Source organism: Hylobates moloch, unplaced genomic scaffold, assembly GCF_009828535.3.
Source record: "Hylobates moloch isolate HMO894 unplaced genomic scaffold, HMol_V3 SCAFFOLD_3, whole genome shotgun sequence".
NCBI classification, from domain to species: Eukaryota; Metazoa; Chordata; class Mammalia; order Primates; family Hylobatidae; genus Hylobates; species Hylobates moloch.
Window position 1 is genome coordinate 123,660,615 of NW_026652278.1, and position 72,089 is coordinate 123,732,703.

The 72,089-nt window shown below is 36.2% G+C and overlaps 1 pseudogene; it reads right to left on the reverse strand.

Moving 5' to 3' along the window:
• Window positions 1-31,488: 31,488 nt before the first annotated feature.
• LOC131383168 (uncharacterized) lies at window positions 31,489-39,384 on the reverse strand (annotated as a pseudogene).
• Between the last annotated feature and the right edge of the window lie 32,705 nt (window positions 39,385-72,089).

Here is a 72,089-nt window from a genome sequence, read left to right on the forward strand (position 1 = left end):
AATTAGAGAGGTAGCCAAAGGACAGGTCTTGCAGCAACTTCCAGGCCAAAAACAACAACAAAAAAATTAGAGTTTTAGTCAAAGTGGAAGAAAAAGACATTTAAAAAATGAAAGAAGATAAGTGACACTATAATTAAGGAAAAAAAGATTTTCTTTATTCTATGAATAAATGATTTGGAGGTCAGATGCGAAAATGGGCAAAAGTAGAAGCAAGGAATCATGGATAATTATTTTGGTAGCCCAGGTGGGGGATCTTAGTTTGGGTGGGGATTATTAACCACATCTAGAATGAGGTTATAGTTGTAAGATACATCTAAAATAATTTTTAAATGATGGAGCATGGGTTTGAGGAGGAGAGCGGATCAACAGGTGATGACTGGAAAATGAAAGTATACTATGCTCTTGAAAGTTTCCCTAAAATATTTTTAAGACAGTAATTCTCAAGACATAAGTGTGGGGGAAGAAGCGTGTTCTGGGTTTGAGTGAGTCACACATAATGAAGAATTATCTTTTGCCTTGGATAAATTACTAGAGCCAAAAATTTAACTCTATCTCTGGATCAAAATGTATTTTTAAGCAGTTTAAATGTTTACCGGAAATTCCAGGGTTATAACTAACATGCAAATTATTTTAAAAATATTTAATAATAATTGTTCACTATTTTGGAAAAATCATACCATCGAAAACAATACTACTTATGGCCAATTAGGGTCGCAGATACAATAGATGTGTATCAGTCTCTATTTGAATGTGTGCTTACAAAAATGTACTAGAAGTTTTGAAATTACAACAGATTCAAAACTAAATATTGTAATATTTGACACACAAAATGAAGATCTCCTTGAATTTTCCAAAAGAGGTTATATTTTATGTCATTTCACATAATTTAGAATTTCAGTAATGTCAAATATGTTCTAAAGTTATATATTGAAATTATTTAATTTTTTATTATCGTGATAAATAAATCTTTGCCTTCCCCAAAGTAAGATGCTTTCCAATATCTTCCTCTCAAAACATCACCATTTTTTCTAATACATTCAGAACTCTTTTCCTAGATTTGACTTTTACCATTTGCCACATATGTTTACTTTCTAAACTGGTTTCTTTATTATCTGTCCTTCCATTGTATATTTTCTATTATCTACCTTCAATTTCAATAATTTAATATTTATTCTCTAATCTTCCATTTACTGAATTTTGATTTTCAAATATGTATTTTTTTACATCTAGAAATTTTATTTGATACTTTCAACACATTCCTATACTTAATGATTTTCTTCCTACTTTTATCTGGTTTTGTAAGTGGTATCTTAATTTTTATAATATATTAATTGCATTTTAAAGTATTTGGTGCTGACTTACCTAATTTGATCACGTGCAGATCTATTTTCAGGCTTTTTTTTTTTTAGTCCTGTTAGTTTATCATTATATGACCCTGTTTGTTGGCATGTTGAGTGATTCTTTTGTTTTCCATTTGTTTGTTGTTTGTTTGTTTTTTGTCTTAGAGACAGAGTCTCAGTCTGTCACCCAGGCTGCAGTGCATTGGCACAATCATAGCATACTGTAGCCTCAACTTCTAGGGGCTCATGGGATCCTCCCAACCTGGTATCCTTAGTAGCTGGGACTACTGGCGCAATCCACCATATCCAGCTAATTTTTGTACTTCTTGTAGAGTCAGGGATGGAGGGTGCTGGGGGTGAGGGGCGTGGGTCTCGATATGTTACTCAGACTAGTCTTGAACTCCCTGACCTCAAGCAGTTCTCCCACTTCAGTCATCCAAAGTGCTAGGATTACAGGCATGAGCCACCACACCTAACCATGTTGAACAATTTTTGTTTTTATTTTGTGTCAGACTATTTTTGTTTTGTTTTGTTTTGTTTCTATAAATCTATAGATTTCAGGTGAAATGATCCTTCTCCAAAGATGGTTCTTTATTTTCTTTACTAAAGAGAAATATTCGTGAGCTCATTTCCTTAAGCTAATTTGTCACAGAAATGAGGGTAGTCTGGATTAATCTGTCTTCCAGCTGAAATCCTAGTGTATTAACATGGGCCAGTCTTCTGGAGATGTACTGAATTCTAATCCTTATCTCTTAAGTGCTGCAAGACTGCCAAAATTCTGCTCAGCTTAGCTTTTAGACATCTATGCTGCACAGAATTCAGAATTCAGAATGTTTTGAATATAAAGTACTTTAACTCTTCAGGACTTCAAAAATTTCTTTTTTCTGTGCTGCTACAGGAGTGAGTCACTGCCTTGATAAAGTCCAAAATCTTGGCCTCTTGTGAACACCCAAAATTGAAAAATCAAAGCAAGCAAGGACCATCAGGTTGCAGATAATTAGCTCACCACTCTAATGTTCTTCCTTATTCAGCATCTTAAACCTTTTCACTTTTTGCTTTTTACTTTTATGATTTTGCTGTTTCTAATGCCTGTAAGCAATGTATATTGGTATTGCATATTTTATCTGTTTTTTTTTTTTTTTTTTGGATGTTTTGATTGTTTAACCATTTTTTTTGTCAGAGGTAAAATGATATGGTTTGGCTCTGTGTCCCCACCAAAGTATCATTGTTGAATTATAATTCCCAGTGCTGGGGAAGAGACCTGGTGGGAGGTGACTGGATCAAGGGGGCTGATTTTCTTCCTTGCTGTTTTGCTGAAAGAGTTTGCATGAGATCTGATTGTTTAAAATTGTGTAGCACTTTCCCCTTCATTCTCTCTCTCCTGGTCTGCCTTGGTAAGATGTGCTTGCTTCCCCTTTGCGCTTCCTCCATGATTGTAAGTTTCCTGAGGCCTCCCCAACCATGCTTCTTCTATAGCCTGTGGAACTGTGAGTCAGTTAAACCTCTTTTCTTAATAAATTACTTAGTCATAAGTAGTTATTTATAGCAATGTGAGAATAGATTAACAGAGAAAATTGGTACCAGAGAAGAGGGGCATTACTATGAAGCTATCTTAAGATATGGAAGCAGCTTTGGAACTGGCTAACAGACAGCAGTTGGAATAGTTTGGAGGGCTCAGAAGAAGACAGAAAGATAATGAAAAGTTTGAAACTTCCTAGAGACTTCATTGTTTTAACCAAAATGCTGATAGTGATATGGACAGTGAAATTCAGGCTGAGGTGGTCTTAGATGGAGAAGAGGAACTTATTGGAAACTTGAGTAATGTTTTATCAAAGAGACTGGTGGCATCATGCCCCTGTCCTTGAGATCTGTGGAACTTTGAACTTGAAAGAGATGATTTATGGTGTCTGGTGAAAGAAATTTCTAAGCAGCAAAACATTCAAGAAGTGACCTGGCTTCTTCTAAGAGCACATACTTATATGCATGACAAAAACATTATCTGAAACTGGAACTTATATTTAAAAGGGAATCAGAGCACAAAAGTTTGGAAAATTTACAACCTGACCATGTGGTAAAAAATAAAAACCCATTTACTGGGGAGCAATTCAAGCCAGCTGCATACATTTGCATAAGTAAGGAGGAACTGAATGTTAATAGACAAGACAATGGGGTAAAGCCCTCCAATATATTTCAGAGACCTTTGTAGCAGTCGCTCCCATCACAGGCCCAGAGGCCTAGTGGGGAAAAATAGTTTCATGGGCCAGGCCCAGGGCCCCACTGGTGCAGCCTTGGGACATTTTGCCCTGCATCTCAGTGCTCCAGCTCTAGCCATGGCTAAAAGGAGCCAAGGTGCAGCTGGGGCTGTTGCTTCAAAGGGTGCAAGCCCTAAGCCTTGGCAAATTCCATGTGGTGTTGGGCCTGCAAGTTCACAGAAGACAAGTGTTGAGGTTTGGGAGCCTCTGCCTAGATTTTAGAAGATGGGTGGAAATACCTGAATGTCTAGGCAGAAGTCAACTGCAGGGGCAGAGCCCTCATAGAGGGCTAGCAAAGTACAAAGGGGAAATGTGGGGTTGCAGCCCCCACATAGAGTCCCCATTGGGGCACTGCCTAGTGGTTGGGCAAGAAGAGGTCCACCACCCTCCAGACCTGAGAATGGTAGATACACTGACAGCTATCTTGCAGGCACTCAATGCCAACCCATGAAAGCAGCCTCAGGGGCTGTCCTCTGCAGAGCCACAGAGGCTGATCTGTGCAAGGCCTTGGGAGCCCACCTCTGGTATCAGTGTGTCCTGGATGTGAAACACGGAGTCAAAGGAGATTACTTTGAATCTTTAGGATTTAATGACTTCCCTGCTGGGTTTCAGACTTGCATGGGGCTTGTAGCCCCTTTGTGTTGTATTATTTCTGCATTTGGAATGGGAGCATTTGCCCAATGCCCATTGCATCTTGTAAGTAACTAATTTGCTTTTTTATTTTACAGACTCAAGAAGATGCTTGAGTTTTCTCAGATGAGACTTTGGACTGTGAATTAATGCTGAAATGTGTTAATACTCTAGGGGATTTTGGGGAAGGCATGATTGATTTTGAAAATTGAGAAGGATATGAGATTTGGGAAAGGCCAGGGGTAAAACAGTGTGATTTGGCTCTGTGTTCCCACCCAAATCTCATGTTGAATTGTAATCCCCAGTGTAGAGGAGAAACCTGGTGGGAAGTAATTGGATCATGGGTGTAGATTTCTCCCTTGCTGCTCTTGTGATGGAGTTCTCCCATGATCTGGTTGTTTAAGTGTGTGTAGCATTTCCCCCTTCACTCTCTCTGTCCTGGTCCACCAGGGTAATGTGTGCTTGTTTCCTCTTTGCCCTTCTGCCATGATTATAAGTTTTCTGAGGGTTCCCCAACCATGCTTCCTGTACAGCCTGTGCAACTGTGAATGAATTAAACCTGTTTTCTTCATTAAGTATCCAGTCTCAGGTAGTTCTTTATAGTAGTGTGAAAATGAATTAATACAGGCACTTTCCTGGCAGGGAAGAATTAAACATGCCCAGGCATAGTTCTTCAAGTTACAACATAGATTTGCTACATTACAAGAATGTATTTCTCAGTAGACAAAATTTGTCATGAAAACATATAAATATTGCATTGTATTTTATGAAATGACTCTTCAATTTAAACATAAAAAGGGATACTTAGCCAAAATTTTGTGTAAAATTAACAGTCCAGGAAAGTGAATTTTTTTTGTTCTACCTATCTCAAACTCATCAAACCATTGACTAATAACTAGAATATACACTATTTTAAAGAGCCCAAAATGTTAATAGATATTGAACATAATTTAATATGTATAAACTGGGGTAAACATTTATATTTTAAATATACTAAGATGGTAAAATAATAAAGTAAAATTCTGACTAGAAAATTCCAAGCAGAAATCTCATCTGTGATCAAAACAGGTTTTGCCCATTTTTCCTAGGAAACAAATCTGTCCTTTTTTCTTTTTCTTTTAGTTATTTTGCTCAAAAAATAATTACATGTTTAATTACATATTATAATTTTTTCAGTGAAAGGGAATATTAATAGATCATGTATAGTTGGAGTAAATTATAAAATAAATAAATACATTAATTGTACTGTAATAAACATATATCAGAGAGACAGTTTAATTTAAGGTCTGCAACTTTAGTTGATACTAACCTTTAGCTTTTATATGTGTCAAATGTATCATTTTACAAACACTCGTAATAAATACTGTGTTTCAAAAAGACATTTCTCACTATCTTTTGGAATGCAAAATGAAAAGTAGAATTGATTTTTAAATGACATAACTATCATATAATGGAATTACTATTATCAGAATCATAAAAACACTCTCCCTCTCTCTTTCTAATGGCTCTCCAAAGATGTTTATCTCCTAATTCTTAGAACCTTAGAATAAATTAGGTTAAGATGGCAAAAAAAGATGTGGTTGCTGAAGGAATTAAAATTGCTATCAGTAGACCTTAAAATATGATTATTTTGGGTTACCTGTGTGGGCCCATTTTCATCACAAATGTCTTTATATATTCAAGAGGGAGGCAGAAGAAGTCAGAAGCAGATGTGTCTATGGAAGAAAGACACAGAAAAATGTATCATTCCTGCCTTTGAAGAGGGAAGAAGGCTATCATAAGCCAAAAAATTCTGGACAGCCTCTAGAAGCTGAAAACAAACAAACAAACAAAAAAAAACAAGGAAAGGAATTCTCCCCTGGAGCCTCCAGAATGGGTATAGCCCTTCTGACATCTTGATATTAGTCCAGTGAGGCTCATGTTGTGCTTCTAACCTACAAAACTGTAAGGTTAAAAAAATGTATGTTATTTGAAGGCACCAATTTTGTGGAAATTTATAGGAGGAGCAATAGAAAAGTAATACATTATAAAATACCAGCGTAATCATTGAAACATCTCTATTGTTCACCCTTGTAAAAAGATTTGTACAAAAAGTTGCTTTGTTTCTTAAACTAATTTATGTAAATGTTCTTTCTGTCAGAAAAAGTAATTTTGAATTTGTATATACATAGAGGAGTATAAATGATATAAAAATATGTAAATAATAGTATTACTAATATTAAGTCATTGATATATGTTACACTGTTTTTTTTTAAAGTTATTATTATCTAATGTAAACCTCACAACAACTCTCTGAAAAGGATACTCTTTTTATCTCTATTTTATAAGTAAGGAAATAGTCTGAGAGGAGCTAAACTGCCCGAGTGACTTGTCCAGTGTCACACAATTGCCAATTACAGAGTCACTACTGGAAGCTAATGTATACTAGCCTGTACATTCTTGGGTCTATGCTAGAAGTTACAAGTAAGTCATAACCACTTTTTAGAGTCAGAATTGAATATTTTTAGAATATGAAATGACTCTACAAATGTTAATGTGTGGAACTTATAAAATTTTCTCTTGTCCTTGCGATAGTTTACTGAGAATGATGTTTTCCAGTTTCATCCATGTCCCTACAAAGGACACGAACTCATCATTTTTTATGGCAAACCAAACACCGCATGTTCTCACTCATAGGTGGGAATTGAACAATGAGAACTCATGGACACAGGAAGGGGAACATCACATTCCGGGTACTGTTGTGGGGTGGGGGGTGGGGGGGGCGGGGACAGCATTAGGAGATATACCTAATGCTAAATGACGAGCTAATGGGTGCAGGAAATCAACATGGCACATGGATACATATGTAACAAACCTGCACATTGTGCACATGTACCCTAAAACCTAAAGTATAATAAAAAAAAAAAAAAATTTCTTTTGTGGAAGAATTCTGATAAATTACATTTGAGAGTCATTGTTGAATATCTACTCTTTCTAAAAACTCAGTCAGGCGCGGTGGCTCACGCCTGTAATTCCAGCAGTTTGGGAGGCCGAGGCCGGTGGATCACGAGGTCAGGAAATCGAGACCATCCTGGCTAACAGGGTGAAACCCTGTCTCTACTAAAAATACAAAAAATAAGCCGGGCTTGGTGGCAGGTGCCTGTAGTCCCAGCTACTCAGGAGGCTGAGGCAGGAGAATGGTGTGAACCCGGGAGACAGACTTTGCAGTGAGCCAAGATCATGTCACTGCACTCCAGCCTGGGCAACAGAGCAAGACTCCATAAAAAACAACAACAACAACAACAACAACAACAACAAAAAACCTCTTCTGCAATGTTGTAATAGCTCCTTCTAAGAAGCCCAGCTATTCAATTTTATTCGTTTTTCAGAGGAAGAAAAATCAGAATTGGAAACAAGTCTGAAGGACAGTGTATTATTCTGTTCTTGTATTGCTATAAATAAATACCTAAGACCGGGTAATTAATAAAAGAGTTCTGCAGGCTGTACAGGAGCATGATGCTAGCATGTCCGGAATTGGTGGGTTCTTGGTCTCACTGACTTCAAGAATTAAGCCATGGACCCTCGTGATGAGTGTTACAGTTCTCGAAGATGGCGTGTCCAGAGTTTGTTCCTTCTGATGTTCAGATGTGTTCGGAGTTTCTTCCTTCTGGTGGGTTCATGGTCTTGCTGGCTTCAGGAGTGAAGCTGCAGACCTTCACGGTGAGTGTTACAGCTCATAAAGGCAGTGCAGACCCAAAGAGTGAGCAACAGCAAGATTTATTGCAAAGAGCGAAAGAACAAAGCTTCCACAATGCAGAAGGGGACCAGATCGCGTCACCATTGCTGGCTCGGGCAGTCTGCTTTTATTCCCTTATCTGACCCCACCCACATCCTGCTGATTGGCCCATTTTACAGAGAGCTGATTGGTTCATTTTGACAGGTTTGGTGCGTTTACAATCCCTGAGCTAGACACAGAGTGCTGATTGGTGTATTTACAATCCTCTAGCTAGACATAAAAGTTCTCCAAGTCCCCACTAGATTAGACACAGAACATTGATTGGTGCATTTACAAACCTTGATCTAGACACAGAGTGCTGATTGGTGTATTTACAATCCTCTAGCTAGAGGTAAAAGTTCTCCAAGTCCCCACCGGTTTAGCAAGAAACAGAGTGCTGATTGGTGCATCCACAAACAGAAGCTAGACACAGAGTGCTGATTGGTGCATATACAATCCTCCAGCTAGACATAGAAGTTCTCCAAGTCCCCACCAGACTCAGGAGCCCAGTTGGTTTCGCCTAGTGGATCCCATGCCGTGGCCGCGACTGGCCCTGCCCCAGCGGAGCTGCCTGCCAGTCCTGCGCCACCCCACGCCTGCACTCCTCAGCCCTTGAGAGGTCAATGGGACCAGGCACCACGGAACAGGGGGCAGCGCTTGTCGGGGAGGCTCAGGCCAAGTGGGAGCCCACCGCAGGGGTGGGTGGGGCGGCTCTGGCATGGCAGGCTGCAGGTCCTGAGCCCTGCCCCGCATGGAGGCAGCTGAGGCCTGGCGAGAATTTGAGTGTGGCGTGGGCGGATCGGCAGTGCTGGGGGACCCAGCGCCCCCTCCGCAGCTGCTGGCCCCATGCTAAGCCCCTCACTGCCTGGGGCCGGCAGCATTGGCCGCCACTTCTAGTGCCCGCGCCCACCCGGAACTCACATTCCACACCCGGCTCCATGCCAGCGAGCCCAGAATGGGGCTCCCACAGTGCAGCGGCGGGCTGAAAGTCTCCTCAAGCAGGGCCAGAGAGGACGCCGAGGCTGAGGAGGCGCTGAGAGCAAGCGAGGCCTGCTAGCACGTTGTCACCTCTCACTAGCATCTGCTCAGGTTCGGAGGAGGCCTCCAGAAGGCAGAAGGCAATCATGGCAGAAGGCAAAGGAGGAGCTGGGCATCTCTCATGGTGGGAGAAGAAAGAAGAGAAAGGGGAAAGGTGTTACACACTTTTAAATGACCAGATCTCACAAGAACTCACTATCATGAGAACAGTACCATGTGGTTGATGAAAAGCCATTCATGAAAAACTACTCCCCTGATCGTCACCTCCTACCGGGTTCCACCTCCAACACCGGAGATTACAATTTGACATGAGATTTGGCGGAGACACAGATCTCAACCATAACAGACAGGTGTTTCTCTCATTATAGCTAAAAAGTGTCCTTTTTTTTTTTTTTTTTGGTAGGTTATTGGGGTTGGTGGCTCCATTTTTATATATACCAATATCAAGTTTATATCTTCTCAAATAGGCTGCCAGTTGAGTTTTTAATCAACAAAAACAAATGGCGTTTCTCATTATTTTTTTTATTTTTTTTTTTTTTTGAGACGGAGTCTCGCTCTATCACCCAGGCTGGAGTGCAGTGGCGCGATCTCGGCTCACTGCAAGCTCCGCCTCCCAGGTTCACGCCATTCTCCTGCCTCAGCCTCTCCGAGTAGCTGGGACTACAGGCGCCCGCCACCACGCCCGGCTAATTTTTTTGTATTTTTAGTAGAGACGGGGTTTCACCGTGGTCTCGATCTCCTGACCTCGTGATCCGCCCGCCTCGGCCTCCCAAAGTGCTGGGATTACAAGCGTGAGCCACCGCGCCCGGCCGTTTCTCATTATTTTACTTGTTCTTTCACCTGAACACGGCAAGAGCCTCTTAACCGGCCTCCCTCCTTACCTCTTCACTGATAATCCCCTCCACACACAAACCCCTCAGACACTCTCGCAGGTTGTCACAGAAGTTTTCTTAAAATGTAAATTAAATCAAGTAATGGACTTCCTTAAAAGCTTCTCCTCGTGACTTCCTTGTGTAATTTGAGCTCAAATGTAACATGCCTTTCTGAGGCTATATATACTGGTCCACAGCAGTCCTCCTGAGCTCTTCACAAACCATTATCTCCCTCCCTGGCTATGTTCCAGCCCAAATACACCCCATTAGCTTGATTTTCCTTGTTTCTTTTCTGGCCAGTGTGTGGCTCTTATCTCTTCCCGCAAAGTGCTTTCCTGAATCTCCCTTGCACTCCCTTTTATTCTATTTATGCTCATTACACAATGTATTGAGAAGTGACATTATTTTCCTTATTTTCCTTCTCCTCTAATTTGAGTATTAGAATGATTTTTATTAACCACAACAATAGGTTTGTCTAACATGTGTTTAAAAAATATTTGTCAAATTAATGATTATTCCCTCTTGATTCATTTCAGTGGCCTGGGGCAGCAATGCCTCAAGCTCTTTCTTAGAGATGCACATTAAACACAAGTTATCTACTCTAAAACTTGTACCTATATAAATAAAACAAAACAAAGAAACATATTCATAGCTAGGTCTAATCTATATTCTTGATATTTTCGTTCAGTCTTATTAATTTAGTGTTATGAACTATGCTCTTAGAAAATACAATAATAGTTGAATGACATGATTATACATTGCATATAAATATATTATGCTATCATGTAAAAAATACACATTATCATTTAAAAATCCATGAAAGGAATAGACAAATAAGTATTGCTCTAGCATTATTTTCATGTCTGCAGAAAAAATGTTACATTTTTGTCATTATAGTTTTAAAAATCTGATTTTCTAAAGCAATATCTTGTATTCTATCATTGTTATTATAAACTTGAGCATTAAAATGAAAATGGAATTTATCAGAAAAATATAGTACTACATATATAATATATTATTTCATTTGGAAAATCTGAATTTTGCACCGTCTCAATATCAGTATTTCTATACTGATAGTCTTCTGATTTTACTGGGTAAGCAGTGTAAAAATAATTCTCATTTAAAATCCATGAGGGCTTAAATTCAAACCCTGGCTATGAAACTGCTTCAATATTAAGACAAGCTCCAGGGATGGGTTTTAAATTTCAATCTTTTAAGAAATTTTATGTGTCTTTGATGAGCAATTTCTCATGTTCATTCCAATGAACAATAATGTCAGGGTGATCAAAAACAAGAATTTCAATTCCAAACATATCCCTAGAGGTGGCATCAATATAAAAGCAATTTTTATCTGGACATGTTTTGAATTTTCACTACTTCGAGGGATTTGTGGTTTTGCTTTATTGATGGTGAAGAGCACAGCAATAGTCATTTTGATAGTAAGGCAGATTAATGTAATATGCCACATTGTATTGATATGCCATTCTCATTCAGAAAACATGATTTTTAAATTTGTCTTATCTGTTCATCATCAGTTTATCACTACATAATCTAATACCTGTTCCAGCTGCTGTTTTACATAATTTGTCGCCTATAGTTCATGATGCTTTTTTATTGTGTATTTATACTGTTGTGATGACTTAATGTATATTCACTCACTTAATTCTCCCAGGAACTCAATAAAGAACCAAGATATGGAGAGAACACAGAGAAACTTCCCCTTGACCAAAAAGCCAGTCAGAGTTAGAACCAAGGTTTTAAGCTAATTGCCTCCATCTGGAGTTTGTGCTCCTAATGATTAATGGACACGTTCTAAAAAATGTTCCTCGGTAACTAATTTGGTGAACAAATATGAGTAACTTTATATTATATTTATAAAATAAAGCAAGACATTATGAGTTTTGTTATTTACAAATTTTAAAGAATATTATTGAATATTTATTTTAAGTACTTTTTATTGCATTTGTTTTCTGTGTCTATGATACACTTAATGTTAGTATATTGAGTTAAAGAGTACAAAAAAGTTAAGTTTTTCTTCTTGCTTGAATACGCACAAATTAATAGAAAAAATCAAAGATAGTTCCAAATTTGCTTCTAGGGGCTTAAAATAATTTATTTTGCTTATTTTTAAAATTCTATGCAGACTAATTCTGATAGAGTTTTAAATGAGAATAAAGTCTCAATTAGATGATAGATGTTAGATGGACAGCTTAATAGATTGGACAAGAAGTGGGAGAAGCGTAGGACTTTCAAAAGAGAAGACATGGATGCAAAGATCAAAATCAGAAACAAGCAAGCAAAAGAGAGCTAGTCACTTTTTGTTTGATTAGAGTCAACATTTGTAAATCATGAGATCTCGTGATTATCAACAAGAGTGTAGTCAGCTTTGTTTACCTTTGAGTTTGGTCATATTTAGCTAAAATTTTATTAGAGAAAATAAATTACATTACAGTCACATATTTTAGGAAACTGAAACTTAAGAAAGGGGAGCAGATACAAGGTAAGTGAAAGAGATAGAGCTGTGATTACCAATACGTGTAGGACATGTTATAAATGACAGCAAATGAGAGTGTTGAAATTGGAAAGTCCCCCAGTTTTGGCATAACTTGTTTCATTTAAAACTTGGATAGATTCTTATCTTCAAAATTTTACAGGTATCCAGATATCATCAGATTGTTAATAGAAATGGATGGAGACAGAGAGATTAGATGAAAAAGAAAGAGAGAGGGGAGAGAGGGAGGTGAGAAAGAAGGAGGAGAGGAGTAAAGAGAAAGAGACAGGAGAAACAGAGATAAGAGAGATAGAGAGAAAGGAGAGAGAAGAGGTAGAGAGATATACAGATATAAAGATGGAGATAGCTAGAGAGAGCTAGAGAGGGATTAGTGAGATAGATAAGTGATTGATAAGAGAGAGAGATTTCATGAACATGACCAGGAAAATTTATGGAAAGAATTGCCACGCATTTTACTGTCTGTTATGCAAAAACTGGAGGAATATTTTCTCAACGCTTACATCCAACTTATATGCTGACCCTCCTCCAAGTACAGATGGTAAAAATTTCATGAGACGTTGTTACAGTCGTATGACATAGAAAGCTGAAGTAATGCTTATGATTTAAAGATCATAACAGGAAGGGAAACAGAATATATTTAATTTTTTATTAGTGTGAAAAAATTTGCATTATCATGGCAGTTGTATTAGATTTTTATTACTGTGCTAACAAATTACTACAAACATTAGTTTAAACACATACAAATGTATTGTTTTGTAGTTCTACAGCTCAGAAATCTCATGAGGTTTTCACTGAGCTGAAGTCAAAGTATCAACTGGGCTGCATTTCTTTTGGAGTCTAGGGAAAAATCTGTTCCCTGGCCCTTTTCAAATTCTAGTGGTCACCCACATTTCTTGACTCTTTATCTTCTTGGATCCTCAAAGCCTGCAACTTTGCTTCTCTCTGACCGTTCTTTCCTTCTGATCACAGCCAGCAAAGAGTCTCAGCTCTTACTGATCTATGCGATTGGATTTGTCTATGCAGATAATCCAGGATTAAATTAGAATCCCAAGGTGTTAACTGAATCATTCATAGAAAGTCCTTTTTCGCTTATAAGATAACATATTGAAAAGTACTGAGAATTAGTATGCGGACATCCTTGAAAACTATTATTCTGCGACCGCAAGAGTACCCACATTTTGAGAAATTTTTGACAATTTTTTATGATAAATCATTTTATCAAAAGCCTTAAGAACAGACTTTCTTTATACCCTTTAGATATCTTGGGCATGTCAAGTCACACTAACAACTTTTAAAATACATTTTTTTTGAAAACCTACTGTGGGCAATACACTTAGTATTTAACCAAAAATACAGACAGATTAAGACAAAGGACTGCTAAAATTTAAAATAGGCAGTTATTTTAAACTGTAATTACATGAGAAAATATGTTATTATTTAACACAAATCATAATTACACTATTTCTTATAGGAATTCTGACAAAAAATATACAATTAGATTGTGATAATATGAGAACTTAAGGTACAAGTATGATTCAAAATAGGTCTTGAAGTGTAAGAAAGGACTAGGAAGGAGTGACAAAAAAAAATTGGAAAAATATAAGGCAGCATCCAACAGTGGAGTTTTATACACAGAGAGGTCTTCCAAATAAGATGAATGAAAGGTAGACCTGAAAGTGTGCACCCAGTATGAGAGAGTGCCACCTTAATGACACTTAACCAGTCAAGCTGTAGGACTTAAATATGAGCCACTCCCCTTTTATTATTGTGTTTGAATATTTCTTTTGCTATTACTTTTCTCTTCATGTAATACTTGCGTTTATAGATTTACCTGATCAAGTTATCTCTAACTTAGAGGTATAATAAGAGAACCTATTAATTTTAGAGCAAGTTTCATCTCTTCCTTTTCAGTACAATGTGCCCAAACTCTTGTTAAGTCTACATGATTTTAATCTCTTAAGTAATGGCACGATATTTTAGTTTACATTTTAGCACCATCTAGCAATCTCTTCTCTGTTATGAAGTCACAATTATTTGCAAAAGAATCATAAATGTTGCCTTTAACCATTAGCCTTTCAGAACTTTGTATAACTGTAGTACCCGTATATGCTTACTGCATCATTGCATCTCCTTGGTGCCCTTATTTATTTATTTGTTTATTTATTTATTTATTGAGATGGAGTCTCACTCTATTGCCCAGGCTGGAGTGCAGTGGCGTGATCTAGGCTCACTGCAACCTCTGCCTCCTGGGTTCGAGCGATTCCCCTGTCTCATTCTCCTGAGTGGCTGGGATTACAGACACACACCACCACGACTGGCTAATTTTTGTATTTTTAGTAGAGATGGGTTTCACCATGTTGGCCAGGCTGGTCTCGACTTCCTGACCTCATGATCCCCCCACCTCCGCCTCCCAAAGTGCTAGGATTACAGGCATGAGCCACCACGCCCGGTCGCCATTATTTGTTTTTAAACAAACCAGCAGGTGTCAGTTGTGGTTAGCATGTGCTCCTTCAGGATGAAGGCAATTAAGGGGAGTTTGCATTGCATTGTGGGTGAGCCTGTGTACTCTGTAGTCAACCTGTCCAGGTTTGATGTTAGTTACATGATCTAGAGGTCAACTTGTGTGACCTCTCAGTGCTGCATATTCCTCAGCTATAAAAAGTGTACAGTAATAATAATGAATGACCTCTTATATTTGTCATGTGGAATATATGAGTTAATATTTATCGAGCACCTAGTTTCTGATACATAACAGGTTATACATAATTTAAATAAAACAAACCTGACAATGTTATTCAATGAGAAATTTCTTTCCAATTTGTCAATTTAACATTTGCATTATTAATTTTTTAATGTATTATAAAGATGTAATTAGTATATCTAATATAGCATCTGATTCATAGAAGGTATTCAATACATTGGATGTGTTATTCTTGATATTATTATGAGACACTTTAATTTTCATTTCTGTAAATCAATAAATTTCATGCAAGAAAACTTATAATCAAATATGACACAAATGAATAATATATGTTTAAAATAATCACACCTTCAAAGAGAAAAATGTGCACAATGTTTCAGAAAGAAGGAAGAGAAAAAAGCATGTGCAAAAGGGGTTGTAATAAAGAAGAAAGTTGGGATGTCTGAAAAGAACAACATACTCATTTCATGCTCACCCAATATTGAACAAAGGAAGTCAAATGACTGAAATGACTGAGCAACATACACAAAATGATTATTTTGACTATGGCACAATGACAAAACATTTAATGCTTTGAATAATGGGAATTGTTTTTTATCTCAAAGTTAATTAGGAAAGAATCCTTTGCACAATGGAAAAGACTATCTTTTTTTTCTTTATTTTTTTGAGACAGAGTCTTGCTCTGTCGCCCGGACTGGAGTGCAGTGGCACAATCTCAGCTCACCGCAACCTCCGTCTCCTGGATTCAAGTGATTTGCCTTTTTCAGCCTCCCGAGTAGGTGGGATTACAGCCACCCGCCACCACGTCCGGCTAATTTTTATATTTTCAGTAGAGACGTGGTTTCCCCATTTTGGCCAGGCTGGTCTTAAACCCCTGACCTCAGGTGATCTGCCTGCCTTGGTCTCCCAAAGTGCTAGGATTACAGGCTGTGAGCCACACTATCTCTTTCTATCAAAGCATGAGTCAGGAAATTTTCAAAATGAAAAATGTAGAAAATCCTGGAGGGTCCAACCATGGCAGTAGTTCGAGTCTGGTGGGCAGCGAGGACAGGAATTACACAGAGACCATCAGAAGAAAGGCATTTTTTAAAAAAAAGATTATGTTAATAGGCAACATATTTAAAGAAACACCATGCAGCAAATAACTAATAACATGCTATGGTATAAGTAAGATACCCTGTGATATATGTTGCAACTGTTTAACACTGGGACATGGCATCTTTCTGTTCGAAAAACCACACTTTCATGTATAAACGTCTTCGGAACTAGAGGCCAAAATACTTAAACAAATTGACATATCTACTTGCTAAAAACCTGACAAAGAGATTATAATGATAAATCTAACTAAATTGTTATTATTTTTAAAAAGTAATAGTAACAACAACTAAGGAAGTTCAATAGGGGATACATTCTCTCGGAAAAGTTTTGAAACTTCCATTCATATTTAGAATGAATGCATCACAGGAGTCTTTCAATGCTTCAGGAAGAAACTTTACTAAATTCCTAAATTCAAAATCTCAGTGATTCCCAGTGTATACTTTTTAACATGCTAATTTATGAAAATCAAGTATTTCTATCATTTAGTAATAAAATTGTTTCTCATGTAAATGGACAAGCAAAAAATGTTTAAGAATTACTTTCCTAGATGTTCAAAAAAATTATGTAGTGAGCACTTGATTGTAATTTTATCTCCTTCCATTCTACTTTAAATCAAGAAAGGGACAAAACAGGTGTGATTTACCAGTTCTGGGAAAGTTTTTAAACCTAGTTGGAGTGACTGATCTTTATAATATGATGCCTGGCTAAATGACATTGAGTTTCATTATATTCTTATATTCCTGAGTACAGGAAGGAAGTAATTTGTCTTTGATGCAAAATAGAAAGCAAAGAGCTCATTTGGGCACGTAGAGAAAATCAAAAAAGGAAGGGGCTGACCTGGTGAAAATTATGTATTCATGGAATATATTACACTAAATTGTTCTGTTTCTAAATGCAATCCTATGATCTTTAAATTGCATATCTAATTTGGCAATAGTGAATTTTTTTTGCACATGGACTACAACATTGCATCTTTACTTGCTTTGTTAATAATATACGTTATTCACTTTTCAAACGCAAGTCATTTGGGAAAATAAAAAAATAATTAAAATGGAAACAAAAACCTAGGCAATATTTTCTTCAGATAGTTACTTATATAAGTAGACTTTTATCAGACTTTTTTCCTTACAAAATTACAATGCCTCCACCAGGTGAGACAAGCCTGGGCAACATGGCGAAACTCTCTCTACAAAAAGTACAAAAATTAGCTGGGTGTGCTTGTGCCTGCCTCTAGTCCCAGCTACTCAGGAGGCTGAGGTGGGAGGATGGCTGGAGCCCGGAAGGCAGAGGTTGCAGTGAGCTCAGATCATGCCACTGCACTCCCGTCTGGGTGATAGAGCCAGACCTTCTCTCAAAAAAAAAAAAAAAAGAAAGAAACAAAAGAAAATGCCTAAAGACCACTGTTGTTTTTATCGTGGTATCCTTAATAGCTAAGCAGCCTGAATCTTTTGTTTTTTTTTTTTCCTTTTTTTTAGTGCCAGGAGAAAAATTATAATTGCTATTTTTTAAATTTCATATTTTAAATTCAATTAAAGTTCATTTAAAATGTATATGCCAAGTAATACTTAAAATTGTGTCCTATAATAGAATTATATATTACTATAGTTCGTGTTAAAAATCATATATATTCATATATTATTTGTGGGTGCACATATTTAGAGACAAATACATGGATTGATACAGCTTATACATACGTATTTGTATACACACATACACACAAAGTTGTATGCATATATAAATATGTGCACATGTACAGACACATATACACACTGATACATTTTAACACAATTACTGCTATATGTGAATAGGTGGGAATAAGAATTCTTCTTGACTAGATCACGATGAATATAATTTACAATTTTACTTTCACTAAATACATTCCATATGCTATGATTAGTGCAAAAAGAAGTGAAGAGATGAGTAATACGAACCCATTCCTAACAAAATATAAATAACCAGTGAATTCTCTACTCATAATGTCTCATCAGCTTCATGTGAATTAATAAGATAAAGCAAAATTATTGTGATATGCTTTTACTGATAAAATAGAATTTTAAATAACACTTCTTGAGGTATGAAAGTTTATACTTCCTCTGATTATGACAAAATAAATGTGTGAGTATATTTTTACATTTCTGGATATGTTCCTGAGAGAAGATAGTGCTAAGAAAAATTTCTGCCAACCACTATGTGCATGATTTGCAAACCTACCGAGAGAAAATCAGTGAAAACAATCCTTTGTATTATGTATAAAGCCAAGCTAAGGTTGGAGACTAGAAATGAAGTCAGAAAGTATGTATGGCCTAAATCCTCATCATCTTAAACCCGTCTTTCTTAGTAATTATTTTTCTATACATTAAAATGCTGGACAAAAAAAAAAAAAATAGATACTGTTTTCTTTCCCCTCACAACTGAAAACCCTGTTTCCAAAGACAGCGGTATAATCATTCCTCTTGCTAAGAATAAATTAGTTTTAAATACAAATTTATAAATATCGCAAAAAAGTGAGAGAAAATATGCCCATAAAATGTTTTTTATATTTGATGAACCCAATTTTTAAGTAGTAGATAATTATCTATTGGATTGGAATAGATTCTATGGAAAGAGAAACAGTCATTTAGAATGCATAACATGGTCATTCATTTATGAAATGTTATTAAGGGGAGCGTCTATTAGTTTTGGGGAAATAACATCAAACAAAACAGACATAATCTCTACTTACATGGATATCAAATTTGAAAAGAGATGAAGATAAATAAAACCACTATTATATTGGAAGCTGATTATATGTGTATATACACATATAAATGTATGCGTATACACATCATACCAGACTTCTGGATCAGAAATAACTTTTATGATCAAAATTGTCAAGGGTCCGAATATATATCTACATATAGACATTTGGTGTTTATAGGCACACACACACACACACACACACAAATATACACATATGCACATACATGACTTCTAGATAAAGAAAAAAATATTTACTTAGAAAGCATCTTGTATTTATTTTGCTTTGAGCCTTAACTAAAGAGAAAAATAATTAGATTAATTTATTTTAAATATAAATAATATCTTCATTCTAACATATATTATTCTAATATGTTAATTCGCTCTTAAGATTCTTATTCATTTTGCAAAATATTGTATTACAATAATAGTAAAATGGTAATTACAAGAGGTTGGGGGTGGGGGATATAGGTAGCTGTTCAATAGGTATAATGTTACCATCATATAAGATAAGCAAGTTCCAGGGATCTGCTATAAAACATAATGCCTATGGTTTAACAATAAGGTATAGTGTACTTCAAAATTTATTAAGAGGGTAGATCTTATGTTAACTGTTCTTACCCCCAAAAAAACAAAAACAAACAAATGAACAAAGGAACACAAAGAAACTTTTAAAAGTGATGTGTTTATTATGTGGACAGTGGTGATGGCAACACAAGTGCATACATATGTCCAAACTCACCAAACTGCATACATTAAATATGTACAGTCTTTTGTATACCAATTTTACCTCAATGAAGCTGGATGAAAACAAAATACAATTAAAATTTAAATTGCATAGCAAGTAAACTTTGGCAAAAAATCTTAAAATCACATATTCTCTTGAAAACATTAATTTTTCCAAAATCCTGTCTTTTAAAATAATTCATTTACATTGTAAAATAGCAAAATAGCAACAATTTTTTCTTTATGAGTAGACACCCACTTTTAAAAGTTAGCATCAGATAAACTTATAATGTTCTCTATTTCAATATTTTCTAGTTTCTAGTATCATATATATTCTTAGTCCTCATATAACCTATTGACCTTTACCTATCATAGACATTCAGAAATAAAATAAACGTCTAATTTTTTTCTTTTTTTTTTTTTTTTTAGACAGAGTACAGTTCTGTCACCCAGTCTGGAGTGCAGCGGCATGATCTCAGCTCACTGCAACCTCTGCCTCCCAGGTTCAAGCAATTCTCCTGTCTCAGTCTCCCAAGTAGCTGAGATTACAGGCACCCGCCACTGAGCCCGGCTAATTTTTCTATTTTTAGTAGAGATGGGGTTTCATCATATTGATCAGGCTGCTCTTGAACTCCTGACCTCAGGTGATCCACTCGCCTTGGCCTCCCAAAGTACTGGGATTACAGGCACGAGGCACCGCGCCTGGCTCATAAATGTCTAATCTTCTTTAGCTACATGAATGAAGGTACAAGTAAACTATCAGATTTAGTACTTTTAATTAACATCTTTTTAATAAGCATAGTCTTATGCTATTTGATGCTGTAATCGAATTTTAAAAATTACATGGGATTCTTAAAACCCTGGGCAGTATAATTATAAACATGTTTTGATGAGATTATGATAGTATCTATATAAAAATTATCCCTCTTTTATATATCCTAGCAGTCTGAAATATAACAGTAAAATTTTCCAGTAAAGATAATATGAAATTCACACATGTACTTATAATTTAAAATGCAAATAATATAAATAGTTTTGCAGGATTCATAGAAATATTTGTTTAATTTGTCATAATCAAGACATTGTGCTTGAAGTTCTGCTTTCAGAATTATCCAGTGAAAGCCTCCCAAAAAATTGATAAAATTTGAAAATTAGATGATGGAGTACATCATGTATAAGAGCTTTCTATCACTCTATGTTTTCAGCCATACCAAATAAAATAATTTATGCATGTACAATTTAAATTTAGATTGAAATCTAATTCGAGCATATTTTAGGTTCTTTATAAATAAAATCCTAATTAAAATATTCGCAAAGAGCCAGACTTTCTGTTAAAAACGTAGTTACAAAATTAACTTTTTATTTGTAAACTCCTATGTCTTTCTATGTAAATGTCTTTTATATTATGCTTTTTCCCACATTCTAATTTCTGTTAAAATTACATTACAAAATTTCTTCTTGTTTTTGAATTCTTGTATATATCTACATCTCCAATTTATGGGGTAAATTCACTGAGTTAGACAACATCTTCCGTTTCCCCTGAAAACTCAATGGTGTTCCAAAAGGTTTGCAATGTTAATTAATTCTGTAAGGTAAAATTTAGCTCCCAATTATTTGTACTAATGTAGGAAGCGGATATGAATAACCCTGAATCAATTTGTATTCATCCACAGAGAGTGTTTGAATTTATATTTGAATGTGGAAGTGTTGAAGATCTGAAAACTCATTTAATATACAGTAACAACACGAACAAGAACATGATTAGAAGTTGCTAAAAAGTTGTCAAATGTCATCATGTTTCTCCCATACACAACTACTCGTTGAAATCTGCTCTCAGCAGGCAACGCTTTGTTTTCTCAACTTTTGTTGTAATGTTTTCTTGAAGCAGAGGGTCTCTTAAGTAGTTGTGATTTCTACTTCCTCTTTGCATCCAAATAAAACGTTTTTTTTCTTTTCAAACTGGAGTTTCGCTGTTGTTGCCCAGGGTTGAGTGCAATGGCGCAATCTCTGCTCACCACAACCTCCGCCCCCTGGGTTCAAGCAATTCTCCTGCCTCAGCCTCCCGAGTAGCTGGGTTTACAGGCATGGGCCACCACGCCCGGCTAATTTTGTATTTTTAGTAGAGACAGAGTTTCTCCATGTTGGTCAGGCTGGTCTCGAACTCCCAACCTCTGGTGATTTGCCTGCCTCGGCCTCCCCAAGTGCTGGGATTACAGGTGTGAGCCACCACGCTTGGCCCCAAAGAAAACTTTTAAACTGCATGTATTCAAAAGCAAATAGAGAAATTTGAGGTGTCTACAAATGAAGTATTAATTAGAATAGAACGCTGGAAGCAATTGCAATGGAGAAATAAACAATGCACTATAACAAACCATTTTTATAAAACCTGGGGTGACAATATCCAGAGTAGTAACAAATGTGAAAATATAAAAAGGTTTCCAGGAAAGCATATCCTGCAACTTTAGAGACATGGAAGTACATACCAATTAACATTAAGAATACGTATGTTAATTAAGAAAAGCAGAAAAATATAGGGAAGGGATATAAATACTAATTTCTATAATAAAATTACCTAGTAGAACATAATGCCTTAAAATGCTTCAGAATGCAAATCAAACCTAAAATGTTGAATAAGAAAAAATAAAAGTAATTACAGCAATAAAATCCAATCCAGACTAGAATCAGAAAGACAAGGTTCTTAGCAAGTTTATGTGGCAAATAGTCAAGTACTTAATTGTCCTAATAGAACTAACTCATTTATTTAAAAAATATCTATATTATAAATGTATGAATCTTAAATATACAATATTCATAATGTATTAATGAAAAAATATTAGAATCATAACTCACTAATCACAAGTTAGGAATCATCAAGATCTCAATTATTTTTGTTCTCTTTTGATTTGTTTAAAATTTCCATTCCGTGGAATCTCTTCTGTCTCCTGTCTCCTGCTCTCTCATTTTCTCCTTTATTTATTGTCTGTGGAATAGGTGGTTTTTCCAAGTCTAAACCCATTGAATTTATTTTAGGTGACAGTCTTTAGTGGTTCAGAGAAGCTTTAGCTATCCTTTCTAATGTCTTCTTCGAAGCAATCTCTACAACAGAAATCATCAATTAATTTTTTAAATTACTGAAGTTATGTAAATGATTGACTCTTCCTTTTTGATATTCTCTTACATTTCTAGTGCTTAGAAATGCCCTGCCACACACTAAGAAAGTGATCAAAAATGTTCGTGGATTTGAATGTTCTTATTCCATTGCATTTTTAGGAACTTTCACCATTGTGTTGGTCACTTTAAAAGAAGGTAATCCATAGGAGATCTCTGGAGGTTACTAGAGTCCAATAGAAACATAATTCTTACAACAAGTTACTTTAAAAGTTAAAGTAAAGCCACAGGCACAATCAGACTTGGATTAACCTTGGGACTGAAAAACATGCAGCAGCATCTCTGGCAGCAGGGGTCTTCACTTCAGTTGCTTTCTCTGCTTTGAAAATACATGAATGCTGATTTCTCAAGGAAGATGGTCTGCCATAACAATCAAACTGTAAGCAGAGTATAAAATCCTCCCCTACTAAAAACACTATTCAATCTGAGCTGTTAGTATAGCTTAGTTACCCTTTAATATTTCTTGAGCCAACCTAGTTTTTCATTTTTCAGTGGCCAGATTTTTTATTAATAATTTAAATAATTTTATTATTTTAAATTATTGAATTAATAAGAGGCTTTCTGAGAGTAATATAGATAGCAGGACCTCAAAATAATAGAGACATTGTCTAGTATTTAATTGTAAGCTGCAATTGGGTGCAGTCATTACAATGAGTGGCAAGTTCAGAGAGGTAATCATGCAGCTACAGGTGTCTAATACACTAGACATATAGAAATGCTTAATATGAAATGGATTGATTTGTGGCAACATAGATCTTCACACAACAAGGTATAGCACTAAAAGCAATTAAAGGTAGATGATCAAGAGGTTAAAAGCAGCTACTCCAACAAAAAGTCATGATTCTGTGCATATGTTCTGAATCTGAGCCAGTTTTCAGATGTGAAATATTTTGTCTGAAAAAGAAGACAGATTCCCATGAAAATGAATGCTGGGTTTCTATGGCAATAATGAGTTCCCAAGTCCTTTTATAAATGGACGTATGGTCATTTACTCTATTATACAGAGAAGATGATATATGAAAATAAAGACCTCTTGATGCAGAGTTTGGGTTCACATTGATACCTGATGTCTGAGCACTCTGATGAGTCCCCTTTCAGAAGGAGCATGTGTTCAAAAGGCTAAAAAAAAAAAAAAAAAAAAAAAAGATTTCCTAGCCCAAGTGTGCTTCATAGATGGCCCACTTAGACTATAGGACAAATGCTATTATAAGGTGGAGGAGACGAAGAAAAGGCCCTAGAAAGTATTCTACCTTGGCCAAAAAAGTAAATAAAAAATAATACTACATTCTTGGAAAGGTGGTAGAGATTAATACCACCCCTAGAAACTTAAAAGAGGGTTCCCATCTTTTTCCCATTTATTTTTACAGCTTAGCTGTTAAAAAAATAAAAAGTATATTTTGGAGTATTACAGTAGGTGGTAGACTACTGGAAACTCAGTGAAGTAGTAGCCCTAGTTGCAGCTGTTTGTCATGTGTTATCTTTGTTAAATTAACATTGCTTCAATCTTTTGTGTGTCCTTTTGTGAGCAAATATGTTCTTTTCCATCTCTATTAGGATTGAGGACAAGAAATAGCTTATACTCACATGATTTGGTTAACAGTATATATACTTAGAGTTTTTCTGCAAGGCTTTTGACTCCCCACATCCTCTGTCACTATGTATTCTGGAGGAATTTGAAACATCTGGGCATTATACAGAACATCATACTATATTATTATATCCTCCAGTATAACTACTGCATCATGTTATTTGGACTTAACAAAAAATGTCAAGAACGTTGGAGACTATGATAAGACACATATGCTCCAGAAGGTGGGAGATGAAAACCAAAAATACATTAGGTGCCCACCACATCAGTGAATGTTGTGGGGAATGATCTACAAAATATAGACATACTGGGACAACCCATGGAAAGCACAAATTATTGCACTGTACATTTCCTGTCATTAGGAACAAAGCAAAATGACTCTTCGGGTTCTGAAGACAGCATGCCCTACATTTGTAAGCCAATTTACTGATTAACAAGAAACTCAGGTAGCTTTGATTTTTGGTCTAGAGTAGAAAATTTTTCTTATGCATTCCTAGGCTGCAGGGCCAAATTGGCAGAAATCTCATGAATTTTATGTCAATCTTCAATAAGAATATCAATCTATCTAGGATTTTGAAGTAAAGACCTGTTACCTGCAACAGTTAATTGTACAGCTTGGAAAAACAGCTCCTTGTGTACTTCTGCGCTCTGACAGCGATGAAGAACCTAGCCATGGGACGTCAAGTAACCTTGTAGCCACAACTACCCAGAGTGAGCTGGGTCTTGTCATACCTAGTAAATAGGAATATTGGGTGGCCCCTACAGTAACCTATCATAAAGCAGACAGGGTACAAATGAGTTCAGGCACAAATAAGCCCAAATAACAGAAATATGTGATAAACTCTTTAATTGTTTGGGTTTAAACATTCAGTTATCTTTTAAGGGATTTAAATTAAAAAAATTCCATCATTTATTAATAGTTATTATTCTCCATGTTCTTTATTTCTATGTGGAGATACAGATTTCCATATGATATCTTTTTCCTTCCACCTAAATAATTTTCTTTAAAATTTCTAGAGCTAATTTCCCATTATTGAGGCAATACTCTGTTTTATACTCTATGCACAACAAAAAGTGAGGTTTTTCAGTCAAACTCCGGAGAATAGCCACTATTCCTGGCCCTTTGAACATCAGGCACTGGCATTTGGGTAGTTCTTTTTCTGCTGCCAGGCCATTTCCTCACAGCATTTGCTGAACAGAATTCAGCTGAATACTTAAGGGGATCCTGTGCATATACCTAAATTTCTCTCTCACTGTGCAGCTTTCTCTTCCCTGTTTTGCAAGTAGCCGCCTTGGTCTCTGCACTCTCAGTTCAGTCTGCTCTATTCAGGCAGTCTGCCTGGTTGCCCATCCCTGCTCCATGGCCTGAAAACCATCACAAGGCAGTAAACTGAAGCAGTGGAAGGGTTATTCTCATGTGTTGCCTGCCTCTCAAGATAATTACTCTTTGTCAGCTTATATACAGTGTCATGAAACATTGCTTCACATATTTTGTATTTTTTTTTCACGTAAGAGGGCAAATCCTGCCTGTTTTTCCATCCATCATAGCTGAAAGTAAAAGTACATATGCTAGAATTTTGAACTGAATTGCTTTTAAACTATAGAACAATTTACGAAGAATCCTTAAATTAACAATTAAAACTCTTCCTCATGATAGAAGTTGCTTTCTTTATTTTGGTTTCTCTTTTACTTTTCTCTCATCAATGTTTATAATTTCCAGTATACAGATATCATATGGGATATTATATGCTATTATTGCATTAGTCAGGACTTCAAGTATGATGTTGAAAACCAGCAGTGAGGAACTTGATTTTTTTTTTTTCTGAGAAGAAATAGAAAAGATCAAACTAGGGAAAGTGCTCAAAAGACAGTCTACTGGACACGACCTACGACATGTCTTATTTAATTCTACTTTCCTTGCTTCTTCATGCTAAAAAACAAAACAAAACAAGCAACGAAAACAGAAATAAGGATGTTCTTACTACTATATGGCATTGCTTTTTTGCCTTTCAGGTTGCATGAAATACTTTAAACACTGATTTAATCTTTATATTTGATATAGCAAGGTATTCCTGGTTGGCATCTTCTAACATCCTTTTGGACTTTTACTTCATTTAGTTGCATTTACACATTGTTTTGAGATAACCTCTGCTACTAGTTTTGTTGAGGATAGGCTTTGTGTTTTTATTTGTTTTATTCCTCATTCTTCTAGTGTTTATTCTGAGAAGAGAGAAAGTACTGATATTTATAATCTGGATTTTAAAACTGAAGTCAAAGTGAATATTATAAAATATTGAATTTTCTTCAACATCTAGTTTTTTTTTTCCTTGTTCCTGTTAGGTAAGAATCAGAGAATGAATGCTTCCATTTTTCCTACCAATTATGTTACCTGTATTTCCATTACACCTTTATTTATTGTGTACTGTCTCTGATCTTTAATATAATCAGTATATACTATGCTATCCACTACTTCAACCACAGTCTTCTCAATACTTTCAACTTCCTTAGAACACTGTCCTACCTTTTGCTTTGGCCTTATTATATCAATCCTTGGATGATTCAACTACTCTCATTCTGCATCCTCCTCACCATAGAACACTAAACATTCTTGAATTTGGACTGAAAGCAAGCTAGCATTTTACATCACAACGGATTTATTCAACATGTGCATCAATCCTTTGACATTTGCTTGGTCTTATCTATCCTAGACCGAGTAGGAACAATGACAAACTTCAATACTTTTGTTTTAATCCTTCGGTGCTATTATTTCACCTGTCACTTTCTGCATCCAATCTTCTCTCTCTCTTTCCTCTCTCTCTCTCTCTCTCTCACACACACACACACACACACACACACACACACACACATAGTAGATTGTAGTTGAAATCCTACTGTTCCATTAAAACTATAAACTCGATTGCATTTACATCCTCCTTCTTGTTAGGAAGGAATAAATGTAGCTTCTAATTTTATACATTTGCCTATGTTCTGAATCATCACACCACACTGTTATGAACTAGGTTCTCAATTAAGTTTCCATTATTTTTAATGTGATTTCTCATGTATATATTCATTTTAGATTTTAAGGAAATCTCAGACATACACAGATTAGGGAGATTAGTACACTGAACTCCAGTATTTAATTTCTTAAGATATTTACCATATTTTCTTTATCTTTTTTCTTTTTTTCTTAGCTGAATTTTTAATATAAACATCAGACATCATGTCATTAAATACTTATGCAGTCCTTCAGTATATATATCTAAAAATATGAATTTTCTACAAAGCCACAATAATATTATCATACTTAATAAAATTAATAATAATAATGTGGTTTCCTCTATCTCTTATTTATATTCAAATATCTTCTACTTTATTAAAAATGCCTTTTAAGCTATTTTTTTTTCCTCTTTAAGATCGAAACAAAGACTGCATATTGCATTTGTTTGTTAGATCCCATACCTCCTTTTAACTGGGAGAGCTCTTTCTCTCCACTATTTTGCTATTGAAAAGACATGCTCCTTCAAAATGTATTTTCAAATCTGTATTAAATAAATATATTGTAGAGTATAATTTTAAATATTTTTTTCCTATTACTTTAATTTTGGCTGGCAGTGACTTCTGTTATATGCATATTGGATCTCCTTTGCCTGACTCCTATATCACTTTATTTTGAATACTTTTGTAATGATTTTGATTCCTTCTGTTTTACTATTCCATTTGACATCATATACTTTTTATAGGTTGTATTCTGTGTTGTCGAGTTGCTGTTGTATACCTTCTAATTTAAGTGGTTTTTTTTCCACTACTTTTTTCAGAGATTTGGTTAAGGTAAATTTTAACTGACTTATGTCATGAATTTAGGATAATTATATGCCTACCTGATTATATATTAGAGATTTTTATATTCCATTCCTTGAAATTATTCAAATGCAAAATAATATCATTTTTTCTGTAAAATTACATAGCAAAAATTTGCCAATTCTCTTGAAAGTTCTACTGTGTCACTTATTATCCTTACTAGACTGTAAATATTATGAGGAAAGGAACTGTGTCTGCTACATGTTTGTATGCCAACATGCTCATGGCCCAATGTATTGAATTGAAAATTGTTTGTTAAATAAAGATATAGTGGGTTAGTGAATAGCTTAAGAGTGACAATATTACTGTGCATGCCCCAAATTTACTAAACAAATAACTTTATATTGAAACAGTTTTAGAAGTTATTTATTTGAAATTTAGTACTTTACCATAGGTTTGTATTATCTATGGTCATTAGAGCCTCAGGTTAGTTGGCTCTCCTGGTTAAAAATCTCCAATGACATAAAAAAAAATACAAATGTATTAACCTGGCTTGTAAAGTTCTAAAGGATTTGGCCACAAACCACCTGTCTGATAGCTTTTTATACTACTCTCCCACTTACTTATTACTTTTATTGCTGTGTTTGTTTGTTGAATCTGCCAAATTCTTTGCTGATGTAGCCAAATATACATTCTGCTATGTGAATTGTTCTTTCCTCTACTGCTATGTTATTAGACCTTTTTTGTCATTTTTTTTTCATTTGTCACACCCTGAGGGAGAACTTCTTTAATCACTAAAGGAAAACCAACCACCAGGTTACTATGGCTCACATCTCCCTATATTAATCCACTGCTTAACACTAATCATTTCCTGCAACTTGTCTATTTGATGTTTTCATTCACACATCCATTTTAATATGAAATGCTTGAAAGCAGGAACTTATCTTTGAGGTTCAATACTGACTGTAGCACAAGGAACAATTTTTAGGTATGTAGTAGGTATGTAAAAGAAATTTCTTGAATGACTGATTTTTAAAATCTTGTTTGAAAAAATAGTATTCATGGAATCTTAATGAAAGGCTATTGAATTAATTTCTCTGGATATTCATAATCTATCTCCAACCTAAGCAAATCTCTCAGTCAATTCCATGATCAGAATTGTACTGATGCTATATAGAAGTGCTTTAATTAAACCACACATTACATTTTCCCTTCAGTTAAGAAATATAGGCCAGGCTCAGTGGCTCAAGCCTGTAATCCAAGCAATTTAGGGGGCCAAGTTGAGTGGATCACTTGAGCCTAGGAGTTTGAGACCAGCCTGGGCAATATGGCAAAACCATATCTCTACTAAAAGTACAAAAATCAGCTGGACAGGGTGGTGCATGCCTGTAGTCCCAGCTGTTCTAGTAGTTGAGGTAGGAGGATAGCTTAAGCCCAGGAGGTTGAGGCTGCAGTGAGCCATGATCATACCACTGCACTCCAGCCTGGACAGCACAGCAAGACCCTGCCTCAAAAGAAAAAAAGAAAAAAATATATAGTAAGCCCTCCATATATGTGGGTTTCAAGTCTATGGATTTAATAAACCATGGATTGAAAATATTGGGGAGAAAAAATGAAAGTTGTGTCTGTACTGAACATGTACAGACAGATTTCTATAACATTATTCTCTAAACAATACAGTACAACAACTTTTTACATAGCATTTACATTGTATTAGTTATTATAAGTAATCTAGAGATATTTTACAGTACACATGAGGATTTGCATAGGTTATATACAAACACTACACTATTTTATACAAAGGACTTCAGCATCTGTGGGTTTTTGAATTTGCAGGGTTGTCTGAAACCAATCCCTCACAGATACTGAAAGGTGACTCTATTATGAGAAATGCTCCATGGAGTTTTATTTACTGAAAGGATGTAGTTGAGAATATAATTTACTGCATTGTACAATTTCTTTTTTATAAAGGCTCTGAGGAGGATTATTTCACCCTCTTATTTTAATACCAAAAGTAGTTGTTTTCTCCAGGAAAAAAAAAAAAGGTTATAGTAACTGTTTGTATTAGGTGGGGTTCTCTAGAGGGACAGAACAAATAGGACATATGTGTATAAGAAAGGGAGTTTATTAAGGAGAAGTGATTCACAAGGTGAAGTCCCATGATAGGCCATCTGCAAGTTGAGGAGCAAGGAAGCCAGTAGTGGATCAGTTTGAATTCCAAAACCTGAGAAGTAGGGAAGCCAACAGTGCAGCATTCAGTTTGTGGCCAAAGGCCCAGGAGCCAGAGGCAAACAGTAGTGTAAGCACAAGAGTCCAAAAGCCAAAGAACTTGGAGTCTGATGATGGAGGGCAGGAAGTATCCAGCACAGGAGAAAGAGGAAGACTAGAAGACTCAGTAAGTCTGCTCATTCCAGCTTCTTCTGCCTGCTTTTGCTACTCATGCTCGCAGCTCAGGGGATAATGCCCACTAAGATTAAGGATGGGTCTACCTCTCCCAATCCACTGACTCAAATGCTAATCTCCTCTGGCAACATTCTCACAGACACACCAAGAAAAAACACTTTTCATCCTTCATTCCAATCAAGTTGACACTTAATATTAACCATCACAAGTCTACCACTTGTCAACTTATACCCACATACATCTCCAAATAAAGACAATAATAAAGTCATAATTACATCTAACATAATACAGCTATCCTTCGTAAAACTGGAAGCACACTAATTTTTAACCTAAATGCTATTACATAAAGTTACACTTAAATGCTGATATGGAGTCAATAAATCTTATGTCACATAATAAAGAAAAAGGAAAGGAAATAACATGAAAATATTTTCTTAGTACAAGTGTATACATGCACAAACATATTCTTAATAAAATAAGGAGGAGATATTTATGACATTCTTCATTTCTGCAACTGGTCAGGTGATCATAGCTGATATTGATAACTACCTTCTTCTATTACCCATTCTGCATTCCCTTTACCTTCAGCAAACATCTCAGATGATCATGTTTTTTTACCTGGTGAATTGACTCAAACCTTATTCCTGAGGGGTCTGAACCATTTGTAGTCCTGCCTGGACTGGGTTGTTGTAGTTTCCCATTGACCTTAACCACAGGGCATGGTAATACTAAGAGATGCTCTAAGGGATCTCTTGTGTTTCACACATACTCTTCCTTAGCTCCACTGTGGAGTCGTAGACTGATTTCATCTTGATAGTACAGGTCAATCACTCCAGACAACACCATAACTCCCTTCCTGGCCTGTTGACTCAGAGGTAGGAGAAGCCCAAAGTGGCCAGGTGGCATCTTAACTTCCAGTTTAGTGGAATTATTGTTATGTCTCCTGGTGGCAGCATTCCTCGCTCTGGAACTGAGACCTCTAGACCAGAAGAACATAATGTCACAGGAACAGAAGCAAAAATTTTGTTGGGGGGTGGTCATTTGGGGTGATAGTGAGTGGTGCCACTTGTACTTCCACCCCTTGATTTCTGGACCCATGAATCCTAGCTATGGGAGAAACAATACCATATATTGGGCGCTGATTCAGAGCATACATGGCCTTCTGGAGAACTTTACCCCAGCCCTTCAAAGTATTGTCACCTAGTTGGCACTGTAATTGTGACTTCAAAAGCCCATTCCATCGTTCTATCAATCCAGCTTCTTCAGGATGATGGGGAACATTGATAAGACCAGTGAATTTCATTGGCATAAGTTCACTTCCTCACTTCTTTAGCCATAAAGTGAGTGCCATTTTCAGAGGCAATTCAGTGTGGAATATTATGATAGTGGATAAGGCATTCTGTGAGTCCACAGATGATAGTCTTGGCAGAAGAACTGCATGCAGGATAAGCAAATCCATATCTGGAGTAAGTGTCTATTCCAGGGAGAACAAAGTGTTGCTCTTTTCATGATGGAAGAGGTCCAATATAATCAACCTACCACCAAGTAGCTGGCTGATCACCCCGCTAAATGGTGCCATATCGTGTGCTCAGTGTTGATCTCTGCTGTTGGCAAATTGGGCACTCATTAGTGGCCTTAGCCAGGTCAGCCTTGGTGAGTGAAAGTCCATGTTGCTGAACCCATGCCTAACCTCCATCCCTGCCGCCATGGCCACTTTTTTCATAGCCCCATTGTGCAATGACAGGAGTGACTGGGAAAAGAGTCTGAGTGGTATCTACAGAATGAGACATCTTATCCACTTGATTATTAAAATCTTCCTCTGATGAGGAAACTCTTTGGTAAGCACTCACATGGGGTAAAAATATCTTCACAGTTTTTGACCACTCAGAGAGATCCATCCACATACCTCTTCCTCAAATTTCTTTGACATTAATTTTCCAATCATGCTTCTTCCAAGTCCCTGAACTTCCAGCCAAACCATTGTCTACAGCCCATTAATATATAGTCACACCTCTGGCCATTTCTCCTTCCACGCAAAGTGCACAGCCAAGTGCACTGCTCAAAGTTCTGCCCACTGGAAGATTTCCCTTCACCACTGTCCTTCAGTGATGTACTGGAAAAGGGCTATAGTGCTACAGCTATCCACTTTTGGGTAGTGCCTGCATATCATGCAGAACCACTTGTAAACCAGGCCCTAGTCTTCCCTTCCTCTGCCAAGTGTTTATAGGGCACTCCCCAGGAGGCCATCTGTATAGGCTAGGGGAGTGAACGCAGAGTGGCAGGTGTGGAGATCATGGGCATTTGAGCCACTTCCTTATGTAACTTACTTGTGCCTTCAGGACCTGCTCAAGCCTGTCACGTACATACCACTTCCATTTAATGATGGAATGCTGTTGTTCATGCCCCACTTTATAGCTAGATGGGTCAGAAAGCACCCAGTTCATGATAGGCAGTTCAGGTCACATGGTGACTTGATGACCCATAGTCAAATGTTCAGTTTCTACCAAAGCCCAATAACAAACAGAGAGCTGTCTCTCAAAAGAAGAGTAGTTACCTGCAGAAGATGGCAGGGCCTTGCTCCAAAATCCTAGAGGCCTCCACTGTGATTTACCTGTTGGGGCCTGCCAGAGGCTCCAAACAGCATCCCTATCTGCCACTGACACCTCAACCACCATTTGTTCTAGTATTAGCTCATTCTCATACTGCTAATAAAGACATACCCTAGGCTGGGTGATTTATAAAGGAAAGTTTAATTGAATCACAGTTCATCAGGACTGGGAAGGTCTCAGGAAACTTGCAAGCATAGTAAAAGTGGAAGCAAACACATCCTTGTTCACATGGTGGCAGCAAGGAGAAGAATGAGTAAAAAGGAGAAAAGCCCCTAATAAAACCATCAGATCTCATGAGTTCTCACTCACTATCATGAGAACAGCATGAGGGTTACTGCCTTCCTGATTCAATTACCTCCCACCAGGTCCCTCCCATGACATGTGGGGATTATGGGAACTACAATTTAAGATGAGATTTGGGTGTGGACACAGCAAAACCATATCAGATCTGCTGGGTCAAATAGTCAAGGTAGTAGAGCACCTTACATGGCAGCCTGGACCTGTTGTAGAGCCTTCTCCTGTTCTGGACCCAACTCAAAACTGGCAGCCTTTTGGGACACTCAATAAATGGGCTGGAGTGACACACTCAAATTAGGAATGTGTTGCCTCCAAAAACCAAATAGGCCCACTAGGGGTTGTGCTTTTTTTTTTTTGGTTGTAGGAGGTGCCAAATGCAGTAACTTTTCCTTCACCTTAGAAGGAATGTCTCAACAGACCCCCACACCACTAGAAATTTCACTTAGGTAGAATTTTAGTAAGATTTATTTCCCATCCTCTAGCATGCAAATGTCTCACTAATAAGTTTAGTGTGTTTGCTACTTCTTGCTCACTGGGTCCAGTCAGCATAATGTTATCGATATGGTTTTGCTGTGTTCCCACTTAAATCTCATCTTGAATTGTAGTTCCCATAATCCCCACGTGTCGTGGGAGGGGCCTGGTAGGGGGTAATTGAATCATGGGCATGGATATTTTCATGCTGTTCTTGTGATGTGAGTGAGCTCTCATTGGATCTGAGGGATTATAAGGGGCTTTCCCCCTTTTCACTCCTTCTTCTCCTTGCTGCCGCCATGTGAAAAAGGATGGTTGCCTTCCCTTTCACCATGATGGTAAGTTTCCTGAGGCCTCCTCAGCCATGATGAACTGTGAGTCACTTAAACCTTTTTCCTTTGTAAATTACCCGGTCTCACGTACGTATTTATTAGCAGCATGAGAACAAACTAATACAGTAAATTTGTCCACAGAGAGTGAGGTGCTGCTATAAAGATACCTGAAAATGTGGAAGTGACTTTAGAACTGGGTAACAGGCAGAGACTGGAATAATTTGGAGGGCTCAGAAAAAGACAGGAAAACAGATGAAAGTTTGGAACTTCCTAGAGACTTGGAGGGCTCAGAAGGCATGAAGATGTGAGAAAGTATGGAACTTGTTGAATGGCTTTGACCAAATTGTTGATAGTGATATGGACAATGAAGTCCAGGCTGAGGAAGTCTCAGAGGGAGAAGGGGAAATTGTTGAGAACTGAAGTAAAGGTCACTCATGCTATGCAGAGAGACCGGTGGCGTTTGGTCCCCGTCCCAGAGATTTGAGGAAATTTGAACTTCAGAGAGAGGATTTAGGGTATCTGGTGAAATAAATTTCTAAGCAGAAAAGCATTCAAGAAGAAGCAGGGCATAAAAGTTTGGAAAATTTGCAGCATGACAATGTGATAGGAAAGAAAACCTCATTTTCTGGGGAGAAATTCAAGCCCACTGCAGAAATTTCATAATTAACTAAGAGTTGGATCTTAATCACCAAGACAATGGGGAAAATATCTCCAGGGAATGTCAGAGACCTTTGTGGCAACCCCTACCATCAGTGGCCCAGAGTCCTAGGAGGGAAAAATAGTTTGCTGGGCCAGATCCAGTGCCCCACTGCTGTGTGCAGACTTAGGACATGGTGCTCTGTGTCCCAGCTGCTCCAGCCATGGCTAAAAGGGGCTAAGGTACAACTCAGGCCATTGCTTCAGAGGGCACAAGCCCGAAGCCTTGGTGGCTTACACGTGGTGTTGGGCCTATAGGTGCACCAAAGCCAAGAATTAAGGCTTGAGAATCTCAGCTTACATTTAGGACGATGTATGGAAACACCTGGGTGTCCAGTCAGAAGTTTGCTGCAGGGGTATAGCCTTCATGGATAACCTCTGCTAGGGTAGTAAGGAAGGGAAATGTGGGGTTGGAGCCCCTACACAGAGTCCCCACTGGGGAACTGCCTAGTGGAGTTGTGAAAAGAGGGCCACTGTCCTTCAGACCCCAAAATTGTAGACCCACTGACAGCTTGCCCCTGGAAAAGCCACAGAGACTCAACACTAGTCCATGAAAGCAGCCAGGAAGGGGGATGTACTCTACAAAGCCACAGAGGTGGAGCTGCCCAAGGCCCTGGAAGCCCACCTCTTGCATCAGTGTGACCTGGATGTGAGACACGGAGTCAAAGAGGATTATTTTGGAACCTCAAGGTTTAATTACTTCCCTTTTGGATTTTGGACTTGTGTGGGGCCTGTAGCCCCTTTGTTTTATCCAATTTCTACCATTTGAAGTGGGTGTATTTACCCAATGCCTGTGCCCTCATGGTATCTCAGAAGTAATTAAATTGCTTTTGATTTTATAGACTCATAGGCAGAAGGGAATTGCCTTGTCTCAGATGAGACCTTGAACTTGGGTTTGGACATTTAGGTTAAAGCTGGAATGAGTTAACACTTTGGGGGACTGTTGGAGAGGCATGATAGTGTTTTGAAATGTGAGGACATAAGATCTGGGAGCAGCCAGGAACTGAATAATATGGTTTATCTGTGTCTCTACCAAATTTCATCTTAAATTGAAATTCCCATAATCCCATGTTTCATGGGAGGGACCCAGTAGGGGGGTAATTGAATCATGGGGGCAGTTACCCTCATGCTGTTCTCATGATAGTGAGTTCTCATGAGATCTGATGGTTTTATAAGGAGCTTTTCCCCCTTTTACTCAGCACTTCTTCCTGCCACCATGTGAAGAAGGACATGTTTGCTTCCCCTTCCACCATAATTGTAAGTTTGCCGCCCCAGCTATGCTGAGCTGTGAGTCAATTAAACCTCTTTCCTATATAAATTACTCAGTTTGGGGTATGTATTAGCAGCATGAGAATGGACTAATATTGTTATCAATGTAATTGACAAGTGTGATATCTTGTGGAAGAGAAAAACGATCAAGGTCTCTTCGAATACGATTATGACACAAAGCTGGAGAGGTGATATACCCCTGAGGTAGTGTAACCAGGGGGCCCTTGCTCCCAGAACTCCAAAGATGGTGGTGGGCCCCTTCCAAGATGGTGGTGGCCACTTCCAAGATGGTGGCAAGCCTCATATTCTCTGACCTGGGGTTCTTGACCTCATGGATTCCAAGGAATGGAATATTGGGCCATGTGGTGAGCTCTATTAGAAGCCGTGGGTCATGGAAGAGAACCGTGGAACCCAGTGACTAGTGTCCAGCTCAATTAGGACAAACCCAGGCACTTAGCCATTCAGGAACAATGGCAACAAGCCTTTAGCCTGATCGGAGTGGCAATGGGTGCCTCGCTGGATGAGGAGCACAAGCAGACACCCTGCCGGATCCAGGAGGATGGAAGTCAGAGGCGAGTCTGCGATGGCGACAAATAGCAGTGATGGATGGTGAGCGAAAGCTCAGCCTGAGCCATAACAAACAAGGACCAGAACAGTGCAATTGCAAGATTTAATAGAGTGAAAACGGAGCTCCCATACAAAGGGAGGGGACCCAAAGAGGGTAGCCATTGCTGGCTCGAATGCCTTGGTTTATATCCCTATCATTATCCCTCCTGCTGTGCTCTCAGGTAATAGATGATTTGTTATTTCTTTATCTCCTGTTTTTGCCTAGTTAGCTTTTTAGTGAGCTCTCTTTACTATCTGATTGGTCGGGTGTGAGCTAAGTGGCAAGCCCCGTGTTTAAAGGTGGATGCGGTCACCTTCCCAGCTAGGCTTAGGGATTCTTAGTCAGCCTAGGAAATCCAACTAGTCCTGTTTCTCAGTAGGACAGTGAAGGTATATTGCTGGCCTTACCAGCTGAAGGCAAATTGCTTCTGGTGGGCCTTTTGGACAGGAATTGAGAAAAAGCCATCTGCCAAATCAATGGCTGCATACCAGGTACCAGGGAATGCATTAATTTGCTCAAGCAATGAAACCATATCTGGTATAGCAGCCGCAATTGGAGTCACCACTTTGTTAGGCTTATAATAATCCACTGTCATTCTCCAAAATCCATCTGTCTTCTGCACAGGCCACATAGGAGAGTTTAATAAGGATGTGGTGGGAATCATCACCGCTGTGTCCTTCAAGTCCTTGATGGTTGCACTAATCTCTGCAATGCCTCCAGGGATGTGATATTATTTTCGATTCATGATATTTCTATGTAGAGGCAGCTCTAATGGTTTCTATTTGGCCTTTCCCACCATTATAGCCATCATTCTACCAGTTAGGGAGCCAATGTGGGGGTTCTGTCAGCTGCTAAGTACGTCTACGCCAATTATGGATTGTGGCACTGGGGAAATGACCACAGAATGAGTCTGGGGACACACTAGACCAACTGTAATTCAGTCCTGAGCATTAATTACTTGACCTCCATGAACTCCTACTTTAAGTGGATGACCACAATGACATTTTGTGTCCCCTGGAATCAATGTCACCTCAGAGCCAGTGTCTAGTAGTCCCTGAAAGGTCTGATCATTTCCCTTTCCCCAACACACAGTTACCCTGGTAAAAGGCCAGAGGTCTCTTTGGGGAAGGATGGGAGAAATATTAACAATAAATTGTAGGTAGTATAGTGTGGTCATTCCTCAAGGGGACCTGGCCATCCCTTCATTCGTGGGGTTCTGGATTTGTAAACTGGTTCAAGTCCAGAAATTATTGAGGAGCTATGACTCTCTATTTTTATAATTCAAATTAGTCTTTTGTCCATAGACCTGGAAGTTTTCTGATTATATAAATTGAGTAAGAATGCAGTGGACTTTCTATCAAGTAACAGTGTGATTAATTGGCCAATGCCAGAGCTCTACACGAGTCAGACTATTCTGATTGCTGCTTTGCCTTTGCTGTTTACCACAGTAACTGTGCCCACCTTGCCTTTGATGATCAAGTGCTGCCACTAGGCCCCTGCCAACTTGGGATCTAACTATTCCCATTGCATTTAAATTTTGTGATTGAGTGACTGTGGTTCCCACTGTAAGATCTGGCATACAGAGAACAGCAATCACAGAACTCTTTAAGGATGCATGTGTTACCCTCATAAATCTATTTTGCAAGGTATTGGTGAAACATATGTCTTCTGGACCTTCCCAGTTGGGATGAGTAGGTCTAAAATGACTAAGCCACTCCACCATCCCAGTATCCCTAAGCCTTTGGATTCCTTCCTCTACATTAAGCCAAGGGAGATCAGGCATTTTGAGCTTACTCACAGTGGGTCATCTTTTGATCCATATTGTAGCTAACCAAGCAAATGAACTATTAGAAGATTTTTAAGTCCCTGAGCTACAGTATTAAATGCAGAATCCCTGCTAAGTGGGTCCATATCAATTAATTCAGCCTGATTTAACTTTATGTTCCTTCTGCTATTACCCCACACCCTTAATATCCATTTCCATACATGTTCTCTAGATTTCTGCTTACATAAATTTGAAAACTCAAACAGTTCTTTCAGAGTGTGGTGCTCCTCCTTATGAGTCACACTCTGACCCTCACCTCTAGGGGCCTGCCAAGACTTGAGTCTAGTTATAGGTCTAGAAGCAAACAAGGGTGTTGGGGGTGGGTTCTGAAGAGAATCAGCATTGTCTTGCATGGCAACTGCCTCAGGAGAGGCCATCTCTGTTGCCTCAGGCAGTGCATAGTTAATCTCCTCACACAAAAGTGGAAAGTCCCAATGGCGATGGCAGCTTGGTGGGAGATGGGATGTTGCCACCATTGGGGGTGGGGAGTCTGTTTCCTCTGACAAAAAAGCCTCATCAGAATTTAAGAGCTCAGTGCCCCCGGCCTCATTAGGGTCCTCCCACACATCCCCATTCCAAGATTCAGGGTCCTGTTCTTTTCCAATCAATGCCCTCAGTTTAACAGTAGACACCGGTGAGGCTGTGTCTGCACTTTTCATTGCAGGTCAGCCACTCACATCATAAAAGCTTGTGTCTGATTTTTCACAATTTCAGCTCTTTCTCTACACGAGAGAAGACTCTCACTTGGGTCATCTTAGAATAGTTGAGGCTCAGTGTGTGCTTCTGGAGCCGTTAGAATCACTGAGTTTATCGTTTTCTTCCATCACTTTTTCCAGTGAACTTAGGAGCAAGTAGCCAACTTCATTATATTCCTTGGTTCTTCATATATGGTCAAAAGTATTATGTATAGAGTCACTAAACTCCTTGCCTTTCAAGAGCAGTCAATCAGGAGTATCAGGTGCATTTATTTGGCAAAACTTTCTCAACCATTCACATCAAAGACCATCAGTGTTCTCCATAGCATTAATAGAGTTCTTAGTATTTTGGGGCCTAACCAGATTGAGCAACCAACTCCAAAAAGCCCAAAACCAACTAAAGAAATCCATCCTTAAAATTCTGTTCCTCTAGAATCACTCCCAGTACAAAATCTGTATTATTCAGGGTTTTCTAGAGGGACAGAACAAATAGGTCATATGTATATATGAAAGGGAGTTTTTTAAGGAGAAGTCACTCACACAATCACAAGGTAAAGTCCCACAATAGACTGTCTGCAAACTGAGAAGCAAGGAAGCCTGTTGTGGATAAGTCCAAGTCCCTAAACCTCCAAAGTAGGGAAGCCAACCATGCAGTCTTCAGTCTGTGGCCAAAGGCCCAAGAGCCCATGGCAAACAACTAGTGTTAGTCCAAGAGTCCAAAAGCCGAAGAAGTCTGATAATGGAGAGCAGGAAGTATCTAGCATGGGAGAAAGGTGAAGGCCATAAGACCCAGCAAGTCTGCTCATTCCACCTTCTTCTGCTTGCTTTCTCTAGCCATGCTGGTAGCTGAGAGGATGGTGCTCACCCAGATTAACGGTGGGTCCGCCTCTCCCAGTTCACTGACTCAAATGTTAATCTACTCTAGCAGCGCTCTCACAGACATACCCAGAAAGAATACTTTGCATTCTTCAATCCAAACAAGTTGACAATACCATCTCATTATTTATCACATAATATTTTTCTCAGAATATGATATCTAAAATCATAATTCTAAAGTATCAAGTGTGTATTATGTATTTTTTTGTAAAATAATCTTATTGCTTGGTAATTACTTTTTATCTTTTCCAGTTATTTTAAAAAATATTTTCAACAATTTTAATAAAATCTTCCAAATATCCTGTTTCAGGATAGTCCATGTGCATATTTTAACAATGCTGAGGACACAATTAAGTTGAATATATGCATGGCCCTGGTCATATGCCTATTTAAAGTAAGTGTAAGTAGCATTGAAATAAAAAAAAAAAATAGATAACAGAAGGGTGAACAGATATTTTTAGTATATGTAGTACTTAAATTAGTTGAAATTGTCACGTGTTACTTATCTTAAAATACTGCAATATTACATTGTTATTTTTCCATTATAACTCTGAATATTTTGCTTCTATTGTCAAGGTAGGCAAAATCATTATTGCTACCAGGTTGACAGGTTGCACATTAGCCTGTAGATGAAATTTAAGTTTCTTTCAGTTATGAAATTAAGAAATCCTATTATCACTCTGTTAGCTTATATACTTAATTTAAAGACAGTTAAAACTTGATATATGTTATAATAATGCCGTTTTAAATTTGGCAATTTTACTAGAAAAAAACATCATTATTAACAGACCTACTAAGGCATGCTCTTCCCTTTCATTAACAACAACACAATTGGTGTTTTAAAATGACCCTTCTACAGTTGAGGCAGTATCTGATCACAAATATTTTAGAACTCATGAATAATGGTATATTGCTTATTTATTTGCTTTCTAAAAGCATCCATGAGGTTTACTTCTAATCGATATTTCATTAGAGCAGTTCTATTCACTTAATAAAATCATTTAAAATTATCAAATTTTGGATTTAAAATGGGAATATTTTGTAAAAAATCTACATCTAAAAATCTTTATTTTTTATGGACCTTTGGTTTACTATTACATTATGTATATCACATTTACTTTGAGAATAACAATGAACTGTCTCTTACACATATTTAACCTCTGTGGCTAACAAATTGTACTACTCAATCTTAGAAAAACTGATTTCAAGGGATGATGCTATACTCCACATACAAAATAGGATTTCTCATAACGATGATTTTCTAGGGTGTGTTTTAAAAGAATAAAACAAATAAACCAGAAGGCACAACATTTTCCTTCTGTGGTCATGTGGTTATTTAACAAGTCAATAAAAACAAATATTAAATTTGTCTCTCTTGTGAATTGCAATATGTCATTTCTATCACAGTTATTGAAATTTTTGCTAAAGTGCCCAGTATTTTCTTAAATGAAGAATATTAAAAATACAAATATAAGATATTGTCTTTAAAGACAATCTTCTCTCATATAATTCTAAGTGTCTAAACTAGATTTGGGCTTTAGTTCATGAATGGACAAAATTTTATGTTTTGCTTGGTATACCATTTGGCAGGTATAAATGAAGATGTGAAGTTTATTATCATTGTTCATGTAAATTGTGTGTAATTTACATGTTTTTTTTTTCTTTGTAGCTATCAACTAGTCCTTGAAAACAAGAAGCTGAGTTGTTCTGATTATGAGCTGCCAGGCCATTTGATTTCTTTTCGGTAATTTCAAAATTGATGTTTAACTTCCTATGAAGCAATCTTCAAGATTTGTTCTCTATTAATCCACATACTTTAAACTTTTAAAATTGGTTTGAATATTTTCAGCACTGATTTTCTTATAAAAAATTTTCTGTTTTTATTATTACAATGAGAGAAACAGATTTTTAATGTCACGGCCTTTTCTCACTTCCTTAGGAAGCTACCAAATATGGGCTTTACTAAAATGTTTTAGAAACTAAGCTTTTACAACATGAGGACTATAGTTAATAATGGTGTATTACATTCAGAATTTTTACAAAATGAGTAGATTAAGGCTTCTCCTCCCACAGGGGCAATAATAGGTAATTATGTGAGATGATGTGTACGTTAATCTGTTCCACTGTGGTAACCATTTTACTCTATGCAATATGCACGTATCTTAGACCATTATGTTATATACCTTAAATACATACAATAAAATCTATTTTTTAAAAATGTTAAAAACTTTTCATTTATATTTTATTCTGACAAATACACTTCCTTGATCCTTTGCCTGAGTTGTATCTTTAAACTGAAAACTATCTGTTATTTCAGTATCAAATTATAGCATCCATGACTTTAAATGAACTCATGTAATTTAATAATATCACTTCACATAGGTATATGTGTGCAGCTCCTGAAAATTTCTTCCCATTGTTCATAACCAAATTACACAGCAGAATTTGCAACATTAAGAGGCAATGTTCTCCACTAAGATAAGTCCTAACTATTAAAATTTCACCTTGCTAAGAAAATGATAAAATAGGTTGCAATTTTAAGCCTATCAATGCTACCTTCTTCCATTGCATAAATTGCTTACTTTATTTTCCAGAATTTAAAGTATTTAAAGATGAGTGTAATGTGTACTTTGTTCTCTCTTTAGTTTAAATGGGTGAAATTATTTTATTCCAAACAAGCAGGCCTAAAACTGAAATTCTTAATTTAGAGTTCTAAGTCAGAGGTCTTTGAAACTGGAATACATCTTTATTGTTTTCATCTCCAACTGAAATTTATTATTTATTTTAACTAGAGTATACACATTTGAATTAGCTAGCTATTTTTGCATAGCAATTATGCTATAATTTGGCATCTGAAACAATAAACATTTATTATCTTTGGATGTCTTTTAGTCATGAATCTAGGCTAGGCATCTCAGCTGAGTGTTTTAGATGCAGGTCTGAGCCAGGACTCGAATTATGTCAAGGCTTAATGCCAGGAGTATCTCCTTCCAAACTCATCCACTTGTCTATAGCAAGCCTCAGAAAGTCTACTTCCAAGATCATGACTTGAGTATCTGCCCAGTGCTGCTTCTTGACAAGGCATCTGGCTTTTCCCAGAGGAAATAATCCAAAAGAGAGCAAGAGAACATGTCAAAACAGTGAGAGAGAAACTAAAACAGAAGCTACAGCCTTTTTACAACCTATCAAAGAAAAGACATTTCAGCACATTGGTGGTAATCTATTTGTTAGAAACAAGTTACTCAGTTCAACTCACATTCAAGGGGCATTATACAAAGATGTGAATAACAGGAGATGAAATCATGGCTCAGGGGTACGTTTTAGAGGCTGCCTTCCGTGGCAATAAGTCATGTAACTTTAACTGCATCTCTGCCTTTGTTAACAATAGAAATAAGATATATTTTTAGTTCACATTATAATTACTGGAAAGTCTCAACACATTGTTTATATTTATCAGAACCTTAAAATTATGACATCTAGAACTCAGTATGTAACATTTTAATACTTTAATAAATATAAAAATGTAAAACTATTACTATGTGGAAACTTGTTCAATGTTTCAATAATTGTATTTTAATATTACTGCTCTTCATGAACCTTATATACTTAAATTTATTCTTTTAAATTTATTATTTTAAGAAGGGTTTCAAAGGCTTTGTCCGATACAAAAAGACTATAGTACATTAGGGACCACTCGCTTAAAGAAAATCAGGTAATAGATTAAACAGTCACTCATGTTCAATGGTATAAGCAAAGAAGTAAGGGCATAAATGTCCCGACTCCATCAGCCAACATCCACCTCAAGCCAGATGATAAAAGCAATAGGAGGATTCCCAGGCAAAGAGAAACACATTAAACTAGAATGAAAATAAAAACATGATCCAACAATTTTATTACTTTCTAGATTTTTAGGGTTTGACAATCTGGTAGCTTAATTATGTACACAAAACTAATTAATACATACTTGAGCATTGATCATTATTTTATATTTTAAAGATGTCAATTCATTTTAACATTTCTTTAAGAATAAAGGCATACAAGGTAATAAAAATAAAATTTGAAACTATAACTTATGTATCACAAAACCGCCTCCCCTCCCTGGAATATCCACTACTAATAACTGATCCATACCCTTTGTAGGTCCTCACACACAATTATATTATAGTGGTTTTTTTTTCTTTTTTTTTTTATCCACAGGACCAAATGATAAATACTTTGATAATCCCTTCCTGATAAAAAAAAATCATGAAAATCATTTCAGATCAGTGTTTTAATTTTTCAATTGATTTGATTTGAGAGAATGCCATGGTAAGAATAGTCTATTATTTATATTACATTATTTGGGAGAACGCTGTGGCAGGAATGCACAATATTGATACACCATTTATTAATATTTATCTCATTCATGAGTATTTAGGTTTTACATTTTCCCTATTATGATAAATAATATAGAAAGTATCCTCATCCACATAACTTTGTGTATGTGAGAAATTATTTCTGTAGGATTGATTACTAGCAGTAGAATTGCAGGAGTACACAATTTGAAAATGTTGTTATAATTGCAAATATGCCTTCCAAAAATGTATGGCCAACTTACATTTCTATCCCCTGTGTATAAAAACACCATATTCACTCCTCACTTTAATGAATGGTATAATTTTTTGTCTTCTGATTTATATAAAACTATGTTTCATTATTTCATTTGTATTCGTGTGTGTGTGTGTGTATATATATATATATAAATTTTGTCCAAATCTACCATTTGTCTCTTACCTTTATTACAAACACATTTGTTCCATACAGATGCTTTTCTTTTTTACTTTACATAATCTAAGAAATTTTGTACATAGAAAAAATTTTCACAAAATAATATTATAGTATGTATTTTCTATATTGTTTTATAATAGTTTTATAATAGTTCAAGACAACTATTTCTTAAACCAGTCTGGAAATGATATTGTATACAGTGTGAAGTATGAATATTGGTTTCCTTCTTTGCCAAAATATTATCCAAATATGCTAAAATTGTTTATCGAATAGTGTCTCCATTCCCATTGATTTAATATACAATATATAACTTAACATGTATTTTGTAATGTTTCATTATAATCTGTAATTGGACATGAATGTATATGTTTATAATATAATTTAGCATTTGATAGGATCAGCACAGAGGTAATTTTTTTCAAATTTCTTTAATTCTACTTGCATAATTTCTCTTCCAGATAAACTTTTAAAAACAGATTGTGATAGTCTATACAAAATTATTTTAATTTATATTTTAAATGATTTTCATTTATATATTAACACGGTGAGAATTAATGTTTTTGCATTGATGACCACTAAACATATCTAAATCTATTTGGGGTTTCTTCTTGATCCTTCAGCAAATTTTATATGTGTTTTCATGTAGCCCTAACAAATTACATGGTAATTTTTATTTATGATTGGGATATTTTTACTATGATATCTCTAGTCGATCATTACTAGTTAATAATATGATTTTTAAAACAATTGGTGTTATATGTAGCTCACACTGCCCAATGCTCATTGTGAGACATTTCTAAATGCATGTATTAAACAGCTACAGCTTTTTTTTTTTTTTTTTGAGATGGAGTCTCACTCCGTCACCCAAGCTGGAGTGCAGTGGCGTGTTCTCGGCTCACTGCAACCTCCGCCTCCCAGGTTCAAGCGTTCTCCTGCCTCAGCCTCCCAAGTATCTGGGACTACAGGTGCCTGCCACCAAGCCTGGCTAATTATTTTTATTTTTAGTAGAGATGGGATTTCACTGTGTTAGCCAGGATGGTCTCGATCTCCTGACCTCGTGATCCACCCGCCTTGGCCTCCCAAAGTGCTGGGATTACAGGAGTGAGCCACCATGCCCGGCCAGCTACAGCTTTTTTTTATAGTGTTTTAAAATTAAAACATGTAGCTGACTTCTATTAGTATTTCTTCTAATAGTCGTTCATCATTAAACTGCATGTTACATATTAAAAAAATTGAAGGCAGAAAAAAAAATTATGGTTTAATATTTTCTGGCTTAAAATATTGTCATGTTTCATAAATAATGCAGAACTAAAATGTGCAAATAACATATTTTACCATTTATAATATAAAGCTTTTCGTATGTTTTACAAATAAAGCTTGTTACTGAAGTCATATAGAGTGCTAAATAAATAGATTTTTTAAATTTGATTTTAACAAATATTTAAAAGATAAAAAATGCCTTTGAAAGAACCAAGATGGCCAACTAGATGCAGCCAGGAGGAACTTCTCCCATTAAGAAAGACCAGACCATCAAGTAGAGCAGCAGACTAAACAGATTTTCTGAAAGAAGGCATTGAGAGTCGATAGATGCAGGTCGCAGGCCACAGGACTGAAAGGGAAACAGTCTGGACACCTTGCATGGGATTGCTGAGGATCAGAATGTGTTCCTGGATTTAAGTGGCTCCTATGAAAAAGGTGAGAGAAATAGGCCTGGAGTGGTCTGCCCTCACCGAGGACCTCCAGGGTCTGGGCTGTGGGAGACCCCATGACCCCTATGGACATTTTAGTTAGCAGGAGGAACTGCTTGGAGAGTTGGCAGAGATAGAACTCCAGTCTGTACAGAGTCCACAGGGTTTGGTATGGAAGTGGCTGCAGTGGACCACAGTCATGACTGCCCATCCCCCAAGGCTTGTTTTGTTTATTTTCGGTGGTTTACCCTTTGTTAGCTGCTGCACCTGGACAGAGTAGGGCTGTCTTGCTAGTGGGACAGAGCCAGTGTAATCTGAATGCACCCCTGTCTGCGGGGCTTTCCCAGGGTCGCTAACTGGTCACACCCACTTGCAACACAGCTTCAGCTGCCTTACAGAATGATTACCAGTGGTCACACTCATAGATCTTTCACCAGCAGTTCCCACCTTCCCATCAGGGCACTTTTGCAGACAGACTCCTGCCGGTACATACCCAATCAGAGCCTCCCCCGTCTACTACCCTACCACATACACACACCCATATCCCTCCCCCAGCATCCCCCAGGGCCCCCACCTGAACATTTTGCTGGCAGCCTCCATGGGAGTGTTATTGCCAGCAGATAGGTAACACCTCAGCTCCCCAAGTACAGCAGGTATTTGACCTCAAGAGGCCAGAGAAGAAAGCCATGGGCCTAATCCCAGCACACCAGAGAAAGAGCACACAGTTCAGGAGTGTTGAGATGAGCCTTGGTCCCCTGAAAGCATTTAGAAATAAAGTCAATTGACTAAAACCAACTATGCCACAGTCAAACCCTCAAGGGCATCACAAAATATAAAAGCAAAAAGCCCTATTCAAAAGACAACAACTCCAAAGATTAAAGAAACATCAATTCACACAGATGAGAAAGAGCCAATGTAAGAATTCTGACAACTCTAAAAGCCAGATGACTACATTCTTAACTCCATATGACTACATTGACTCCCCAGGAATGCTTCCTAACTGACTGAAATAGCTGAAATGACAGACACAGAACTTAGAACGTGGATGGCAAGGAACCTCAATGAAATACAAGAGAAGCTTGAAGCCCAATAGAAGGAAACAAAATGATGACAAAAATTTAAAAATAATTTCAAAAAATGAGCAAAATCACTAAGAATTGGCATTGTTTGAAGTGACCAAACCTGTGATTCACTGGCATTCCTGAAAGTAATGGAAAGTGAGCAAACAACTTGGAAAATATATTTGAGAACACTGTCCATAAAAATTTCCTCAACTTTGCTAGAAAGGTTGACATGCAAACTCAGGAAATTCAGAGAATCCCTGTAAGATACTATTCAAGATGACCATCCCCAAGATACATGGTCATCAGATTCTTCAATGTCAATATGAAAAGAAAAAAGTCTTAAAGGGAGCTAGGGCAAGTCATATACAAGGGGAACTCTATTAAACTAACAGCGAACCTCTCAGCAGAAACCTTATAAGCCAGAAAAGATTGAGGGCCTGTATTCAGCATCCTTAAAAAATGAATTCCAGCTAAGAATTTCATATCCAGCCAAAACAAACTTTATAAAGAGAGAAATAAACACTTTTCGGATAAACAAATGCAAAAATACAAAGGGAATTTGTTACCACAAGACCTTGCTTATAAGACATCCTTAAGGGAGTGCTAAACATGGAAATGAAAGACCAATACCTGCCACCACAAAAACACACTTACATACATAGCCTACTGACACTACAAAACAACTATACAATGAAGTCTGCAAAATAACTAGCTAGCAATATGATGACAGGGTCAAATCCACACATGTCAATATTGACCTTGAATGTAAATGAGCTAAACACTCCGCTGGAAAGGCACAGAGTGGCAAGTTGGATAAAAAATTGTGTGTTGCCTTGAGACACCCATCTCAGATGCAATGACTCCCAGAGGCTCAAAGTATAGAGTTGGAAAAAAACATATTAGGCAAACAAAAAACAGAAAAGAGTAGAGGTTGCTGTCCTTATATCAGACAAAACTAACTTTAAACCAACAATGATAAAATTGCACTAAGAGAGACAGGCACAGTGGCTCACACCTATAATCCCAGCACTTTAGGAGGCTGAAGATGAGTGAATCTTTTGAGCCCAGGAATTCGAGACCAATCTGGACAACATGGCAAAACTTCATCTTTACAAAAAATACAAAAATTAGCTGCTCATGGTGGTGTGTGCCTATAATCCCAGCTACTCAAAAAGCTGAGGAGCGTGGATTCATTGAGCTCAGGAAGTAGAGGCTGCAGTGAACCATGATCAGGCCACTGCCCTCCAGCCTAATCAATAGAGCAGAACAAAAAAAAAAAAAAAAAAAAGAGAGAGATGGGGAGGACAAAGAAGGGCACTATATAATAATAAAGGGTTCAGAAAACTTAACTCTCCTAAGTACATATGCACCCAATATTGGAGCACTCAGACTCATAAAACAAATTCTTAGAAACTTACAAAGAGACTCAGATAACCACACAATGACAGCGGGAGACTTAAAGATTCCCTGACAGTGTTAAACAGATCATCAAAGCAAAAAATTAGCAAAGATGTTCAGGACCTGAACTCGACACTACCAAATAGACCTAACAGACACCTAGAGAATACCCTACCCAACAAGAGAATACCCAACAAGAGAATAAACATTTTTCTCATCTGCACATGGCACATACTCTGAGATTAAACACACACTCAGCCATAAAGCAGATCTCACCAAATTCAAAACAACAGAAATTGTGTCAACCACACTTTCAGACCAGATCACAATAAAAATATAAGCCAATACCAAGGAGGAGCTCTCAAAACCATACAATTACATTAAAATTAAATAACTTGCTCCTGAATTTCTTTTAGGTAAAGGATGAAATAAAAGCAGAAATCAAAAAAATGTTTGAAGCAAATGAAAACATAGATATATCAGAATTTCTGGGACACTGCTAAAACAGTGTTAAAGGAAAGTTTATAGTGCTAAACACCTACATCAGAAAGTTAGAAAGATCTCAAACTAACAACCTAACATCATACCTAGAGGAACTAGAAAAATAGGGCAAACAAATCCCAAAGCTATCAGAAGAAAAAAAAAACCATAATCAAACCTGATCTGAAAAAAAATTGAGTACAAAAATCCATATAAAAGATAATGAAACCAAAACGTTCCCTCTTAGAAAGAATATATAAGACTGATAGACTGCTAACAATATTATTAAGGAAGAAAAGAAGGAAGATCCACACAAGCAAAATCAGAAATGACAAAAGTGACATTTCCATTGACCCCACAGAAATACAAAATACCATCACAGGCTATTACAAACACATCTATGCACACAAACTAGAAAACTTAGAAGAAATGGATACATTTCTGTAAACATACAACCTCTCAAGATAGAAACAGGAAGAAATTGAAATCTTGAAGGGAACAGTAACAATTTCCAAAATTTAATCAGTAATAAAAAACCTACCAACCAGAAAAACCTCTGGACCAGACTGAACCACAGTTAAATTCTACCAGACATACAAAGGATTGCTGGTACCATTTGTACTAAAATGATTCCAAACAATAAAGGAGGAACCCATTATATGAAGCCAGCATCATTCTGATACCAAAATCTGGCAGAGATACAGAAAAAAAGAAAACTTCAGGCCAATATCTCATATAATTTACATCTGTGTCCTCAACTAAATCTGTCAAATTACAATGCCCAATGTTGGAGGTGGGGCCTGGTGAGAGGTGCTTGGATCATGGGGGTGAATTTCTCATGAATGGTCCCTTGGTGCTATTCTCATAATAGTGAGTTTTCATGAAATCTGATTGTTTAAAAGTTTGTATCACCTCCCCACTGTGCTCCTGCTCCTGCTCCTGTCATGTATGATGTGCTGGTTCCTGCTTCACCTTCTGCCATGAGTAAAAGCTTTCTGAGGCCTCCCCAGAAGCAGAAGCTGCTATTCTTGCTGTACAGCCTGCATAACTGTGAGCAAATTAGGCCTCTTTCTTCTATAAATTACCCAGTCTCAGGTTTTTCTTTATAGCAATGTGAAAACACACTATACAATATCCCTGATGAACATGTAAACAAAAATTCTCAACAAAATCCTAGTAAATAAAATCCATCAGAATATTAAAAAATTAATCTACCAAAATCAAGTAGACTTTATTTCTGAGAAGGAAGGTTGGTTCAACAGATGCAAATCAATAAATGTGATTCATCATATAAACAGAACTAAAAAGAACAACCGAATGATTATCTCAACAGATGCAGAGGAGGCTTTTGATAAAATTCAATATCTCTTCATGTTAAAAATCCTCAACAAACTAGGCCTGGTAAAAACATATCTCAAAATTATAGGAGCCATCCATGACAAACCCACAGCAAACATCATCACATTAAGTGGGCAAAAGCTGAACACATTCCCCTGGAAAGCTGGAAGAAGACAGGATGCCCACTCCCAGCATTCCTATTCAGCATAGTATTAGAAGTCCTAGTCAGAGCAACCAGGCAAGAGAAAGAAAAGAAAGGCATTCAAGTAGGAAGAAAGGAAGTCAAACTATCTCTCTTTGCAGATGATATGATTATATGTAATACTTAGAAAACACCCTAGTCTCTGCCCAAAGTTTCTGAGAACTGATTTAAAAAAAAAAGGAAAAGAAAAGAAAAAAAACTTCAGTATGGTTTCAGGATACAATATCAATGAAAAAAATCTGTATCATTTCTACACACCAATAATGTCCAAGCCAAGAACGTAATCCAATACACAAAGTCCACAAAAAAGAATAAAGTATTTAGGAATGTCACTAACCAATGATTTCTATAACAAGAATTATAAAACACTGTTGAAAAAAATCCAAGATGACACAAACAAATGGAACAAAACATTCCATACTCATGGATTGGAAGAACCAATATTGGTGAAATGGCCATACTGCCCAAAGCAATTTACAGATTTAATGCTATTCTTACCAAACTACAAATGGCAATTTTCACAGAATTAGAAACAAAAATAAAAATTAATATAGAACAAAAAAAGAGCCCAAATATACAAAGGAATCCAAAGTGAAAAAAACAAAATTGGAGGAATCACATTACCCAACTTCCAACTCTAAGGCTACAGTAACCAAAACACCATGGTAATGGTACCAAAACAGACACATAGACCAATGGAAGAGGAAAGAGAACCCAGAAATAAAGCCACACACCTATTGACATCTGTTCTTTGACAAAGTTGACAAAAATAAGCAACAGGGAAGGGAATCCCTATTCCATAAACGGTGCTTGGATAACTGGCCAACCATATGAAGAAGATTGATACTGGAACTCTTTCTTTTACCATAAACAAAAATCAACTCAAAATGGTTTAAAGACTTAGACGTAAGACCTAAAACTTTACAAACTCTAAAAGAACATCTAGAAAATACCATTCTGGACACAGGGCTTGACCAAAATTTTATGACAAATTATTGAAAAGTAATTGCAACAAAAACAAATTTGACAAGAGACTTCTAATTAAACTAAAGAGCTTCTGCACAGTGAAATAAACTATCAAAAGAGTAAAGAGATAACCTACAGAATGGGAGAAAATATTTCAAACTACGCTTCTGACGAATGTCTAATGTCCGGAATTTTAAGAAATATAAACAAATTAACAAGCCAAAAACAAATAATTCCATTAAAAATGGGCAAAGTACATGAAGAGACATTTTTCAAAAGAAGATATCCATGTGGCCAACAAGTGTATGGCAAAATGCTCCACATCACTAATCATCAGAGAAATGCAAATCAAGACCATTGGTAATGGTTTGGAATCAAGATTATCCTACACCAGTCAAAATGGCTATTATTAAAAGTAAAAAAGTAACAGGTGTTGGTGAGGTTACACAGATAAGAGAATGATTATACAATGTTGGTGGGACTTTAAATTCATATCAGCCACTGTTGGAAGCAGTGTGGATATATCTCAAAGAGCTTATAACTACCATTTGACCCAGCAATCCCATTACTGGATATATACTCAAGAGCATATAAATCATTTTTCCAAAAAGACACATGCATGTGTATGTTTATTGTAGCACTACTTACAATAGCAAAGACATTGATTCAACCTGCATGCCCATCAAAGGTGGATGGGATAAAGAAACTGTGGTATAGCCGGGCGCGGTAATCCCAGCACTTTGGGAGGCCGAGGCGGGCGGATCACGAGGTCAGGAGATCGAGACCACGGTGAAACCCCGTCTCTACTAAAAATACAAAAAATTAGCCGGGCGTGGTGGCGGGCGCCTGTAGTCCCAGCTACTCGGAGAGGCTGAGGCAGGAGAATGGCGTGAACCCGGGAGGCGGATCTTGCAGTGAGCCGCGATTGCGCCACTGCACTCCAGCCTGGGCGACAGAGGGAGACTCCGTCTCAAAAAAAAAAAAAAAGAAAACTGTGGTATAAATGCACCATAAAATACCATGCAGCCATAAAAAAAAAAAAGTAAAATCATGTCCTTTGTAGCACCATGGATGGAGCTGGAGGCCATTATCTCAAGTGAAATGAAGCAGAATCAGAAAACCAAATACCGCATGTTCTCACTTATAAGTAGGAGCTGAACAGTGAGTACACATGGACACAAAGATGGGAACAATAGATACCGGGGACTTATTGAAGCAGGTAGATGGGAGGAGGGTGAGGCTCAAAAAACTACCTATTAGGTACTATGCTCACTACCTGGGTGACAAAATCATCTGTACACCAAACTCCAGCCACATGCTATTTACCCATGTAACAAACCTGCACATATACGCCCTGAATCTAAAATAAAAGTTGAAAGAAAAGTCTCCTATTTTGATACCGGATTTGGCTAATCTACCTTTTTAAATGTATATGCCTTATACATTTTCAAACTGTGTTCCTGGGTACATAAAGATACATATCATATATTCTGATGGTTGATGCTTGATTGTTTATTTTATTTTCTATTTTATTACAAATGAATATCTTATTCTCTTGTAATAGAACCTTTCCCTCAAAGTGTATACTTTGCATATTACTAGTACCAAAAACGTGCAGTTGGATCCTTCAGAAAACATACATTGAAACAAATTTAGCAATGCAAACATTCATTGTGGAGTAAACTCAAAAAAAGTAGGAGGTGGTGGGTCAGGGGATTGGGCACCAGAACTAAAAGTGGAAAACTGTGAGAACATGATGCAGATCTATGAAAGTTTTACTAGGCCACTAGGGAAACCAGAGCACAGATTACTCAGTACAGAGCCCCAAATTGGAACCCTCTATGCATATTTATTTTGCTAAATGAGTATTTAATGATTTTGAAATAATTTCTAGATTGTAGTTATATCATCTGTAGTTTTTTTTTTTTTTTCACCAAATAGTGAAGGCCAGTGTTTTAACATGTCATAGGTTTAAAAACTACGTACTGATTCTGCCAGGAGATGAGCCAATCCTTCTCTTTTATGATGTCTGAGCCCAAATGACTGAACATCTCTCCCGGTGTCTGACCTCTATTTCTGTAAATAATTCTGCTGCTGCATTGTTGTGTAAAAGCAACAGAGAAGTCTTTCCCTTTGGGTAAGAGAGATTAGACATACTGCTCCCATCAAGTCCAACTAAAAACTCTGGAAATCACATTTATTTTAAACAAATACTGGTTGAAAGACTCTCTTAGGAAGATGAAGAAAAGAAGTAGGCCAAGTAGGGTACAAGGGCTTTTAGCAGAAAAGAGATAGCAGAAATGAGGTGGCAACACTCGTCCTCCTTCCTGAATGGTGTCAGAGAAAGTCAATTAAAACCGATGGTTTAAATAAGATGTAAATACTTATAAAATTGTATGCAAATAATTGAGTTTCAATCTTAAATTATTTCTATAGCAAGAATTAAAAACACATCAAATTGAATGAATAAAGAATTTCAATAGATGCAGACACCGAGGTTACAGAAGTGGAAAAAAAGTCTGAGAAAGATTGTAAATCAGCTATCGTAAAAATACTTTAATGAACTATTATGAACATATAGAAATCAAATAATTTATTTTAAAAAATATTAGCACAGAAATAGAAAGTCTCAGTAGAAAAATAAAAGAGATGGTGAAAAAACAATTAGAAATTATAAAACTGAAAATTATTATAGGCAAGTAAAATACATCCAGTGGATAAGCTCAACAGCAGAATGGTGGGACAGAGAAAAAAAACTGAACTGAAATATAGAAAAAAATTTAATCTAAACAGAAAAGAAAAATAGACCAAAAAATAAATGACAGAGCCTCATTAACCTGTGGTACTATAACAAAAATTTTACCATTTGTGTAATGAGTCATCCACAACTAATAATAAAATTTATTCTGTATTAAATTATTTGCTATAAAATATACGTGCTATAAAGTGCAGAGAGTTAATTAAGGATTATCCTTGAAAAAAAAAGAATGATCATAAGGTACTATTTATCTTTATCTTATCCTGTCTTCAACTGCATTCATCAGTTGGCATGTGGATTGCATGATAACTTGGCAGACAACCACCTTCTGAATCAGAAGTTTTGAATTTTCAGACTTTTGGCTTAATTGCCTGTTCCACCATCCTAATATTTAAGCCAGTCACTGTGTTATATCCTGTTAGTAGAAAAAACTGTTGCAATCTATAGTACCTTGTGACTTTTCATATTGATGAGCAAAATGAATGAAAATACTAACAAAATGGGAACTTTTGGGTTTTCTTTACCTTCCCTTAAAATAATCAGTTTTATTTAAAAAGAAAAAGAAAAGAACAGCATAAGTGTCTTCCTGCTTTCCTTTTCAAATTTAAAATAAGTTAGAAATAAAAGGGAAATGGGTTTTTAGAGGGATGTTAACTTTTCTAGAGTTGCCTACATTGAAATAATAGGAAAAAATTGTTAAAACAAATATAGTGTACATTTGTTTTGTTTTGGTTTCATTTTTTTTTTTTGCAGTTCAGATTAGTTCTTATAAACAATAGTAAAATCATAAGAAAGCAGGTGACAATACTGCATATTACTAAAAAACGAAATAGCTGAAATAAAACAATTATTATTGCCTATCACTAGAATATAACTTTATATGTAAAATAATGCTTTATTATACTCCCTAAGGGCCTCTGATATTAATAAGAGTGGTTGGTCTTTCTTAAAGTTGTTAAAACTAAGTTTAGATAAATGTTAGCAATTTGAATTTTCTTTTAAAATTGAACTTAGAGACATGACTCAATTGACCCTACATAATGACAAATATCCTGATTTTGAGAGCTGAATTCCTATATATTTCTACAAAATCTGGACAAAGAGGCTTGTGTTATATAAATTAATGTACAGTTAAACCTTAAATAACACAAGTTTGAACTGAGCAGGTCCACATATACATGAACTTTTTTCAATAAATATATTGAATAATTCTTTGGAGCTTTGTGACAATTTGAAAAAACTGAAAGATGAAACACATAGCCTAGAAATACAAAAATAAAAAGGAAATAGATATGCCATGAATACATAAAATATATGTAGATACTATATTTTATCTATACTATGAAATATACACAAAGGTATTACAAAAATTTAAAATTTATCAAAAATCACGAATACACTTATAGAACATACATGGTGCCATAGAACATTTATAGAACATAAATGTAAACAAATGTAAAGATGCCATGTAAAGTAGAAGTGCATAAGATTAACTGTGGTACACATTGTAGTACCATAATAGTTTCACAGCCACCTCCTGTTGCTATTGCAGTGAGGTCAAGTGTTGCGAGTATCTGCTTAAAATGCTATGTGACTAATCATCTCCATGTGAGCAGTTGGTCGCTCCAGTAAACTGCATATCATGGTAAAAAGTGATCTTATGTGGTTCTCACATATTCTTCTTTGTGTTTAGTGCAATATCATAAACCTTGAATATTATGATGACACTGTTGCCAGACTTTTCCTTAGTTGAGCTAAAGACAGGGTTCTTTGTCCCATGGCCACAAAATTCAGGCTCACAGACAATTGAATAGTGAGTAAGAAGGTTTTACTGAATGAAAAGGGGGAAACAGGGACTCCAGCTGGTTTTTGACCACTCGGAGAGGTCCATGCACATACCTCTTCCCCAAATTTCTTTGTCAGCAATTTTCTAATCATGCTTCTTCCAAGTTCCTGAATATCCAGCCAGACGACTTGCTACAGCCCCAGAATCAGTATATAATCGCACACCTGGCCATTTCTCCTTCCATCCAAATTGCACAACCAGGTGCACTGCTCAAAGTTCTGCCCACTGGGAAGATTTCCCTTCACCACTGTCCTTCAGGGATGTCCTAGAAAGGAGCCGTAGTGCTGCAGCTGTCCACTTTCAGGTGGTGCCTGCATATCATGCAGAACCATCTGTGAACCACGCCTAGTCTTCCCTTCCTCTGTCAACTGATCATAGGGGACTACCCATGAGGCCATCAGTGCAGGCTGGGGAAGAGAAGGCAGGGTGGTGGGAGTGGAGACCATAGGCATTTGAGCCACTTCTTCATGTAACTTATTTGTGACTTCAGGATCTGCTAGAGCCCGATCACATATGTACCACTTCCATTTGATGATGAAATGCTGCTGTGCACCACCCACTTTATGGCTAGATGGGTCAGAAAGCACCCAGTTCATGACAGGCAGTTCAAGTCACATGGTGACTTGAGGACCCATAGTCAAGCATTCAGTTTCCACCAAAGCCCAGTAACAGGCCAAATGTTGTCTCTCAAAAGGAGAGTAGTTATCTGCAGAATATGGCAGGGCCTTTCTCAAAAATCCTAGAGGCCTCTACTGTGATTTACCTGTTGGGTCCTGCCAAAGGCTCCAAATAGCCACTGACACCTCAAACACCATTGGATCTGTTGGGTTATATGACCCAAGTGGCAGAGCAGCTTGCACAGTAGCCTGGATCTGTTGCAAAGCCTTCTCCTGTTCTGGATCCCACTCAAAACTGACAGCCTTTCAGGTCACTAGATAAATGAGCCAGAGTAACACACACAAATGAAGAATGTGTTTCCTCCAAAATCCCAATAGACCCACTAGGCCTTGTGTCTCTTTCTTGGTTGCAGGAGGGACCAAATGCAGCATTTTATACTTTATCTTAGATGGAATATCTCAACAGGCCTCATACTACTGGACCTCTATAAATTTTACTGAGGTAGAAGATCCCTGAATTTTAGTCAGATTTATTATCAGCATAATGTCATCAATTTAGTGGACCAGTGTGATATTTTGTGGAAGCAAAAAGCGATTAAGTTCTATCCTAATAAGATTATGACACAAACAGGAGAGTTGCTCTACCCCTGAGGTAGGACAATGAAGGTATATTGCTGGCCTTGTCAGCTGAAGGCAAATTGCCTCTGGTGGGCCTTATGGACAGGAATGGAAAAAAAGGTATTTGCCAAGTCAATTGCTGCACACCAGATACCAGGGGATGTGTTAATTTGCTCAAGCAATGAAACCACATCTGGTACAGCAGCTGCAGTTGGAGTCACCACTTGGTTAAGCTTACAGTAATCTGCTGTCATTCTCTAAGATCCATCTATCTTCTGCACAGGCCAAATAGAAGTGTTGAAAGGGGATGTGGTGGGAATCACCACCCATGTGTCTTTCAAGTCCTTCATGGTGGCACTAACCTCCACAATCCCTCCAGGGATATGATATTATTTTTGATTCACTATTTTTTTAGTTAGAGGCAGCTCTAATGGCTTTCACTTGCCCTTTCCTACCATCATAGCCCTCACCCTACCAGTCAGGGAGCCAACGTGGTGGTTCTGCCAGCTACTAAGTATGTCTATGCTTATTATGCATTCTGGCACTAGGCAAATGACAACAGGATGAGTCCAGGGACCCATTGGACCCACTGTAAGTCAGACCTGAGCTAAAACTCCATTAATTACCTAACCTCCATAAACCCCTACATTAACTGGAGAACCACATGACATTTTGGGTGTCCTGGAATCAACATCAGCTCAGAGCTGATGCTCAGTAGTACTTGAAATGTCTGATCATTTCTCTTTCCCCAATGCACAGTTACCCTGATAAAATGTCAGAATCTCTTTGGGAAAGAGTGGGAGAAAGATTCACTGCATAAGTTGTCGGTAATGTAGTGGAGTCCTTCCTCAAGGGTAGCTGGCCTCTCCTACATTCAAGGTGTCTGAGTCTGTAAACTGGTTGAAGTCTGGAAATTGATTGAGGGGCCATGATTCTCCGGTTTTATAACTCAAATTATTCTTTCATCCATTCAACCTAGAAGTTTTCTCCTCATATAAATTAAGTAGGAATGCAGTAGGCTTCCTATCAATTTCACTTCTAGGAACACTTGGTTAATTAGCCAATGCCAGAGCTCTACACAAGTCAGACTATTCTGATTGCTGCTTTGCCTCTGCTGTCCATTAAGGTAGCTACATCCACCTTGCCTTTGACTGGTGAGTGCTGCCACTTGGCCCCTGCCACCTCAGGATCCAATATGCCAGTTGTATTTAAATTTTGTAGTTGAGTGACTGCAATTCCTACAGTTAGATCTGACACACAGAAAAGAGCAATTACAGGGCTCTTCAAAGTGCAGGTGCTGACCTCACAAATCTGTTTCTCAAGGCATTGGTCAAGGTTGTATCTTCTGGCCCCTCCCAGCTGGATGAGTAGGTCTAAAGTAACGAATCCACTCCACCATCCAATCTCCCTAAGCTTTTGGATCCCTTCCTCTACATTAAACTAAGGGAGATCAGGCATTTCCAGCTCACTCACAGTGGGCCATCTTTAAATCCATATTTCAGCTAACCAAGCAAATAAACTATTAGAACCTTTTTTAACTCCCCAAGCTGCAACATTAAATGCAGAGTTCCTACTTAGTGGGCCCAAATCAACAAATTCAGCCTGATCCAACTCTATGTTCCTTCCACCATTATCTGATACCCTTAATATCCATTCCCATGCCTGTTCTCCAGATTGCTGTTTATAAAAATTAGAGAACTCAAGCAGTTCTTTTTGAGTGTAGTGCACCTCCTCGTGGATCACAATATCAAACTCACCTTCTGGGGCCCGCCAGGACTTTAGTTATAGGTCTAGAAGTAAACAGGGGTATTGGCTCCTGAGGAGAATCAATATTATCTTGCCTGGCAACTGCCTCGAGGAGGCCATCACTATAGCCTCAGGCATTGCAGGGTTTTTCTCCTTAGACAAAGGTGAAAAGTCTGATGACAGCATGGGTTGGGGATGGGATGTTGCCACTATTAGGGATGGGAAAGCTGTTCCTTCTGGCAAAAAAACTTCATCGGAGTTTACATACTCAGTGTCTCCAGCTTCATCTGGGTCCTCCCTCACGTCCCCATTCCAAGTTGCAGGGTCCCATTTCTTTCCAATCAATGTCTTAACTTTTAACAGTAGACACCTGGCAAGGCTGGGAATGCACCTTTTGTTGCAGGTCAGCCACTTACATGATAAGAGCTTGTGTCTGTTTTTCCACAATTTCAGCTTTTTCTCTAAAGGAGATAGGATTCTCACTTAGGGCAATCTTAGCAGATTGGAGGCTCAGTATCTGCTTCTGAAGCTGGGAGACAGAATCCCTGAGTTCATTATTTTCTTTCATCACTTTGTCCACTGAACTTAGGAGCAACCAATCAGCTTCATTATGTTCCTTTGTTCTCCATAGCTGATCAAAGGTATTATGTATAAAGTCACTAAACTCCTTGCTTCTCATGAACAGTGAATCGGGAGTGTCAAATGCATTTATTTCGCATAACTTTCTAAACAGTTCATGCCAAGGACTATCAGTGTTCATGCTATTAGAAGTAGAGTTCTTAGTATATTGGGGTCTAATTATATTAAGCAGCAACTGCAGAAACTCCAAAACCAATGAAAGAACTCTATCTTTAATATTCGGTTCCTCTCGAACCACTGCTGGTACCAAAATCTGTGTTAGTCAGGTTGTCTTAGAGGGACAAAACTAATAGTATATATACATATATATATATATATGTATATATACATACATACATAATAGTATATATATATACACATACATAATAGTATATATATACTATATACTATATACACACACATATATCAGTATATATACACTAATATGTATACTAATGTATATATTATATATACATTAGTATATATATAATAGTATTTATTATTATTATATATACTAATATATATACTAATAGTATAAGTATACTGATACATATATTTATAACTATAAAGTTTATTATTAACTTACACAATCACAAGGTCCCACAATAGGCTGTCTTGAAGCTGAGGAGCCAGGAGAGCCAGTCAGAGTCCCAAACTGAAAAACTTGGAGTCTGATGTTTGAGGGCAGGAAACATCCAGCGTGGGAGAAAGATGTTGGCTGGTTGACTAGGCCCATTTCTCCTTTTTACATTTTTCTGCCTGCTTTATATTTGCTGGAAGCTGATTAGATTGTGCCCACCTGATTAAGGTGGATCTGCCTCCCCCAGCCCACTGACTCAAATGTTAATCTTTTTGGCAACACCGACAAGACACACTCAGGATTATTACTTTGTATCCCTCAATACAATCAAGTTGACAGTCAGTATTAACCATCACACCCTCCTACCTGGCTGTCTCAATACCCATACAAAGTGCCACTAGTGATGCTGGAAGTGCTCCCAAGCAGAGAAAAGTCACAACTTTACAAGAATAAAATGGAATTACTTAATATAAACATGTAGATTGAGGTCTGCAGCTGTGGTCATCCACCATTTCAGATAGATGATTCATCTTGCAAACGAATGACTTAAACTTATCTGATAAATACAGTATAATATTATAAACATATTTTTCTTGCTTACAATTTTCTCAATATCATTTGCTTTTCTCTAGCTTTATTGTAAGAATACAATATATAATACCTATAGCAAACAAAATATGTGTTAATTAATGGTTTATGTTATCAGTAAGACTTCCAGTCAAAAGTAGGCTATTAATTTTTAAGTTTTGGGTAAGTCAAAAGTTATATGTGAATTTTCAATTGCAGAAGGGCCAGAGCTCCTAACCTCTGTGTTGGTCAAGGGTTGATTCTGGTAACTCACCCTGATGATGCTGGGGCTTTCTAGCTGATATGATTTGGCACTGAGTCCCCACTCAAATCTTATTTTGTAGTTCCCATAATTCCCACATGTTTTAGGAGGGACTTGGTGGGAGATGATGAATCATGTGAGCTGGTCTTTCCCATGCTGTTCTCATGATATTGAATGGGTCTCATGAGAACTGGTGGTTTTAAAAGTGGGAGTTTCTCTGCACAAGCTCTCTGTTTGCCTGCTGCCATCCAAGTAAGAGGTGAGATGCTCCTCCTTGCCTTCCTCCATGATTGCGAGGCCTCCCCAGCCACGTAGAACTGTGAGTCCAATAAACCTTTTCATTTTTTAAGTTGCCCAGTGTTTATCATCAGCGTGAAAATGGACTAATACACTAGCTTTATGCAAAGGCAAGATCTGCATTCATTAAGCAGAAAAATGACAGCACTGACCAACATATAAGTATATAGTAAGTATATAATAAGACTAGAGATTAATGAAGCTTTTTGTCTTTAGACCTTTTTAAAATAGTTATCATCTGTATATTTCATATTTTATAACACTATAGCTAGTTGACATCGAATTAACTCCAGATTATAATTATTTATATTATAAATTGGGTATGTATATATTTATTAATCTATATTCATTCTAGAAACAATGTCATATATTATTATTATATTTTGTTAATGTTATTTTATATTATTATAATCTCTTTCTACATAGCAAAGTCTGTCATATTACATTGTAAATCATTTCCCTTATTATGTACAGCATCCTGTCGTGCCAAAAATGCATAAATTGAGAACATTTTATTGCTTCTCTATACTCTTAATAACTTTATCATGTTTTAAATACATGTGAAAAAATACTACACACACACACAGATATATGTTATACATTCTTTAAAATTTGTATCCAATAAATAATAAATGAAACATTTTATTAATAGCCATGGGTAATTATTTCATATTCAGTGTAGTTATTGGTTTTAAAATAGCTATTGGATTAAAAACAAATGCTTTTATATTTAAAAGAAGACAGAATAGCACTAATTTAAAATACAAAGATACTGTAGAGACAGCTGTTCCATACTTCATGTACCAGGTGCATAAAGAATAAACCTTTCCAGTTATAATTAACATTGCAATAAATCCTTAAGTACATTGAATATTACACAAAGTATTTCCTACTCAATTATATTTTATAATTTTTATTCTATTTCAATATCATATTCCCTTTTTGTTTTAACATTAATGTATAGACAGAATAATTTTAAAGTTTATGTTTAAATCATAATTTTTTAAAATATAAAGTTAATTAAACCAGAAAAATTCAATGGGAACATTATGTTACTTAGTCATCTAGAATGCTTAATTAATTATTGAATATTTCACAATCCTGTTAATGAAAATTTGCTTGAGGAAGACAATTTTGTAGCCTGGTAAAATACTTATACTTACTACAGACAATATACAATACATAATTTAACCACTGCTGTGTAAATTAACAGCATGCAATTCAAACTAAAACATAACCATATATAATTCAGGAGTAAGAACTCATTGTTTTGCAAACATACTTAATTATAGTTAATTTATTCATTCTTCCCATGCTCCCCAAAATCTGGATCTACGATAGTGCCTGGATGTAAATTTCTCATAAGAATTCTAAGAAAAAACATACAGAGAATCTTTAGCTATGTAAAATATAGGTTCCTTGAGCATTAAAATAACATTTTTATATTTTTATTCTACTTGTCCTACCTCGATAGGTTATGCTAAACTATACTATGGTAGAAAATAAACTTCAGTATATCAAAACCAAAATATTAATAATAATATGGGACCTCACAAGAGGTCTTAGACATCTGGCCTTTGACCATCACTTGTATCTATACTTCTCTAAACAAAACTCAGTCTCATAGCCTTATCTGTTAGTAAAGCTGGAATATATTGTCTATACTCCTGCCCATGAATAAAATAAAATCAATATAGTGAATTCATAGCATTGTCTCTATTACATTGTCGAACTTTCAAATAGACTTGTTTAACTAACTGTACCACATTGCTTATTAATTTTTTTGTAGTTGTTATACATTTGGTAGCGTGCTGGAATTTAAATTCTTCATCATTGTCTATCAGGACTATTTAAAATACCCCAGATATGCTACTGTAGTTTTGATATAATTATTTGTCCCTATGTAGTGATAAGTAACCTATCTTTATTTTCAGGCAAGTAATAACCCAATCTTGCATCTAGATCTATGTAGCTAAAAGACTATTAATTATGTCTATACGTAGGGTAAATTTTCTAAGTGAACTTGTCTTCTACTTCCTTTTGGAAAAGAAAATTATATATTTTATATTGTTTATGCACTCACATAAATTTATTCATTAAACATTGATGATAAATCCAATAGTAGTGTGTATATCTCCTCTATGAGACTATGAGCTCCCAGGTCCTTGAGAAAGATACTCTTGGGTTCTAAACTTGACAAGAGGCTTTCCAGGAAATGTATATACTTTTCACAGGAGGCAGAGGAAGAATTTGCAATTACAAGTCTTCTGAAGTAAATGCTCTAAGATAAAAGAGGTCAAGGGCCTATAGTGAGAAAGAAACCTACACTTTAGTCAACCCGTGAAGCCACCTTGGTCACTAAATATATCCCAATCACATTCTCTCTTAATAGTCTTCTTTAATTAAATTCTATGTTAAATTAATTCTACCATGTTAAAAGCAATTTAATCCATCTTCTTTCTATCCTCACTGCCAAATACACACACACACACACATGCACACACACCTATATATACATACACAGGTATATTCATATACACAAACATTCTTGTTTTTCTAAATCAATTGAAATATGTTTTCTAAATTGATTTTGAATATTACATATGTACATAAATATCATAGGTAAAGTAAAATTATTTCACGGTTTTATGGTAAATTTGTTTTATACAAGTGGCTTAAAATAATTTTATGTTGAGAAAAAACTACTTTCTCCAATTGAACATTTCATCTTGGACTAAATTGGCCATCACTTTCATTAAAACATGCTATTTTTTCTAAGTAGAGTAACATTTGTCCTTATGAACAAATTTAAAGAAAAAATAATATTTTGCTATATAGACTTTGCTTATGTATAAAAAGACTTTAGGGGAAAATAAAAATGACTTTTTTTCTTTCCATTTCCTTGTACAGAATAATAGCACAATTGACATGGGTGAAATGTCATAGAAACAGACACATTTTGTGTGGAGACAAGTATGAAATATTTCAACCTTAAAGGTGGACTTTTTAGAAAATGGTGAACAGAGTAAAAACAACAGTGTTAATGGGAGAGCAGTTATAGGCTCATCTATATTGTTAATGTAAATTGTATTGCCATAGAATTGTTCCACCTTTTTCTAAACAAAATCAAGAACATTTTATCATAACAAAAGTCTATTCTTTTCCAACTCAGTAGGAAATAGGCAGTAGTGGAATTCTTGTTAAAATGCACATGATAAAATATTCAGCTCAGACATGTCTTGTAAATGTACAGGTTAAAAGAAACTTTTTTGTAAATGAGCTGACCTTCAAAACAGTAATGTCACACCTAAAACAAATACCTGCTATTTATGTGCCAGGGGACTTTGATATATGTAAGAGATAAAACATATATTAGCACAATGTGGGGAAGTACCATCTTTGAAATAAAATAAATCTCCAACTTTATAAAAATACCTGGACAAATAATTTTTCATCTATGTGTCACCAACATCCAGGTCTTCAGAGTAATAGTATTATCCCTCCTTTTTATGACTCCAATAGTTGAACGTGCCACAGACATCTATCTAGTTTCCTGAATAGTCTTATCAGTAATGTATGAACTAGACCTTACATCATAAGGCAAGACAAAATTAACATCAGTGAGAGAGTGAAATACAGTCAGTTTATCAGCATTGATGTCATGTTAGTTGTGACCCAGCTCTACAAGGCTGTTCATGTTAAGAAGATAAATGTACTTAGATTGTATTAGCAGCTGTGGAAAATAAGTTAGAGCAAGGTGACTATGAATAGTATGTAGAGAAGTGAAAAATATCCATAGAGTGATACCAAATTAGCAACTAAGAGCTTGTAGATATTCCTGGTCAAATTACTGAAAATATTCTCATATAAGGACTTTTATTTTTTCTTTCTATATTTTAATACATTGGCAATGCTAAATTAAAACCAAGAATAACAAATTGCAACCTGGCAAGTACACTGTTCTTTATTTTATGGAATATGATAAGATTTACAGTCTACAATCTGAGGCAATAGAAGGAAAAAAGAAACCTTCTAATGTTTAAGAGTTACTCCAGTTACTACACGAAACTCTACAATTCAACTTTTTCATAATTCAAATGGTTTTCAATTCTCACATCTTTCAATGTGTGTTGTGTTGGAAAAAAAATCTTTAAACAACAATTAAAAGCAGCTTTTTTCTACATTTCTGATAAAATAAAACTATTATCTAATGATCTGTAATGCATGCTGATGAAACTATATTAAATGTCTCACTTCTTTTTTTAACTTTAATTAAACAAAATTATAGAGTTGTATGCTTTTGTGTATGAACTTCTACTAAACATATGAGAGATTTATTCCTGTTTTTCTGTGGAAAATAAACCCATTCATTTTTCATTGTGTGCTATTTTATTGAATAAATATATCACAATTCATTTTCCTTTAACATTTTTTATTACAAAGAGAAAATATTTGAATGTGCTTATACTCAATAATATAATGAGTATTCTTTTATATGTATTTTTGTAAAAATATGCCTGCATGTAAGATAAAGATGTCAACCTTAAATGATGAGATCCAGAAAATATAATTAAGTACAGAGTCTATTCAAGATCAAAGTTTGAGAATGGCACTCAGGAAATACGGACTCCAGAGTGTCAGCTTTCCAAAATGCAGGAGCTAAAGTATTACTTGTATAGACAGAAACACAGAGAAGTTCAACAGGGTTGCAACATTTTCCATGTACGTCCAGTACATCCATTATAACAATTTGATTGGTTACAGCTTGCTATGTTCCAAGGAAGATCGCTTTAACATTCAGTCAGGAGAAGCAGTGGTTTTTATGGGCCTTATCTCTGGTACCATTTGGTCTTTTCTAATAATTTAAAGGAAAAAATAAAGAGACTTAATCTAAAAACAAAGAAGCAGAAGTTGCAAATGTATGCTACATCGTTCAAACCACGTAGTCACATTCATCTCAAAGCTTAAGTAATTTAAATTTGCAACAGCTTTAAGCTTGAATTATTTAATTTCGTATTCTTTTTTTCCATCAAGATGTTCCAAAGAAAGCATGGTAGATAAACTCAAACCGTTTGGTTCCCTATAAGTTCAGGAACTTAGTCCAGTGTTGCTAGAAAAGCTCACTCCTAGAAGTCATGCTTCATTGATGAGCAATTTACCAAGCTATAAAGCTGATGGGGTAGAGCCCAAATTTGGAGCAAGGTGAAGAAGGTGACATTGTGACTTGAGTCAGGCTTCACAGTTGCATCTTCAATTAATGCAATTTTTTGAACAACTTTTAGTTTTGTCAGTTGTGTGTTGACTCCATTGCCAACAAATGCCGCACCAGGAGTAAGACAAAAACAAGACAAAATGCCACAAATGATTATTATTCCTAGTTTTTTCCATCAGGTTTCCCAAGATCCAAATCAGCTTCTTATCCAATAATCCAGAGAGGATATTAAATCTGAAAGGTTAGTTATTTGGTTTTCCATATCAGCCATTAATGTAAATATGTTATCTAGTTCATCTGGGACATAGACACAACACTCAAGTTTTTATGATAGTGCAAGTTCCCCCTTTCAGTGCAGCGAGTATATCTAAAGCTATATGGTTCTGCAATACAGCAATTCTCATAAAAGCAACTTCGCTGTTTAATAATAAGATCCAGGTGACTACCATTTACCACATTTTACCGTGTAATTGGTTAAAGCCTCTACATGCCAAATGACAACCTCAGTACCCAGTTGTGGCAGAAAGATGGAAGCTAAATGATTATACCAATAAAACAGGGAAAGAGCCCAATAAGACTATAAATAAGAAAGATTTTCAGGCTGTGAAAGAGTATGAACTATTTAACCTTGTGCCCAGCTGTAACCCAAAGAACACTGTCCTAAACATCCTTGGGGTAACTGTAGCCATTAATTGGTGCCTCATTGTCAAGTTATTCCATTTGGAGCTAGCCAATAAATACTGGCCACTGTGTTCATTCAGTGACATGCCAATCAGTACTTTGTAAGATAAGGGTGTGGACACATCATTTCTTGGGTATCCATCCCATATCTTCAGTGTTACTGAACTATGTGTCTTTGGTGTGATTCTTTTCTTTTTTCTCAACATAAAGCTGACTAAGTTGACCAAAAGAAGGTTTAAGCTATACAGAGATGTCTCAAATTTGTGTTGTACCATCCTGGAATTAAGTTGTCTTATTTCTCAGTTGAGGCAACAGTAGTATTAAAGCAAAAAAAGATCTCATCTACCAAAAAGCTCTTCCCATGTCCTTTGCTTTGTAAAGTATTAATAGGCCAGTTATGTAGATCATCCTTAGTCATACTAATGTAAGCGCCAATGATTTTTCTTGAGAAATACAGATATATTTCTGATATTCTGTCCAATATTTTCCTTAGAAAAGAGATACCCACCATAATAGGTAAGAACCACCAGAAAAAGGTATGAGGTCACATATCCAACAAGTGTTTTTTTGTAATCTATCAGCTTAGTTTTGACTCCATTTCAAAAGAGGTTAGATTCATAGGCAATAGCTTTGGTAGTAGCAATAAAGCATAATACCTAGGGTTGAAAAGAAAGAAATTTAGTGGGAACTTGCAAAGGAAGACTTTTAATGACTATTAATCTATTAATGATTGTTAATATTAAGCATTAGTTTAGACACAGGTCTGGTTTGGTGTTTTGAGAAAGCTAACTGCATCTGATATATTTTTCTCATCCTTGTTGGTTCTAGATAGTTTCAATTTTTAAATCACTGGTTTAAAATAAGGTAGAAATTAGTAAAGTGACTTTCTTTAAATGAGTGACATGTATCTAAAAATCTATTACTTTTAACTTAGCAGCACACAGGTTAGTTAGGAGCACTTGATAAAGTCCCTTCCATTTTGGTTAAATGAAGTCCTTTAAAAGAATGCCATTTTCAACAGACAAATCTCCTGGTTGATGTCCATGGTCCTTGTGTTCCTTGTCTCCTTGGAGCTCACTGTGGAGTGTTTTACTATTAATAAATTACAGTTTTTAATTAGTTGCCTTATGAGGCTGCTGCAATAATACAACATATCCCCCATTGATATCACAGATTTACAATTACCTGAAAATAATTTCATAGGTCTGTCTGTGATAATTTCAAAGAGAGAGAGCTAGTGTTTATGAATAGGAAAAGAGGTGGATCTTAGGCTAAGAACAAGCAACCAGTGAAAGAGCTTTTGGCCAAGGGATTTTAAAAGTCTCAGTTATTTTTGCCAAATGAGTTTTGATTATTTTGCTTGTGTGTTCCACTAACCCAGGTGACTGGCAGTAATATGCACAATAGAAATATTGGAGAGTGAGCCAGATTTTATATATCGACTAGATTATTTGTCCAGTGAAATAAGTCACTGTGAATGTCTAGAGGAACTCCACATAACAGAATATTTTTCCCAAAGATAATTTTATTTACTCTTAAGTCTGTTGCTCTTCTGCATAGAAATGCTTTTACCCAATGAGAAAACATATAAATCATCACTAGAATGTACTCGTACCCTTGTAACATAAATAGTTGTATAAAATATAATTGTCATGCTTTGAAGGGGCCTTCAGGCAAAGAAAAATGACTTTGAGAACTATGTAAATATTTCCCTGGATTATAGTTTTGGCAGAAGTGACAGTGATTGCATACATTACAAGCAATAATTGGAGAAATTTTCAATAATATTGTTTTCTCCAAGTAATCACTTCACCAGGGCTCCATTGAATTAAACCATGTACATAAGCTAGGAAAGATAACTGTAATTTTGTTGGAAGTATGAGTAGACCATTTGGTGCATACCACAGTCCAGTAATAGAGGAGTTATTTACCCTTCTATTTACCAATTTTCATGTTCTATTCCTAGGACTTTGCATTGAAATAATTGTATATCAAAATCAAGTACTTCCTTGAAAACCAAAATGGGTTGACTTTCTTGCTCAGATACGTTAAGGGAGCCCTTTTTGCTGTATTATTTGATAATTGCTGTCCTTTGCTATCTGCAGCGTCTGACTTTCAGTGGTCTGGAATCTTGATAATAGCTAATGCTTTTGGCAATAATATGGCTTCCAGAAATTCTGAAACAAACTGTCCATTTTTTAGGCTGATAGGAAATGTTCAAAATTCTCTTTTTTTCCATAACATTCCAAAGTCATCAGCTACTCTGAAAGCATATGTGCTATTTCTATAAATATTAGCCGTTGTTCCTTTTGCCAATTGACAAGCTCTAATTAATGCTATTAACTCAGCTTGTTGAGCCAAGTTTGCTTCTGGAAGATAAGCACTTTCTGTATTCTCAGTTAAAGATCCTATAACATAACCTCCATGATAAATTCCAGAATCATCAAGTATGATTTATCTGTAAACAAAACAACATTAGCATTAGTAAGGAGAGTTTTTTTGCAGGACCATCCTAGGAGAAAGTAGCTGGTTGGTTAAGATTAGGAAATTGTGTGGCTTTTCATCTAAAAGAAGGGGCAGGAGAGTAGCAAGATCTAGTTTTTGTGTCTAGAAATTGTAATACGGGGAGAAGAAAAAACAAACAAATTTCATAAAAAGCTTGCCCACTGATTGAATTTATTTAATACATACAGGTAGTAAAATATCATGTATATAAACATATAGACAGAAGCAAATTCTACAGTGTTGTAACATTCTTCTTCAAACAGTTTCTTTGTCCACTTTATTCTATCTATCTCTTCCTCTGTAATTTGTTACAGCAGCTATAGGAAACTAATAGAAATAAACTGTCTTTCAAAGCTACCATAACATAAATACATATGGGTTAATTTTGGTTATTTTCTTAAACTTTATTAGTAATGTCATTTCTAAATAATGTTGGAAATAGGGATTCCTCAAGGTTGGGGCAAATTTATACCAGGTTATATATAAAATCTTTTATAATAGCTACTTGTACAATAAACATGGATGCAGTTCTAATGAGATACATATATATGAATAATTGTTTGAATAGTAAAATATATTAATATATAATATATTCTAATTCATATATATTTATAAATAAATCTTTTTTATATTAAATCATATATTTATGTATAAATTAATTTCATATAAATATATAAATTTAGTATATTAATACTCACATATATTCATCTATAGTACTCATTTATCTTATAAATATATATTAATATTAACATTTTAATATATTATACATACATAATCATATATTATATATTTATATATACATTAACATTTAATTATATATAAATTATTGTTTATTGAATATTGTTTATTGAAATTATTGTAATATTGAATATTGATATTCTGATTTTTATATATAATACAGAATATATTAATAATGTAGGATAATTAATATATATTATTTATATATCCATATAAACATATTTATAATCTATAACTAATTAATATAAATTTTGTATAATTTATGTAAATGTGTTTATATATAAATAATTTATATATTAATCAAAATATATTAATATATACTTAATATACTTAATGTTCAAGCAATTATTCTTATTTGATTCTCCTAACATTGTGCATATTTTATAAAAAAAAGACAGTTCACTTTTGCTAGCTGTCCCTTGTTTTTTCATCTATTCTATCTACACAGAAGAAACAAATAAAAATTCTAGACTTGAGAAATTTACCTCTAAGGCCACAGATAATGTATTACTATTACTTTTTTAAAACAAAGACAGAAGTACTTTATAAAATAATTTTAGAGGTCATTCTAATATAGAAATACATACAGGCCACTTGAAATAGTTTACTTCAGAGGTTTTTTTCCCATCTACAATGTTAATTGAAACTTTTAAATTAATAATAGTGAGATACATTTAATAATTCCACCACCACTAATAGAGCACTTTCTGTGTTCAAATATAACATAAGATATCAGATAAAACTATAAGGCCATCAGTCAGGAAACCAGAAAATAAGATAGGGCATTCGCATTGGGAAATTAAAGAAAATTTAATTGAGAAATCACTTGCAGTGGTTGGGAAGAG